Genomic DNA, 72,089 nt, shown 5'->3' with positions numbered 1-72,089 from the left:
TCACAAAAACAGAAATTGCTGTCAAACCTCAGCAGGTCTGGCAGCATCTGTGAGAAGAACGCGAAGTTAACATTTGTTGTTCAGTAATCTTCCGCGCACTTGTTTTGATGAAGACTGCCCGGATTCTCAATTTCTAAGCGACACCCAGCCTCTGCCATATATAATGTTCTACCGGACGCCATTGGCCCAAATAAGTTCAAAACTACATTGATGTGCAACTCAGGATGTCACAGATTTCTCATTCTCTAAGTAAAATCAATGGAGCAAGAGTTTTTTTTTGTTTAGTTCCATTTCGTGATGCAAACTGAATATGCAAATTATCTTTGTCATCAAAAAAAATCACACTGGATGTTTTCCTTGAATTGATACAGTCTGTGATGATTCTAACTTTTTAAATCATCAAAGGCCCCTTGGCAAAATTGAATGCAATTCATTTTCCTCCTCTTGATGGAACGAAGTCAGATAAATGTAGCACAGACACAAAACAACACAATAAAATTACATTCGCCCTCACCCATTCCTTACACATAACTTAAGCAACGTATTTTCATCTACTTTCCAAATTCTGAAACGATTTCATCTCAATCACATTCTTGATAATGTGTTCGCTGTTACGTTTTTTGTTTCCAGCAATATTGTAATAGTTGGTTCAATACACTCCATCAGAATGATTTGGATTTCAAGACAAAACTTCGCTGACAAAAGCTAACAGAATGCAGTCAGTATATCTTAGTGATTTTTCGCATCCATGATGGACATTGACGTTAAATTTTTAAAAAGTCAACAATAATCACAACGTTTCCTTTTCGAATGTTGAATACTTTTTCGGATAGCTTTTTTAAAAAGTGTCCCACGATCTTCTCTCTTGACAAATTCACCACCTCGTCAAACGTCTGCACCTATTGCAGAGTCAATAGCATTAATTTTCATTTTGGAACACTTTATTGAAAGGGGGGGAACGTGTATTCATTTGTTAACATCATCATCAACTTCTCAAGTAATAATGCGCACTTTGCTGACGTGATGATGCTGGTCCTTTAACAATGTTGTGGTGTCCTTGGTTTCTTTTTTTCAGAGAGGTCCTCAAAGATGCAGACTCAAAAACGTCTACGTTTGAAGGGTTTCAGTACTAATTTGATTATACCTAACAGATACTGCCTCAGACAAAAGGCTTTCAAGTTAACAAACCACACTTGTATAATGAAAGAGGAGTGACCGGTTCTCCAGCTCAGCTTTACTCTGGGTTTGGTTTGGTCTGGCTATTCACTGAAAGCAGTCAGGCAATTGTAAAAAATGCTGGACCCAAAGAAGCAGGTTCAGACTGTTCCTCCTCTCTCTCTGACAGCTCCCGTGTAAAACCCTGCTTTTGATTTTACCTTTTGTGCCAAGGGACGTTTATGGGGGCTGTTGCAAATATTTGGGACAGCATGATTAATTTGAGCTGATCTGTTGCGTTTTGGATAGGTTGTTATTCGGCATTCTATTCACTTTTGTTTGTGTTTCATTCAGTAATCATGTAAATAAATTCGGATATGTTCAAAACTAAAAGATTTGACCAGATGCATCCCTCCTGGAATATCCATGTTACACCTGTTTAAAACAATTAGCAATTAGCAAATGGTCTGGACTACATTCTTGAAATGTTTTGAGGGGCTCTGGCCTGGTCCATAACACTTTATCAGTTTTTCCCTGTTTTTGTAACAATTCTACTAAAGGTGTAGCTATTGTGCTGATGTTAGGCACACATGTCCATTATAAATCATAGATTCATAAAAATTTCAAGAAATTCGGTTTGTTTTAAGAATGGGGAATTACATGAGGGATTTTACTTCCAATGTTCTTAATATGCAAATGGAAAACCTCTCCTAGTATTTCAGTTATATTACAGTCCATATTTGTTTCAATTTGTCCATGGAAATACGGAAACTATATGATCTCTTACAATAGTCATATCATTGCCTCAGATGAAATCAGTTGTTTCAATTTGGATTAATTAAACTACACTGATTACATTTTTTTATATTCTAAATAAATTCAAGATAATAGAATGACATTGTGCACTTTGTATAGAGCAACAGTTATTTCTGCCCTCTGTTGTCTTTCAATATCGTGCCTGGTTTGCCTCCTTTTCTTAGAAAACCAATGAAATACATCTCTCTTTGAAATAAACTATCTGGAACATCTAATCGCCTGATTTTGTATTAGAGTATCAAATAAAAACATCCATTAATGAACTGTGTTATTTTATTCCATCCTACTGGATTACAATGCAACATTCTCCACTTATACCACTGCTACAGTTTTAGTGCTCATTTCCTTTCCTGATGTTGTCTTATTTAAGGATCTCTAAAGCTCATATTTCTGTAGTTAGTGTCCCATTTCAACGTTAGGATGTTCTGTCTTATTATACTGGATACATATAATTTTTTTTCTATCGCAGTTGTATTCCAGCCTTTTTCCTAGCTTGTTTGGAATTCTTCTGTTTATTTCCATAAACTAACATATTTTCCAACCCAAATAAATATTTTCTTTCAACTTCCTCGCTGATTTCCATATGGGTAATACCCCACAAGTAACTGACTGTGTGCAATCTCATGGGAACCTGCCAAAATTGCCATTCTCAGAACTTTGATACTTGAAGCTCATCTAGGTAACTCTTAATTGTTGAAATATTACTTTGAATTCCATAGCTATGGTTTACTTTGAGTTGTCAATTTTTTTCTCTAACTTCAATGGGATACAGTACCAATTCGAATGCATTTCTTTTCGTACAACTTCTACAAATTGCTGATTAGGTTTGTTTCTAATCACCTGACATATTAATTAATACTTTTAGGCTTTTTTAAAAGGTTTATGCTCTGAAGATTGTTGTTCTAACAAACTGGCGCAACTTTATTTTTTAGTTATACTTATACAAATATTCTGTAACATTCAGGCCCAAGTATCTTTCTGTCATTTCATCTTTCAGGCTATCTTTTGAAATGAGATGAAATATCTTTCCACTCCATGCTCTATAAATTTAGGAACTAATGCACATTTTTAGTTAAATCAAATCCCTTAATGGAAAAGAATCCTCTTTTGAGCTCCTATGTACTCTTTCCTGAATTATACTTAACTTTTCTGTAGCCAAGTCCTATACTTTTTTTAAAAAATTCTGATGTCTATTTATTGATAATATTTTAAAAGTCCATTTCTCATTATATTTTTTTTCCTTTGTTCCATTCAATTTAATTTTCATTTTTTGTTGTCTTTCTCCCTTTCCATTTTTTCCTGCATTCTCATCTTTTCAATTGCTGCTTTCATTTCTTTTTCTTTTTTTTCAATTCTAGTTGAATTTTAAATCAATGATAACATATCAAATGCAGTTTTCCATTCATTTAGTTCTAATTGTTGGGTAAAATCTTTAAACATTTCAACTTTAACAGATTCCACTTTTATGTTCTACTCCCAACTTATTTGCTATAATCTCAGTACAGTATCAGTCAAAGATTTCAAGCAGTCTTCAATTACGTTTTTCTACTCCCAGAACAGCAGTCAAAGCTATTTTGACATTCCAGTCTGTGCAATAAATTTCAAAACTGGTATTTCCAGTTCTGTGCACTTGTTATTTAATGATTCACAGATCCCTTTTTAATTCGACAGAACTCTGCCCCAGGTGACCCACACTTCATTTATATCCAAGCTGATTACAATACAGAACAAAGCAGATCTCAGAGTTAAGTCTGACTAGGCAGAACATAGATTATATTTTTGCAGTGTGACTAGCATGATAATCAGCCACTGAACGCAAGAAGTTGCTGATTGTACGTCAACTGAAAAAGAAGCAAGAAAGTGACGGCTGGTAGATAACTTGATTAGCAGTTGACAAATCATAGAAGAAACACAGCATGCCTGGCAGTTTGTATGGAAGGAGGAACGGTATTAACGTTATGAGTCCTGTATGACTCGTTTTATGAATTGAAGGGGGCAGGAAAATGATTTTTAATGACAATGACGTGCTTGTGTGGGTGGGTGTATGTGCATGTGTGTGTGCGTGTGTGTGAGAGAGAGAGAGACAGAGACAGAGAGACAGAGAGACAAAGAGAGAAAGGGAAAGAGGGTGCTCAGAGTGAAAGACATAAAAGATATGCCCTTTGCATACACTGGAGCAGAAGTAAGCCATTCAGTCCATAAGTCTGCTTCACCTACAATGATGTTATGGTCTATCTAATAGACTTCATCTCCACTTTCCTGCCGTTTCGCCATATTCTTTGATTCCATTATCTATCTATTTGAATTGAGAGAATTGAGTGCAGCAAATTCAGAGGGACACAGGTTAGAGTATGTAAGGGAAGTAGAGAAAATAACGCAATCACTGTCAAATTGACAATTCTCAATGAAGAAATCAAGCTAAGAGACTGAGAGGAGGGGGCGCTTCAATGTGGGTGAAAGAATCCATGGAACATCATGTGGAATCCTGCCCCAGAGTTCAACGTCATGGTTTGCCTGAAATTCATTGAGATAAGAGGATCGAAAGGGAGAAATGAAATGCTTTGCTCAGTAGTGATTGTTCGGCATCTGAAGGGGAGGTCAGAGAGTGCAAAAAGTAGTCATCTTAGTCTTATCAGAGTATCAGGTTGCCTTCTCATTAGACAGAGATGACAGACGCTGTTTCAACCTGAGGGTCTCCACACATCAGGCAAGTGCAGAGGTTGAGAAGGACAATCCTTCATTGTAACCCCACCCAATGCGGGAATTAAGCCCATGATTTTGACACCACTCTCCAGTGCATATCAGCCTTTCAAGGTAACTGACCATTGTTAGTATAGACAATACTCAGGGCAGATGGATACAGAGCAAGCTGTGGAATTAGAAGATGGAATAAAGTCAAAGGAAAGGAGTAGACGGAAGAATCCAGAAGGGCATGGTGTCGGTTAGCTTTTGGAGCTTGTGTTCCTTAATACCTGAAAGGAAGAATAAAATGGAACTGGGGATTAGGAGAGTGGCACGTAATGCTAATGAAGCGAGAGGTTGAGAGTGTGCTTGTCGTGGCACATGGCATTGGGTGTGGATCATGGGTTGAGATGGAAGTGACTGAACGTTGTTGTTGTCCAATTGTGTTGCTGCTACGCCCACCACCCTCACCTCTTCTTAGGAAGTTTGGAAGATTATACCAATCTCTTCTGTTATGTCCACCCTCACTTCTATTTATGCTCCACGAAGCAAGCCATTTAAACCAAGCAACCTATCCACTCTGAGGGCAAGCAGCATTTCCAATACATCCTGGTCAGACATTTTTGCACAATTTATTTCTTCCAGTCTCTTCACTTCTATATATCCTTGGTTTGCATCATCTACTTTGATAAACATCAGTCAAAATATTCATTACATTCTCTTGTTTTGCATGATGTCTCAGAGTATAAATCGCTGATTTGCGCCAAGAGCTGCCACAAAACATTTTGCCATCTGTTGGGCTAGTTAAAGGCTAGTAGAAGACACTTAACCACAATTTTATTGCATCAGCCTTTCACTTCTTGTACTGTCTTTGCCAGTATTATTTCATCTTCAATTCCATTCTCAATTCATTGTATTTGGTCTGCTCTGTGTATATATGTAGTTATGACTGTGTGAATTTGGATACGTGCATACTTACACCAGTATGGGAATAAGTGTACGACTGCCCATGTCTAAGTATATCTGCGTACATGTGCCAGTAACTCTGCTAATTCCGATTCAGACATCATCCCCTTGCTGGTTTACCTACATTGACTAATGACTGTGCAATGTTTTTATTTTATAATGGTCATCTCTGTTCTGCAATCACACTAAATTTTGTTCTCGTTCTAATTCTGATCGCTTGCCCATCTCTAATTTTCATCATTAGTGGATCTGGCGTGAGCTGCACAGTTGCAAAGCTCTGGAATTCAAAACAAAAAAAAAATCTGCCTCTCTCTTCCTTTTAACGGCTGCTGTTTGATCAAGCAGCAGCATCTGGTGTTGCTCAGTGGTTTAAAAATATGGTAATAAAAGGCCTGATGATAATTTCGACATGTGTTATATTTTCGTTTTCTTGTTACATGCATGAGTGTGCACGCGTATAGTTGTCTTTATTTACTTATGGTTTACTCGACTCAATTCGTCCTTTTCCTTTTACATTCTTCTCATATGTCACTTAATCTATTCAGACGTTTTGGCCGAAGACGAATTTATTTTCAGTATTCTTTTTCTATGAAGTAATTATTGCAGATCAAATGTGAACTCTTGCAAATTACCTCCTAAAATACATCAGAACTCTAGCTCATTTCTTCTTCACTTAGCTAATCATTGCAACCACTTGCAGAACAGAATGTCATCACAACCAATACACTAATGGGAACACTTATGGTAAGACATTGCGTGCATCTCAGGATGTGCGAGTTAAAACCGCACTCATGTTAGCTTTTTGACATTCGGAAGAAGTATAATTTAAGAAATTTATTTTTGATTTCGCATATATCAACCAAATATTTCTCCAAAAGTTCTGGGATGTCTATGTTTAGCGATTCCTCCACGTGCAATATGCGAAGCCATTACCTGAAAGACAATATGTGAAGGCATTGCCCTGATATCAGCTCAATCAATTGTCATTCTGAGTTTGTCCTTAGTTTAATACCTTCAGTCTGGGTCGTTTACATGAGAGGTCTTGTCAGTAGTGTTTCATGTTGCCTTACACTTCCATTTATAGGAACAGAAGTCAGATTTCGAATCTACCAAAGGGAGAATGGAAAGTAAACCCCAATAATTGGTAATTAGTTCAAATATGATTAACCATACCTCCAATGAAGCTACCCAAAGGGCATTGTTCGTCACTGACCACTCGGGTGTTCCCTTTCTTCCTGATGGTGGAATATAAATAATACACCATGGGTGCTGGGGAAACTAAGCATCAGAACAGTTAGGCGGTGGTGCAGGGGTAAGGAAAGAAAATAATAGCTGGGAGATTAGCATTGTCCTCTGAAAAGGGCATTGTTTGCCACTGGCCACTAAATTTCTCAGTGACCTTAATTTCGTGCAGTGCATTGAGCTACCAAAGTGCTCTACAGCCAATTTGACAAGTTCCACCTGTCTAAATTTGTCATATTGGAAACATGTTACACATGCTACATATAAAAATACTCCACGGACAAAAACTTTATAATGAATAGATAACATACTTCAGTGAGGTTGGTTGAGAGATGAATGCTAGCCAGGACAGAACCAATGTGATGAGATATTATGTTAAACATCTTTTTTATGCACATCTTTCTGAATTTCACAGGACAACATTGGTCCTGTGAATTATCTCTAAATACATCACGACCCCGACTACTCAGCAATACACAAGCAACATGACATGGAGTCACTTTATTAGGTTCTTGCCTGTCATCTTCATTGAAACAGTTGTTTTGTGCAAAAGGAAACTGATAGCCATTCGTTATTAATGTATGCTTGGATAGCCACTCTTTATTAATGTATCCAAGCATCTTGATGGTTGCCAAAGACCTGGGGCTACTGTGTCAAGTGTTGTGATTTCAGGTCACTGGAATACCGCGAATCAGATGTGGAACTCTCACTGAATGTTCTGAATTCCATTAAAGGCCTGGCTCTGGATTTACATTGGCAAATGGGGACGATGAGGAGAAAAATCCTATAGTCTTGTGACTATTCCTTCATCATAATGTGTTTCATGTGCATTGAGTTCTGTAAGGTGCAAGAGTCCACGGGAAATGCCAAATTCCAATCAATTTCACATATGTCTGGTATATCAAATTGGTGAAATATGTGTGTTTTATTCTCATGCAACACTTCATTGACTCTCTTTTGAAATATCGTTGATTGGGCCAGAAGTAACATGGAAACAGATCAATTCATTCCAAAATCTTATTATTAGCAGTCGATAAAAGAAGTGATTTAAATACACATGCCACACTCTCCAAAGTCTTCACAACCATGAAATACTTTTGAAGTTGTGACAACAGTTGTAGTGTAAAGAAATACGAAAAACAAGTAGCAACCTGATGAGTGGCGTGCCCAGCAATTAGAAAATCTATAAGTACAATTCCTGAACTATGTTGGTGTGAACACCAGAAGTTGTTCTTTGTAGCATGGTCAAGGGGGCAATAGGAGGAGGCATCCGCGAGCTGGCGTTTGGCTTCAGCGGTATAAAGGTCGGTGTGCCAAACTACTACCGCGCCTCCCTTGTCTGCCGGTTTGATGGTGAGGTTGGTGTTGGAGCGGAGGGAGTGGAGGGCTGCACGTTCTGAGGGTGAGAGATTGGAATGGATGAGAGGGGTGGACAGGTCGCGTCGGTTAATGTCGCGGCGGTAGGGTGAGAGGAGTGGACAGGTCGAGTCGGTTAGGTGAGAAGGGTGGACAGGTCGAGCCGGTTAGGTGAGAGGGGTGGACAGGTCGAGTTGGTTAGGTGAGAGGTCGAGTCTCTCATCCTCAGAACGTGCAGCCCTCCACTCCCTCCGCTCCAAACCCAACCTCACCATCAAACCGGCAGACAAGGGAGGCGCGGTAGTAGTTGGGCGCACCGACCTTTATACCGCTGAGGCCAAACGCCAGCTCGTGGACGCCTCCTCCTACTGCCCCCTTGACCATGACCCCACCTCCCACCACCAAACAATCATCTCCGAGACCATCCACAACCTCATCACCTCAGGGGATCTCCCATCCACCGCCTCCAACCTCATAGTCCCACAACCCCGCACCGCTCGTTTCTACCTCCTGCCCAAAATCTACAAACCTGACTGCCCCGGCTGACCCATTGTTTCAGCCTGTTCCTGCCCCACCGAACTCATCTCCACGTACCTTGACACAGTTCTGTCCCCTTTAGTCCAAGAACTCGCCACCTACGTTCGGGACACCACCCACGCCCTCCATCTCCTCCATGATTTTCGCTTCCCCGGTCTCCAACGCCTTATCTTCATGATGGACATCCAGTCCCTGTACACCTCCATCCCTCATCACGAAGGACTCAAAGCTCTCCGCTTCTTCCTTTCCCGCCGCACCAACCAGTACCCTTCCACTGACACCCTCCATCGACTGACTGAACTGGTCCTCACCCTGAATAACTTCTCTTTCCAATCCTCCCACTTCCTCCAAACTAATCGAGTTGCCATGGGCACCCGCATGGGCCCCAGCTATGCCTGCCTCGTTGTAGGATATGTGGAACAGTCCATCTTCCGCAACTACACTGGCACCACCCCCCACCTTTTCCTCCGCTACATCGAAGACTGTATCGGCGCTGCCTCGTGCTCCCACGAGGAGGTTGAACAGTTCATCAACTTTACCAACACCTTCCATCCCGACCACAAATTCACCTGGACTGTCTCAGTCTCCTCCCTCCCCTTCCTAGACCTTTCCATTTCTATCTCGGACGACCGACTAAACACAGACATCTACTATAAACCGACTGACTCCCACAGCTAACTGGACTACACCTCCTCCCACCCTGCCCCCTGTGAAAACTCCATCCCATATTCCCAATTCCTTCGTCTCCGCCGCATCTGCTCCCAGGAGGACCAGTTCCAATACCGTACAGCCCAGATGGCCTCCTTCTTCAAGGACCGCAGATTCCCCCCAGACGTGATCGACGATGCCCTCAACCACATCTCCTCCACTTCCCGCTCCTCCACCCTTGAGCCCCGCCCATCCAACCGCCACCAAGACAGAACCCCACTGGTTCTCACCTACCACCCCACCAACCTCCGTATACAGCGTATCATCCGCCGTCATTTCTGCCAACTCCAAACGGACCCCACCACCAGGGATATATTTCCCTCCCCTCCCCTATCAGCGTTCCGCAAAGACCACTCCCTTCGTGACTCCCTCGTCAGGTCCACACCCCCCACCAACCCAACCTCCACTCCCGGCACCTGCTCCTGCAACCGCAGGAAATGCAAAACTTGTGCCCACACCTCCTCCCTTACTTCTCTCCAAGGCCCCAAGGGATCCTTCCATATCCGCCACAAATTCACCTGCACCTCCACACACATCATCTATTACATCCACTGCACCCGATGTGGCCTCCTCTATATTGGGGAGACGGGCTGCCTCCTTGCAGAACGCTTCAGGGAACATCTCTGGGACACCCGGACCAACCAAACCAACCACCCCGTGGCTCAACACTTTAACTCTCCCTCTCACTTCACCGAAGACATGCAGGTCCTTGGACTCCTCCATCGTCAGAACATAACAACACGACGGTTGGAGGAAGAGCGCCTCATCTTCCGCCTGGGAACCCTCCAACCACAAGGGATGAACTCAGATTTCTCCAGTTTCCTCATTTCCCCTCCCCCCACCTTGTCTCAGTCGATTCCCTTGAACTCAGCACCGCCCTCTTAACCTGCAATCCTCTTCCTGACCTCCCCGCCTCCACCCCACTCCGGCCTATCACCCTCACCTTGACCTCCTTCCACCTATCACATCTCCATCGCCCCTCCCCCAAGTCCCTCCTCCCTACCTTTTATCTTAGCCTGCCTGGCACTCTCTCCTCATTCCTGATGAAGGGTTCTGGCCCGAAACGTCGAATTTCCTGTTCCTTGGATGCTGCCTAACCTGCTCTGCTTTAACCAGCAACACATTTTCAGCTCTGATCTCCAGCATCTGCAGACCTCACTTTTTACTCTGGATGTAGGTTGTCTGATGTAGAATAAAAGTCCGAGTGGGCTGCAAGGACTGGGATCTTTGACTTGAACTTTGTAAAGTTTAGAAGTGTAACAATTGGAGACAGAAAATGGAAAATAGTGAAAAGGGAGCTCCAGGATAGGTGGAACACAGAAGAGGAGGAAAGATTGGGGACTTACACATGCACAGCCAAAGAGAGTAGCGATGGGCAAAAAGAAATAATGAACAGAGTATGTACCATTGAGCAGGTACGCTCCTGGAAAAAAGCAGTAATAAAATGCAAGATTGTTTTCAAGAATAGTTAAACTATGTGTTAAGTCCAGAAAGCTGCAAAATTCCTAACAGAACAAAAGGTGCTGTTCCTGCAACTACCAATGAACTTTATTGGTGCCCAGTGAAATGTCGAGCACTGTGAGGTCATTGTGGAATCAAGTACAGAATTGAATTTCTAGATACCGGCAGCTTGAAATCATGTGTACATGATTAATACATTCACATTTGCTCCATCTACTGGAATTATCGAGTCCAGAATATAATGTTTGACTTTATTGCATTCTCGAAATGAATAATAATTCCTATATTAAAGAAATGAAGTTTAAATGTTAGTAACAAAAACACCATTTATTTTTTGCACACTGTATTCGTTCAATAAGAAAAAGATGGTGAAAACATCTCACAAAACATTTGGAGGAGTAGGAAGATTTTCTCTGCATTTGAGCTCACCATTATTCCTTGGCCAAATAAAGCTTTAAAAAACTGAACACTATCTGCTTTAATTGTGGGTCTGAACCATACAGAAATTGTTAACAGCTCATGACAATAGCGACTACACTTGTAAAATATTTTGGCAGGGCAGGCCCACCACAAGTGGCATTGTGGAACGCAGTCAGTGTGGAATTGCATTGGGAGTCCTCAACATCGACTCCAGACCCCATAAAATCTTAGTGCTTCAGGTTAAACATCGACATGGAAACCTTCTGTTAATTATCACATACTATCCTCCCTTGACGGATGAATTAGTGGTCCTCCATATTGAACAATACTTGGAGGAAGCACTGAGGATGGCAAGGGCAAAAATTTATTCCTGGTGGGGAGGGTTACAATGTTCATCACCACGAGTGGCTCTGCAGCAGCACTACTGTTCAAGCTTGTCGGGTCCTAAAGGACATAGCTGGTAGACTGGGGCTGTTGCAGGTGATTTGAGAAACAACAAGAAGGCAAAAAGCATGCTTGACCTCACCGTCACTAATTCGTCAATTGCACGTGTATCTGTCGCTGACAGTTTCATCAAGAGTGACGACTTCACAGTCATTGAGTGGAAGATGTTCTGACTCAAATTGAGAATACATTCGATCATGTTGTGTGCCACAATCAATGTACAGAATGGGACCGACTTAAGACTGTATATTTGTAGGTAATCGAGCGCCACCAGCAACAGCAGAATTGTACTGCAGCACAATCTGAACCTTCATGGTCCGCCATATCCCTCACTCAACCATTAACATCAAGCTAATTGATTAACACTGGTCCAATAGAGAGTGTAGGAACACATGCCTGGAGCAGCACCACGAATGCTTCAAAATATGGTGTCAACATGGTGAAGCTGACAGAACTGCCTGCATGGAGAAAGTGAGGTCTGCAGATGCTGGATATCAGAGCTGAAAATGTGTTGCTGGAAAAGCGCAGCAGGTCAGGCAGCATCCAAGGAACAGGAAATTCTACGTTTCAGGCATAAACCCTTCATCAGGAATAAGGTCCTGATGAAGGGCTTATGCCCGAAACGTCGAATTACCTGTTCCTTGGATGCTGCCTGACCTGCTGCGCTTTTCCAGCAACACATTTTCGGGACTACCTGTATGCCAAATAGCACAGGTAGCAAGTGACAGACTGAACTACACGGTCCCACAACCAACAGATCAGATCGATGCTCTGCAGTCCTGCCACACCCAGATATGAATGATAGTGGACAATTAAACAACTCATTGACTACTCAGCAATACACAAGCAAAATGACATGGTGTCATTTTATTAGGTTCTTTCCTGTCATCTTCGTTTATACAGTTATTAGAAATTAACAAGACCTGTCATACTTCCTACTCCACGTAAAAGTGAACAAAGAGGATTCCGTCAAGGGTAATTGGGATGGACAACAATCCTGCCTTGTCTCAATGCTCATAAACTAGTTTTAAAAAGCAAGCAGAGGCAATGATTCCCGTTTTAGTGTTTGCCAAGAGAAGGAAGATTTACGGAAAAGCAAAGGTCTGCAGTGTGTTTGCAATAGTTTGAAGCTAGGAGGACAATGAGGCGTAAAACATAAGGCAAGTAAATTGTATTAAACATGAAATAGCCTCAAACTGAAGACTTATGCTCAACCATGAGGAATATCGAGGCCTTAGAGAGGATGTTGGAAGATATTTATTGGAACGATATTCGCGTTCAGGAAATTCAGTGATGTTGAAGAAGTAGTGTTATTCTGCTTGATCAAAATGATTAGCAGCGTTCAAGAGGATGAAAAGTTTTCATGGTAAAAATTACCATAAAAGTTTTGATTGCATAAACTGCATTGTTTAAACGACATTCTGTCAGACCAGCCGGAACGTGGACAGATTAGTAAAAGACCCAGATGCTTTTGAATTTCACAGTGGCAATGTGTTTCAACCTAGTCCTACTTGTTGTGGACTAAATGTCTGTGTAGCTCCGCTGATGATGGTTAGCATCTGGCTTCCTGAATAAATTTCGTCTGCTAATTTATGTTAAATAATTCCAGTCAGCAAATTGCCATCTGCAACAAGCTGAAAGTCGACAAAACGTATGTAACTTCCACAAGATTACGTATTTCTTTGCAATAGGTTAAATGGGCATGGTGCAGGCTTGTTTCTTCCCTCGCGGTTCCATCGCCAGTTATTACCAAACACAATGCCGTGACTATTTCTTGATTATTGTGTAGACTAACAGCTCCAAGAGAAAATAGTTTGGAAATAGGTTTTTGTTTTCATTTAATTCCGGCTAAAATAAAGATGAATGTAATTATTAATCCAGCGGTTCCTGCTGGAATTTCGGACGTTCAAATGTTGTTAAAGATAATGGCGGCATGAAACTCAGTGCTCCCAGGATAAACAGTTACTTACGTGAAGAGGAATCGCTGAGATAACGGAGTTGGAGTACTGCGGCCTGAAGAGATATTTTCAGCATTAAGCTAACGACAAAAGGTAAGTGCTAACAAAGAAGGTTTTTGGAATCCAATGTCCCTCTGGAGACTGGAAAACAAAAGCGTCACTCTTCATTTGGAAATGTTTCAGCAAGGAGTTAGAAAGGAACCACGAACGCCACAAACTCTCACAGAGAAGTACAACCGCATCCAATACGCTGCAATAGTCATGTGATACGTCATGTCATGGCCTCACAGTTAACATTATTATTTATGAAACTCATTTGTAGTCCCACTCCCAAACACAGAATACTGTTGTCGTTTGCAGCAAGAAGCCCGCGCTATCGCATTTACAAAATGTCGGTGAGAGCAGCGATTCTGTTCATGACTCTTCTGGATATGGCTTGGCCAGGTACTATTAAATGGTACTTGCTACCCTGTTAGAATAATTTAGATTGTATTTCATACTCAGAGAAACTTTGCATCTCAAAGTTAGATGTCCTGCTTCTCCAATTGGATGCGCGTGATTGTTCTTAATTGTTTGTGCATTTTACTCCTCCATTGTTTTTCCATGTCAACTGTCTCCCAACTGGCATCATGGTTTTTACGTGTTTTTTTTCAGTAGTCACTAAAGTGACTTCGAGCAAAGTACATCAGTTTCCCAAAGTCTTAAAGGCTGCCAGAGGTGACAATGTTTCCATGTTCTGCACATTTCCCATATTTGAAGACGTTCCTGAAGTATTTTGGTGGAGACACAATGAGGAATTGTTTCTGGAACCGGACAGCAGAAAGCGATTTCACGTCCAGAAAGGAAGAGGCTTGCTTCATGTTCTCAACGTCACTTTTGCAGACTCTGGAATGTATCATTGTAAAATAAGTCATCAGCAAAGTATCCTTGGAGCTGAAAGTGGCTCGTTGCTGACAGTGTGCGGTAAGTTACATTGTACCAGGAGAAATTGAGGGCTGCAGATGCTGGAGATCAGAATCGAAGAGTGTGGTGCTGGAAAAGCACAGTCGGTCAGGCAGCATGCGAGGTGCAGAATGAAGGGCTTACGCCCAAAAAAATCGACTGTACTACTCTGCGGATGCTGCCTGACCGTCTGTGCTTTTCCAGCACCACTCTCTTCAACATTTTGCCAGGGCAGACAACCCTTCAGCTGTTTTGTGTGACTTATGCGATCTGAACTTTTATAATTTGAGGAAACTCCGGTGACAGCGTCTTGGCTTCACACAACTGTGGAAATCTCTTCTCCGTTGACGTCGCTGCATGACGGCCATTGATTCGCTTTCGCCCGTTTTGTGCCATTTCTCAAGATAAATTCCACTGCTCATTGTGATCATGACAGTGCACAGTGCTGTTAATACAGTGAGTGACATTTTCGTGCAGAAATAATATATTGCGCCAAGATAGTGAAACAGGATAACTGTTTAAACTGTGGAGTAAAATTAATTAATGGAATAAGATAAAATAGAGAACAGTGAATGTTGAAAATCAGAAACTAAAATAGAAATTTCGAGAAAAGTTCAACATGTCTGGCAGCATCTGTGTGAGCCAACGTTTAGAGATCAGCGATCCTTTTTCATTACGGTTCTTAAGGTCACTTGACTGGAATGGTTAACTCTCTTTTCGCTGAGCAGATAGCTTCAAAATAGGGGATACAGATTTAGGACTGAGTTGAGGAGGAAACTCTTCACGCAAATGGTTGTGAACCTGTGGAATTCCCTGACCAGTGGACCAGTTTAGGTTACCGTATTGATTTTTTTTTCATGCGATGATAGATTTTTGAACAGCAAAGAAATTAAGGGCTATAGTGAGCGGCTGGGCAAATGGAGCTGAGTCCAAGAAAAGATCAGCCATGATCTTATTGAATGGGGGAGGAGGTTCGACGGGTGAGATGGCCTACTTCTACTTCTATATTTTACATTCTTAAGCTGCCAGTCCTGCTGAGTTTCTCCAGCAATATCTTTTTTTATGTCATGGTTAAGATGCTCGGTTTACCTCAAAATAATAGTGCTAAATTGCGACAATGGAAACAACGTTAACACAAAAACGAAGTGCTAGGGTCACTGGAAATGTGAAATTCTAACAGAAATTACTTCTAATGTATCTGAGCATCTACAGATGTAATACGAGCAGAAGAATTAAAAGCAAGAGTAGACCATTTGTCCGTCGAGTTTACTCAGCCACTCAATAAAATTGTGGATGGTAAGTTAGTGGTCTCAACTGCACTTTCCTGTCCACCCCCGATACCCTTGGATTTTCTTATTAATCAAAAGCGTTTCAGATCATAATCTTCCATCAGAACAATTCTAACACCTCCTATATCAATTTCTTATGCAAGATTATAAAGTCTTACTAATTGGCACCGACAATATGCATTCATTATAAATTCAAGTGATTGATAACATCTACATGCGACAAATACTAGATAACTTTTCAACTTGCAAACTGCCCACCGAATTATTCTGTGCTCAATTGTTCAAACGTTGAGATGGATATCAAGGGGAATTTATCAAGGGGATCAAAGGAGCAGAATAAAAACAGAAAAAGGAGTTGCAATACAGTTCAACCACAACCTAAGTGAAATACAGAGGAAGTTGTGGAGATCTGAACTCGATGGGCAGAATGTTCTGCTTTCACGCCATATTCATGCAAGAAAGTCAACAGTGGAATCACCAAACGTTTTGGCCTTGCATACTTGAACCGAAAATGTTTTCAACGTCAATATTTTTCTTTTTACAAGTGAATCACATTATTAGGTGTAGGGCAAGTGTTGTTCTTGCACACAATGCTGGATGCTATCCCCAGACCTAAAGATTGCAGGACAGTGAAGTTACTCATTGCCTGTGCTTGATCCTCTGTAGTCCTCCAACTTGACTTTCTCTGATGTAGGCACAACAGGCAAAGTGAAGGAAGGACAGCACTAAGCGTAGGTATAAACTTCTGCGCTCCTGCCCTTGTCATTTATATTTCGAACCAAATGGACTTATGACTGGAGACCAAGGTAATACTATTTCCTCTGTCTACGGGAACGCTGCGATATCTAAAGCGGATCTGTGGGGATAATGGAAGAAGTTTCGGTCTTTGCTGGCAATAGCAGCTCTCATAAATTTGGAAGAGAAAGACATAACTAATTTAATAATTCCCTGGTATCAAAATTCAGGAACCATAAACATGTAGAAAACAAAGGTTAAGGATATTGATTGTAATCAACAGCAGAACAATGCAAACCCAGTGACAATACTTCCAGCTACGTATATATTCATTTTAATAAATGATTAATGTAGAATTGATCTTTTGGAGGGGGGGATGGGCCAGTTGGTGGAGTTCAGCCCAAGACAAGAATAAAAATCAGGAACACAAAAATCGCAGGCATGATTTTATTGACTGATAGATCAGGCTCATAGGGTCGAATGACCTACCAATTGGATCGACCTACTTCAGATCCTAATTCGTAAGTTCCCTAAAGGCAGAATCTCCTCCAGGAAAAAAAAAGTCCAAAAAACGAAATTCATTTACGGTAGAGCGAAAACCCTGGGATTATGTTAACACTGCACTTTATTAAATATTTTCCACCCAGAATCATCCACTTTGAGCATCGTTTGCTAATCATCCCAGCATTTCGCCGTGCATTTTAAAAATAAATGCAAAGACCAAGTTTAACATACGATAACGAGGAAAACTGTTGTCACAGCAGGAATGGAATAGCATAACGTGGGGTGGGCAAGGAGGCAGAGTGAGACGGAGTACAAAAGGGAGTGTTTTTTTTTACAAATGTTTTACTTTCTGTTATAGTTCCCCCAATCCTCCTGAAAATCGATCGTGTGAAAGAGAGTTCAGGGAATTATTTCCAATTCGAGTGCAAAACGACTGCCTTTTACCCGAAGGATCTAGGAATCTCCTGGTTAAAAGATGGTTTCAAGTTTCATACTGGAATAGAAACTGTGAGAAGCAAGACCGTGGATGGGCTCTATGAGGTTACTAGTTCGTTGAAAGATGCACAACCTGTATGGAGCAGTGTAGTTTATACCTGCCTGGTATCTCATGCTTGCCTTAAGGTGCCCACCAGCGTCAGCTACACCTTTAATCGAGGTAATATCGAAATTTTTCCCAATAGGGAGTTGGGGGTGTGATGGAAGTAAGATCCTAAACGTGACTTATAAAGTCGTTGGACAGTTGTTCGGATTTGAGCATATTATTATAATGCAAACCGTGTTCATTCTCAATGCCGTAGAAATGGAAACAATGCGAAATATTCTAAGATAGCTTGCAGATACAGGTTGAGGAATAGCTCCTTGAAATTATCTGAAACGGGAGGTTCATGTGAACACTATTCAAAAGTTGAAAACTCGGCAATTAAGTTTTGCTAAATGAAATGAGCGTACAGATAAAATTGATCCTTTCCACCCAAGTGATTTATGCAACCTGAACATGTATATTGTTTATCTTGCTCAGCTGCTCTCTGCCAACAACGTTTTCAGTTGCCAATCTCCAGCATTTGGAAAATTCCAACCTCTCCACCTCCTACTGTGTCTTTCCTTCTTTAAGACGCTTCTTGAGTCTTACTACTTTCTGTCCTAAGGTCACGATAATGATGCTGAGGAGTACCTTAGAATTATTTTAACCCAGTTAAGAGTGCAATGAAATTGCAAGTTGCTCTTTTTGTATGCATTAAATTTTGCAGGAGGTGTTGCCTGGGAAGGCTGGAAAATGATGTTATAGAGCCATAAGTCCATAAGACTATAAGACCATAAGACATAGGAGTGCAAGTAAGGCCATTCGGACCATCGGGTTCACTCCGCCATTCAATCATGGCTGATGGGCATTTTAACTCCACTTAACCGCATTCTCCACGTAGCCCTTAATTCCTTGTGACATCAAGAATTTATCAATTTAGCGTCCCAGCCTTCGCTGTACTCTGCGACAATGAATTCCACAGGCCCACCAGTCTCTGGCTGAAGAAATGTCTTCGCATTTCTGTTCTGAATTTACCCCCTCTAATTCTAAGTCTGTGTCCACGAGTCCTAGTCTCCTCGCCTAACAGAAACAATTTCCTAGCGTCCACCTTTTCCAAGCTTTGTATTATCTTGTAAGTTACTATTCGATCTCCCCCTTTTCTTCAAAACTCCAATGAATACAATCCTAGGATCCTTGGCCATTGCTCGTATATTAGACCTACCATTCCAGGGAACACCCATGTGAATCTCCGCTGGACATGCTCCAGTGCCAGTATGTCCTTCCTGAGGTGTGGGGACCCAAAACTGGACACAGTACTCCAAATGGGGCCTAACCAGAGCTTTATGAAGTCTCAGTAGCTCAACAGAGCTTTTATATTCCAACCCTCTTGAGATAAATGACAACATTGCATTTGCTTTCTTAATCACGGACTCAACCTGCATGTTTACCAAGAGTGAATCCTCGACTAGCACTCCCAAATCCCTTTGTATTTTGGCTTTATGAATTTTCTCACCGTTTAAAAAGTTGTCCATGCTTGTATTCTTTTTTCCAAAGTGCACGACCTCGCATTTGCTCACATTGAATTCCATCAGCCATTTTCTGGACCACTCTCCCAAACTGTCTAGATCCTTCTGGAGCCTCCCCACTTCCTCAGTACTACCTGCCCGTCCACCTAAATTCGTATAGTCCGCAAACCTCGCTAGAATACCCTCAGTACCTTCATCCAGATCATTAATATATAATGTGAACAGCTGCAGACCCAACACTAACTCTGCGGGACACCGCTTGTCGCCAGCTGCCATTCCAAAAAAGAACCTTTTATCCCAACTCTCTGCTTCTGTCAGACAGCCAATCCTCAATCCATACCTCGAATACCATGGACCCTCACCTTGCTCAGCAGCCTCCCGTGTAGCACCTTATCAAAGGCCTTCTGGGAGTCGAGATAGACCACATCCACTGGGTTTCCCTGGCCTAACCTACTTGTCACCTCTTCAAAGAATTCCAACAGGTTTGTCAGGCACGACCACCCCTTACTAAATCCGTGTTGACTTGTTCTAATCCGACCCTGCTCGTCCAATAATTTAGAAACCTCATCCTCAATGATGGATTCTTGAATTTTACCAACAACCGAGGATAGGCTAATTGGCCTATAATTTTCCATCTTTTGTCTTGATCCTTTCTTGAACAAGGGGGTTACAACAGCGATCTTCCAATCATCCAGGACTTTCCCTGACTCCAGTGACTTTTGAAAGACCAATGCCTACACTATTTCCTCAGCCATCTCCCTCAGAACTCTAGGATGTAGCCTTTCAGAGCCAGGAGATTTATCAATTTTAAGACCTTTTAGCTTTTCTAGTACTTTTTTCTTTTGTAATGCCGACCATACTCAACTCAGCCCCCTGACTCCCTTTAGTTGTTGGGATATTATTCGTGTCTTCCACTGTGAAGACTGACGCAAAGTACTTATTAAGTTCTCCAACGATTTCCTTATCTCCCATCACTCGGTTTCCAGCATCAGTTTGAAGTGGCCCAATGTCTACTTTTGCCTGTAGTTTGTTTCTTATGGACTGAAATAAACTTTTACTATGATTTCTAATATTACTGGCTGGCCTACTTTCATATTTGATGCTCTCCTTCCTTATTTCTCTCTTTGTTATCCTCTGTTTGCTTTTGTAGCCTTCCCAACCTTCTGATTTCCCAGTGCTCTTGGCCACTTTATTAGATCTCTCTTTTTCTTTAATACATTTCCTGACTTCCTTTGTCAGCCATGGCTGTCTAATCCCTCCCTGGATAATCATTCTTTTCTTGGGGATGAACCTCTGCACAGCGTCCTCAATCATACCAAAAACTCCTGCCATTTTAACTCTACTCTCTTCCCTGCTAGGCTCTGCTTCCAATCTATTTTCGTCAGTTCCTCTCTCATGCCATCATAATTACCTTTATTTAACTGTAACACCATTACATCCAATTTTGCCTTCTCTCTTTCAAACTGCAGACTGAACTCTACCATATTCTGATCGCTGCTTCCTACGTGTTCCCTTACTTTAAGTTTTTTTATGAAGTCTGGTTCATTACATAGCACTAGGTCCAGAATAGCCTGCTCCCTTGTGGGCTCCATGACAAGCTGTTCCAAAAAACCATCCTGTAAGCATTCCATGAATTCCCTTTCTTTGGATCCAGGCATACAAAGCGTAACAGATTTAGACAGCTACAAGGTATGGAAATGTTTTCAATTCCTAACTAGGTTACAAAGAAACATGATCACCTGGAGCAGGGATATACATTGGGACCAGCGAGCATGCTGTGCCATTTGACGAGATTATGATTGATCTTCATCAGCGCTATTTTCTACATTATTTACGTACAATTTAAACTCTGCATTTTTGCTGATCTCAGTATTTCATACTATCAGTGACTGAGTTTTTCTATCATTCTGGGATGGAGAATTCCAAAGATTCACCACCCTCTAGTTGAAGAGGTTCCTCTTCACCTCAGTCCTAAATCATTTGCCCCTTGGTCCAAAACTGTGTTCTCCAGTTCGAGAGCATCTTCCTTCGGACAGATTCTTTGCTCATTTACACTGTCGAGACCAGTTAAGCTTTGTATCATGGATGTAAGTGGGAATGGACCTGAGAAGGAGAAAAAACATTGAGTCAAGATGGGAAGACATAAGCCCTGTATGAAGGGTACTGTTGGGGACTTCGGGAGAGAAAGAAACAGAGGGCTTGGAGGTCCCGGTAATGGCGGTTGGAGGTGTAGAGGGACTGAATATCCATGGTGAAGATGAGGCATTGGGGGCCAGGGAAATGGAAGTCTTGGAGGAGGTGGAGGGCGTGGGTGGTGTCTCGAATGTATGTGGGGAGTTACTGGACTAAGGGGGATATGATAGTGTAGAGGTACTTAGAAATGAGTTCAGTGGGACAGGAGCATGCTGAGACAATGGGTCGGCCAGGGTGGTAAGGCTTGTAAACCTTGGGAATGAGGTTGAACCGGGCAGTGCAGGGTTCCTGGACTATGAGGTTGGAAGCTGTGGGTGCGAGATCTCCTGAGGTGATGAGGTTCTGTATGGTCTGGGAGATGATGGTTTGGTGATGGGGGAGGTTGGTCATGGTCGAGGGGGCGGTAGGAAGTGGTGTCCTCGAGTTGGCATCTGACTTCAGCGGTGTAGATGCAATGCTGTCTCTTCTACTCTGGGGACAGAAAACACAGACTGGGCAATTCCTTCGCAAATTATCGTCATTCTGTCCTCAAACATGACATCTAGCTTTCAGTTGCCTGCCAATACAAGCCAGTACCATGTTCCCTGGCCAACACTTCTGTCTCGGGCTTGCTGCAGTTTTCCAGCAAGCCTCAGGTTCAAGCTAGAAGAACCTAATCTCATTTGCTGCTTGGGGACCTTGTTGCCTTCAGGACTCATGATGTCGAATTCAACAATTTTGGGGCCTGAATACCTTCTTCTGTGGCCTTTGCCTACTCTCACACTCGAGGTCCTACTAAGGACATGAACTGCTTTCAGGACAGTCAACTCGTTGAATCTGTTTATATTCCACATTGCCAGCATTCTTTGCTTCCTTTCGTCTGTGCACATGTTGTTCCATCTCTTTTGGTTCCACCTCTGCCATCCACTCACTCGTTTCCCCACCCAAACTGCCCACACTACTAACTTTGTCTTCAGCATATATACCACTTTTTTTTCCTAGCTGCTATCAGTTTGAAAATAAAATCACTGGACTCGAAAAGTCAACTCGGTTTCGCTCGCCATGAGATGCTGCCAGAGCAGTTGACTTTCTCCAGAAATTTCTGTTTCTGATCCATTTGTTCTAATCTGCTCTATGTGGCTGGATTGTACTGATAACGGACCTCTGGAATGCGTTGGACACCTGGTCATGTCAAAGGAGTTACATAATTGCACGATGCACGTATTAATTGCCAAATGTTACAGGAGGTAATCTGCATTAAATCTGATGAAGGTAAGAATTTGACAGTTTTGCAGCAGGTGCTGATATAAATTAGCGAGCTTCATAAAATGTGTTTTCTTCGTCAGAAACGATCCAAAGTGAAGATTCCCAAATCTCTGTGGAACTGTTCCCTTCATAAGTTGTATTACTGATTTTTCATGTGATCCACAGCATAATCCTTGAACGCATATCACACGGTTGAAATAAAAGGGATCAGCCCTATTCACATGTATGGACGGGATCATTCTGGGACACTCATTTGCAGCTCGTCTTGTGCCTAACCTCGATTCTCAGTGTCTAAATCTTGTGCTTTGCAGTTTCTTATTCAAATGTTATTGATCCTTTAGGGAAAGATCATCTGTTGATGTCTAGATGGGCAGCTGGCACGCTGGCAATTTTAATATTGATAATAATTTTGACAAGACTCGAGTTAAAGGCATCAGCTGGTAAGACGTTCGTTATTTCACAGAATATTTTTAATTTCCAACGCCCAATCATCCTCGTTTGAATTCGCAAAGTGCAGGTGTGTCGTGATTAACTGCAGAGAAAATGTGAGCACTTTCCTAACTTTTGAAGGATGAAGCGAATATCACAAATAGTTATGTGATTAGCCATACGACATGACAATATAAACTGGATTTATTTCATCCCCTCATTCGAACTGTCCACTCGATTTATACGTGACCGTCCTATTCTAAAGTTAGAAGTGTATTTGCATTCATTTTGAAGTGATATCGGAGTATCTAAACTCTTTTACTTTAATTCCAGGCGCTAAATTTGAAGTAATTTCGCAATGCAAACTAGATTGTCAAATTAAAATCCGAGAAGAGGAAAGGTCTGCTCTGTTGTGAGTAGTACCAAGATCGGATTTGTGAAAATAATATACTCCTAACTGAGCTGTAACACTTGGTCATACAGGCCAATGATGCAGCTTGAGCACTTAGTAAATTACTCACACAAACAAGTATATGAATTAAAAGGACAATAGACCATTCAATCGTTCCCGTCTCTCCCGTCAATTCCAGGGAGCTGGAGTTGGATGAACTGAGAATTATTCCAGAGGCTGAGAGGGTGATAGATAGAAGCTACAGGGACATAGTTACGCCAGAGAACAGAAGTGGGAAGGGGAGGAAGCAGGCAGTGCAGGGATCCCCTGTGGTCGTTTCCCTCAACAATAAGTATACCACTTTGGATAATGGTGGGGGGAGGGGGTGCTAGCAGGGGTAAGCTGCAGTGACCTGATCTCTAGCACGAGGTCCGGCTCTGAGGCTCAGAAGGGAAAGGGGGAGAGGAGAAGAGTGTCAGTTATAGGATACTCTACAGTTAGAGGGACAGACAGGTGGTTCTGTGGACATGGGCGAGACTCTCGGATGGTTTGTTGCCTTCTGGGTGCCAGGTCCGAGACATCTTGGACGGTGTCTTCAGAATCCTTAAGGGAGAGGGTGTGCAGCCAGAAGTCGTGGTGCACATTGGCACCAACGACATAGGTAGGAAGAGGGGTGGGGAGGTCATTCAGGAGCTCAGGGAGTTAGGCTGGAAGCTAAAAGCTAGGACGGACAGAGTTGTCATCTCCGGGTTGTTGCCGGTGACAGTGAGGCAAGGATTAGGGAGAGAATACAGTTGAATACGTGGCTACAAGGATGGTGTAGGAGGCAGGGCTTCAGGTATTTGCAAAATTGAACTGCATTCTGGGGAAGGTTGGACCTGTACAAACAGGACGGGTTGCACCTGAACCAGAAGGGCACCAATATCCTGGGAGGTAGGTTTGCTAGCACTCTTCGGGTGGGGGGGGGGGGGGGTTAAACTAATTTGGCAGGGAGATGAGATCTGGACATGTACTCCAGCAATCAGGTTAGCTGTTTTTCAGGATTTCCAAGAACGTAGGGAGGCTGTGGAGAAGGTAGCACTGACAGGGAATATTTGCAGAGACAGAGATGGGTTCAAGTGTGTATACTTCAGCGCAAGGAGTATCAGAAATAAGGTGGGTGAACTTAAAGCGTGAATCGGTACTTGGGACTATAATGTTGTGGCCATCACGGAAACGTGGATAGAAGAGGGACAGAAATGGTTGTTGGAGGTTCCTGGTTACAGGTGTTTCAGTAAGACTAGGGAGGGTGGTAAAAAAGGAGGGGTTGTGGCGTTGCTACTTAGAAATGGCATAATAGCTGCAGAAAGGCAGTTCGAGAGGGATCTGCCTTTGGAGGTAGTATGGGCTGAAGTCAGAAATATGAAAGGAGCAGTCGCCTTGTTGGGTGTTTACTATAGGCCCCCCAATAGCAGCAGAGATGTGGAGAAACAGATTGGGAAATCGATTTTGGAAAGATGCAGAAGCCACAGGGTAGTCGTCATGGGCGATTTCAACCTCCCAAATATTGATTGGAAGCTCTTTAGATCAAGTAGATCGGAGGGATGTTTTTCTGCAGTGTGTCCAGGAAGCTTTTCTAACTCACTATGTAGGTTGTCCGACCAGAGTGGAGGCCATATTAGATTTGGTACTTGGTAACGAACCGGGACATGTGATGAGCTTGTTAGTGGGTGAGCATTTTGGTTAGGGTGACCACAATTCTGTGACTTTCACCTTGATTATGGAGAGAGATAAGTGCGTGCAACAGGGTAGGTTTTACAATTGGGGGAATTGTAAATACGATGCTGCAAGACAGGATCTGAGGAGCATAAGTTGGGAGCATAGGCTGTCAGGGAAGGATGTGGTTGAAATGTGGAACTTTTTCAAGGAACAGAAATGACGTGTCCTTAATATGTACGTACCTGTCAGGCAGGAAAGAGATGCCCGTGTGAGGGAACCTTGGTTGACGAAGAAGATTGACTGTCTCGTAAAGAGGAAGAAGGAGGCTTATATAAGGTTGAGGAAACAAGGTTTAGACAGAGCGTTTGAGGGATACAGGATAGCCGGGAGGGAGCTGAAGGATTAGGAGAGCTAAGAGAGGGCATGAAAAATCTTTGGCGGGTAGGATCAAGGACAACCCCAAGGCCTTTTATGCCTGTGTAAGAAGCATGAGAATGACGAGAACGAGGGTAGGTCCAATCAAGGACAGTAGTGGGAGACTGTGTATTGAGTCGGAAGAGATAGGAGAGGTCTTGAATGAGTACTTTTCTTCAGTATTTACAAATGAGAGGGACCGTATTGTTGAAGAGGAGAGTATGAAACGGACTGGTAAGCTAGAGGAGATAATTGTTAGGAAGGAAGATGTGTTGGGAATTTTGAAAAACTTGAAGATAGACAAGTCCCCCAGGCTTGGTGGGATATATCCTAGGATTATGTGGGAAGCAAGAGAGGAAATTGCAGAGCCGTTGGCAATGATCTTTTCGTCTTCACTGTCAATGAGGGTGGTACCAGGGGACTGGAGAGTGGCGAATGTTGTGCCCCTATTCAAAAAAGGGAGTAAGGATAACCCCATGAATTACAGGCCAGTTAGTCTTACTTCGGTGGTAGGCAAAGTAATGAAAATGGTACTGAGGGATAGGATTTATGAGTATCTGGAAAGGTACTGCTTGATTAGGGACGGCCAGCACAGATTTGTGAGGGGTAGGTTTTGCCTTACAAGTCTTATTGAATTCTTTGAAGAGGTGACCAAGCATGTGAATGAGGGTAGAGCAGTGGATGTTGTGTTCATGGATTTTAGTAAGGCATTTGATAAGGTTCCCATGGTAGGCTTATGCAGAAAGTTAGGATGCATGGGATAGTGGGAAATTTGGCCAGTTGGATGGAGAACTGGCAAACCAGTCGAAGTCAGAGAGTAGTGGTAGATGGTAAATAATCAGCCTGGAGCCCAGTTACAAGTGGAGTTCCGCAGGGATCAGTTCTGGGTCCTCTGCTGTTTGTAATTTTTATTAATGGCTTCGAAGAGGGAGTCGAAGGGTGAGTCAGTAAATTTGCAGATGATATGAAGATTGGTGGAGTTGTGGGTAGTGAGGAGGACTGTTGTCGGCTGCAAAGGGACTTAGATATGATGCAGAGCTGGGCTGACGAGTGGCAGATGGAGTTCAACCCTGTCAAGTGTGAGGTTGTCCATTTTGGAAGGACAAATAAGTAATATGGAATGCAGGGTTAACCGTAGGGTTCTTAGTAAGGTGGAGGAGCAGAGGGATCTTGGGGTCTATGTTCATAGCTCTTTGAAAGTTACCACTCAGGTGGATAGAGCTTGTAAGAAGGCCTATGGTTTATTCGTGTTCATTATCAGAGGGATTGAATTCAAGAGTCGTGAGGTGATGTTGCAGCTATACAGGATCTTGGTAAGGCCACATTTGGAGTACTGTGAGGAGTTCTGGTCGCCTCACTTAAGGAAATATGTGGATGCTTTGAAAAGGGTGCTGAGGAGATTTACCAGGATGTTATCTGGAATGCAAAATACGTCATACGAGGAGAGGTTGAGAGTGCTAGGCCATTTCTCATTGGAACGGAGAAGGATGAGGGGTGACTTGATAGAGGTTTATAAGAAGATCGGGAGAATAGATACAGTAGACAGTCAGGGACTTTTTCCCCAGGTACAACAAAGTGTTACAAGGGGACATAAATTTAAGGTGAAGGGTGGAAGGAATTGGGGGGATGTCAGGGGTAGGTTCGTTACCCAGAGAGTGGAGGGGGCATGCAATGCATTGCCTGTGGAAGTGGCAGAGTCAAATTATTGGTGACCTTTAAGCGGCAATTGGATCGGTACATGGATAGGTGCTTAAGCTAGAACAAATGTTCAGCACAACATCGTGGGCCAAAGGGCCTGTTCTGTGCTATATTGTTCTATGTTCTATGTTCCATCATTCAATAAAGTTGTGGTAAAGCAGTTAATGCTTGTAATTCCACATTCCCAACTATCCACAAGTAAAATTTCGTTCCCCTTGTCAAACAAGAATCTAAGTAAATTTGTCTTTAAATACTTAATCATGCGACCACCACCATATTCAGGAGCAGAGATTTCCAAACTGGTACAATCTTCTCAGAAAACAGAAAAGCCTCCATATCTCTGTCCACAAAGGATAACCTTCAATTGGTAAATTGTATACCATGGTTCAGGATTCACTCATATGATAACATTCTCCCTATATCCACCTTGTCAAAATGTTTCACGATTTGATACATGCAATAAAGTTACACCTCTTTCTTCCAAACCCCAATGGAAAGAAGCCTTGTCCATCCAACTGATCCACATAAGACAACCCACTCAATCCAGGTGTCAATCGAGTGAACTTCATCTGAATAAGTGGCAAAATATGTATATATTTGTGATTACATTTGTGGGTTTTTTTTCGTAATTTGAATTTAACTTAGGGATCTCGTCTTTCCTTTAGGTGTTAGGAGACATGCTGTGGTAGAGGATGAAGCTCAACAGCCGGTAGGGTGACAATCTTTCTTCAGAGAAAACCAGTTAGGAAGGAATAGCAAGATGTATTGCAATAATCTGGGAAAGTTGATTCATTTACAGACTGAAGGGGGCTATTACGGCTCTTTCAGTCATTAAAAACAAATATTCAATCAGCCCAGTTCCTCACATTTTGTCCTTGAACTTGTGTTTCTTTATTTATGAGGAAATCTCCACTTCATTTTTAAATCTTCCATTGACTCTGCTTCTACCAGATATTCAGGAACTGCATTTCAAACTCGAGTAGAAGTCTCCGTAAATCGTCATCTTCCCAGGCTTGTTCTATTAGCAATCATAAATGTATCGTCTGGTTACTGACAGACCCACACCTGAAAACATATTTTACTTTCTTTATTAAAACCTCTCATAATTGTGAGCAACTTTAAGAAATCTTCCCTTGTCTGTGACTGCCCTGTGGAAAACAATCAAAAGTTGTCTAATCTACCCAGAATGACTGAAGGTCTTCATCCCAGACACCATTCCAAAATGACCATTGCACTCTTTTCTGGTTGTTATATTTTTCATGTGTATGGATTCAGAATGGGGTAAACTCAACATTAACTTCCTAGCCTTGCCCATAGTTTCATAAATAATCACAGCATTTTGCTGTGCTTTGGTAATTAACTTGGACCTGCCTTCGGCCAGATAAACTAAAAAGGAGAAACTTCTGATTCTGAACCATCATAATTGAAATTCATTCAAAAATAAGATATTTACACGTGCCAAGTAGCTAAATTGAAACATTTGTACAGAACAAACTGGGAAATTATTATCCCCATTACCAGTTGACCCTTCGAGCTCCAAATGCTGTGCTATCTGCCTGGTTCTAAGATTGAGGACATCACCTCATGATTGAGAAGGAATCTGGAGTGAGAGGGGAGAATCTAGTTGCCAGGGGAACCAATGACATATGTGTAACAAGGAAAGATGTTATGCTTTCAGAGTTTTAGCAGTAAATGCCTAAATCAAAAAGTTATAATCTTTTCGATTGTAACCTAAGCCAGGCGACTGTTGGCAAAGGGTAGTTCAGACGAGAGACTTCAACACATGGCTCAAATGATGCTGTTGCAACAAGGGAGGGTGTTGATTATTTGGCAAACACAAAGCAATTTAATTTTGGTGGGCACTACTTACACTAGTGGGACCAGTGCCCCGGATAAAGCTGTAACGATAGCTGTAATCAGGTATACTAGTGACAGGAATACGGTGAAGCAAGATTTTAGCAATCCAGAGAGATAGAATAAGATATTGAGGCATGAGAACAATACAGTGGAGTAGGTAGAAAAAAAAACAGCTGTATGGGACTATGGGTTTAGAATTAGTGCTTCATCTGTGAATAAAGTCATTGGAAGAATGAGAAGTAAAACAGTGAAATTAAAGATTCTATTCTTCTAAATGCATGACGCATCTTCAAGAAAATATACATGTTAGTTGCACAAATATAGGGACTGCAAATGGAATTGACTTGAGCACTACAACTGAGATATTACTACAAGGCGAGGAAGATTGAGAAATAAACATTCCAGGGTACACACATTTTAAAAGGAGTTCGGAGTCATAAAAGAGAAGGGTGTCTCTGATCATAAAGGATAATGTAACAAAATAAGTAAGAAAATCACGAAACAGACTCACTCTCTGCGGTAAATGGAAATATCAGGAGTCAGAGACTGATAGCAGGAGCAGTTTGTCGGACTCATAACAGAAAGTGTACTGTGGACCAAGCATTGAGCTAACACTTTTGAGCTTGTCATAAAGGAAATGCATTTATACTGGGTGAATGTAATCTTTACATATGCAGCGTCAATTGAATTGCTCAGGATGATCTGGAACAGTAGTTTCGAGAATTTATTTTTGTGATAGTTTCAGGCAGAAATATATATTACAACTGCCTCTGAATGAAGTTATTATAGATTTAATGTTGTCTAACGAGGAATCATTAAGTAGCACTACCATTGGAATGTCTGCTGGGAAATAGTGTAAATAAATTCCATTAAATTCCATGGTAGGATTCATAATTGTAGCCACGGACAAGAATCACAAACTTCATCCAAATCAATACGTTGCAATGAGGTGGAAACAGATGATTATATAATTTAAATAATACTAAGCCGATATTATGCATAGTAGGTAGGATTCAAAATCACAATTTAATGAATTGAATAATAAAAACTCAACAAGAAATATTATCCACGGCTCACTCAGAAAGACAAACATGGTTTAAAATTTTTCAAGAGGCTTGTATTTTGCAAAGAATGGAAATCAACAGAGAAGCGGGGGTGACTCAATAAGTAAGAGGGAAGCATCGAAAAGTTGGTAAAATGGAAACAAATAAAACTAAAATAGCAAAAAATATAAAAACAGGTCGTAAGAGCATTATTAAGTATACAAAAAGAAAGGAACTTGCTAAAGTCAATATTGGTAATGCAGATGCAGAAATTTTCACAAGCAATGAAGAAATCTATCCAAGCTATTTTCAAACATAATTCCTTATTTCCAAAGCCACTCACATCAGATTGAGAAATGAAAAATGCAATCACACATTCAAGGAAAAATAAAATGGAATCGGAATTGCAGGGCATTAAGATCAGCCTCGTTTCTTATAAAAAAATCCAGAATATATTATTACGGTATAAACAAATCAGTTAGAAATTTGGTGTATGATTAGAATAAGTCAGCACAGTTTGACAAAAGAGATACTATGTTTGACAAATATTTTAAAGTGTCTGGAGGTTTCGTGTTGCAAAGGAGAAGACAGGGAAATCACAAATTATCGTGTTTAGGTGTTTCCAAATGGAATTCCAAAAGGTCACGTGACAGCCAAGAACTTGAGTTCAGAATATTGCATTCACATTGATAGAGAATTGTTTAACAAATACGAAGCAAAGAGTGTGCTCAAACAAAACCTTTTAACATTGGAAGACTGATATTACTGCATGCAAGAATGTGACGTATTTCAAACCTATTCAAATAATTCAAGACAGAGAGTGCATATTTCAATTTTCTGATTATGCAAAGCGAGATGAAAACATACAGTCAGATTGAAGGCTCCTCAGTTGAAAGTAGACAGAGTTTGTAACGGGCTTGATGAATTGATCACATGAATGCAAGAAAACTGCTATGATTTGATAGTCAATGCAGAGACATATTTACAAGGATATCGAATTTGAAAGAGTGTGTGACATTACCATAGGATGAGAATCAAAGCGAAAAAATATTGATCAGTACAATCATGATACATTACTTTTGATGAGAATATAAATATGCAATAATTGTGAGAATGAGATAAGAAATAACAAGGAGAAGAAGTTGCAAGTGGACATAGTTTATAGTCCATCGATCAGCAGCTAATTTGAAAGAAGTCAAGAAATACCATGAATAGGATAAAAAGTACTGCAATAGTTGTTGGTGATTTTGCTGTGAATTGAAATGGATACCTTAATTTGGCAGGTGAAAATCTGATGCTCAGACACGTGTGGGTATAGTTCCACAAGCAACAAAGAAAGTCAGTATGCAGGTAGAGTAACTCATTAGGAAGATTAATGACATAGTGTTTTTTTTATTCTGAGAGGCTTGGAGCAAAAGAAATAAAGAAATCTTGCTCCAGTTGTGCCAGGCTTTGGTGACATAACTCCTGGAGATTGTGTGCACTTTGCTTTAAAAGTTTAAAGAAGGACGAAACAAAAACAGAAATTTCTGGTGAAACACTTCTGGAAAAGGGTCGCTGGACTCAAATGCTAACTGCGCTTTCTCTCCACAGATGCAGTCAGATCTGCTGAGTTTCTGCAGCAATTTCTGTTTTTGTTTCAGGTTTCCAGACTCTCCATTTATTTGCTTTTGGTTTAATGTAGGGTGTATTCATATTGGAGACTGCATGGTGAGCCTACCGTAAATTGTCCCTGAGATGAAGTGGGTGTCCATTGATGACAGGCTGAGTAAATTAATTTTTCTTGTCTGAAATTGCAAAGTACGAGGGGTTACTTGATTTCAGAAGCAGTTCATGGGATGTATTCATGACAGTTTCTAAAAACAATACTTTGTGGAACAGATTAAATTAGTACACGTCATATTGAATGAGAAAAGTTGTTTGATAATGTTGCAATAAACGAACCACCTCAGAAAGTGATCATACCATAAAGAATTTTCACATTTGGTTTGAAAATGAGAATCTTCTATCTAAAACCTGTGTCTGAAACTTAACTAAAAGACACTTGCAAAATTGCTAAGACAGGTTTGGATAAGTTGAACTGGGAAGTTATTTCAAATGAAAAGATTATGAAAAGCAGTGCAACACATTTAAAATCTCAACAAAGACATATTCCACCAAGAATGATCGATTCTGCAAGCAGAATAGACTAACTGCAGATAAGTAAAGAAATTAAACGTCTATATGACATTTTTCTGCTTGCTATTTTCATTTAAGCATTAGCCTGCTTATTTTAATCGGTTACAATGACAAACAAATACCTTTAACGTCAACATTTAACCAGAACAACAACACAATATGAAGAGGAAGAAGATCGAAACACTGACCGGAACCAAACCAGTGAAATAAATCAGTCAATAACATATTTTTGTTGTTGTATTTAAAGACGTAGATACTGGATTACAGAATCAAATTTCAAAATTTGCTGATGAAGTCAAAGTAGCAGCACCACGATGATAGAAAAATGGATTATAACAGGATATGGACAAGTTAGTGGCATGTGTAATTTAGCAAAGTGGAGATAATGAATTTTCGAGTATGGGTAAGGAGAAGCAGCATAGTCTGACTGGTAACTTTCTGAAGAGAGTACGAGACGGAGGAGAGCTGAAGGTGCTCCTGAATTAATATTTAATGTGGCAAAAACTAAAAGTAAAGTTGCCACACCATATACTTTCTCGAAATTCATAAATAGAGGCACTGTGTACTAAAGTAAGGAAGTAATGTTGAAGCCTTATAAATTTGATTAGATAACAACTTGGTAAAAACAATGACTGCAGATGATGGAAACCAGAGTCGAGAATAGAGTGGTGCTGGAAAATCACAGCAGTTCAGGCAGCATCCGAGGAGCAGTAAAATCGATTCTTCGGGCACTATGTCATGCTTTTGCCTGAAACGTCGATTTTACTGCTCCTCGGATGCTGCCTGAACTGCTGTGCTTTTCCAGCACCACTCTAATCTAGACTGAGATAACAAATTGAATACTGAATGCAGTTGTGGTCATCAACATTTAGGAAAAGTGGGCTCTTGAGTGACTTCACATGAAATATAAGAGGATTGTTCTTCAGCTTGGAAATGGTAAATCGATGATACTTGGAATGCTGGGAGTGTTGACCTCGACAAAAGCCTATTGAGGATATGTCATAATGCAGGCATACAACATTATGATAGGTTTAGAGAGGATAGACAAAGAGAAATGTTTCCCATTAATAAACCCAAAGTCTAGGGAACACAGATTATAGGTTTGGCTCAGAAATGAAAAGGAAATGTAAGGAAGCACTGTTTAACGTGAGTGATATTGGCCTGGAACATATAACTCATTAGGACAGTGAAAGCAGACACCATTAATGATTTCAAAACGAAATTGAGTAGGTACTTGAAAATAAATCTGCAGGGCTACAGTGTTCAAATTAGGAAGTGGGGCTGAATGAGTTAATCAAGAAAAACCTTTAGATTTGATCGAATATATGTTGTCTTTAGTATCTGTAAATTTTGCCAGTTTAAAGTTATTTCCCATGGCATGTGGGTATCACTGACAAGGCCAACACTTCTTGCTCAACCCAATTGATCTTCAGAAGTCGATGGTGAGTTGCCTTCTTGAACAATTGCAGTCCATGTGGCGTTGGTGCATGTGGGGTGGCATAGTGTCTCATGGGTTAGCAGTGCTGCCTGACAGTGTCAGGGATCCGGGTTCAAACCAAGCCTTGGGCAACTGAGACAGTGGAGCTTGCTCATTTCCCCATGTCTGTATGGTGCTCCCGTTTCCTCCCACAGTCCAAACATTTGTAGGTTAGGTGGATTGGCCGTGCTAAATTGCCCATAGAGTCCAGGGATTCGAAAATTAGGTGGATTACCCATGGGCAATACAGAGTTATGGGGATAGTGTAGTGAGTTGAGTCTGGGTGGGATGCTCTTTGGAGAATTGGCGTGGTCTTGTTCCCACACAATAGGGATTCTAAGATAATGCCATTGAGAAAGGGGGTTGATTACTTTGACCAGCAACAAGGAAGGGAGAGTGGTATAATTTCAAATTAGTACAGAAATGGTGACATCCCAAGTCATCCATTGCTCTAGTCTTTCTGGTTGAGAGAGATCATTACTTTAGGAAATATTGCCAAATTGGGAACTAATGAGCAGAAATTTCATAACAACTTCTATTTACAACCTTGATTATCTTAGGCAGGAAGTGACAATGGACTAACAGGTGATCTTAAACATTACTTCCATAGACTTCTCAAAGCAATGGAGATTACAAGCAGGATGACGCAACTTGAAGTGGACCAGTTCCAAAATAAAAAATCAAAAATTATATACCAAGAAGAATCCGCGATATATACAGATTTAAAGCTGATAAGGGAAGAGAGAAGCTGAACCCAGAAAAGGACGCTGAAGTTGTGAATTATTTATGGTTGGAAATCAAGGATATCCAATCACATACAATAAAATTCATACCTATCGCTGTTTCATTGTGTCCTACTGATCTGTAACTCTCAGGCCATCTTCATGTCCTCTCAAACCAGCTGCACACCATCCTGCATTACAGATCGTTCACTTGTTCCTGGATCAAAATCCTTGAACTTCCTCTGAACGAGGACATGGGAGTTGCTGAAACATTCAAGAGTCAGCCCACAACAATCTGCAATGTTGACTTGTGATGGATAACAAATATTGAGTTCTATAGGTACCTATACCCCATTCATAAAGCAAAAATATTTTTTTATATCTCTTGTTAAGAAGGAATTCAACTATTTTCCAGCATTCTGCAAAATCTAGTAAACCATATCCGACACTAATGGAATGGATAAAATAATAATGAGAAGTCTTTGTAGTTATTATCTGGGCGATCCATGATTTTCACAAGTCAGTTCAACTCAATGGCTCAAGTCCAGATCAATTTTTTTTTCATTTCTATCTGTAACCATTCAAAAGAAGTTTTCATATTCTTCATAAATATGAGATGCAAATGTATGACTGACTGCTTGTGAAATAGCGCTTTATCTGTACTTCTATCAATTGGAGGTTTCTTGGCAAAAAAAATTTAAAGTCCATCTCGACGCCCTCGCAATGCCCTTAAAGTTGCATCATAATGGTGTTGTCAAGACGACATGAAAAGTAGTCTCAAGTATTTAGTCTACAACAGACCAACATGTAGCAGGGGAGAGACCACAATGGTAAGAAGCTCTTGCAAATACAGATTCATGATCATTCGCTTCTTTCAATGACAATGCATTTGCCAATTATTATGTCTGAAAGTAATAATATGCCACATTCTAACATGCTATAATTGCACAAAATTTTATCAATATCATGATGAATAATAGTTGAAAGAGGAGGTTGGCCCTCTGTGAATGAATATTGACCCCGTCCAACTTATGCCTTGAGGATACCAAGACCCCTAACACTTACCCTGTTGTGTATGTCATCAATGACGCCATGTGCTTTAGTTTTAAAGACAGGGTTAGCACGATGCCTTATAATAAGGATTAAGTTAACATAATTAAATTAAGCATGTTTAGGTTCACACCTAGCATTAGGTTTGGGGCACTTGTTTGGATTACTGAAATGATAACAGCTGACAGTAACACTGTAAAATTCAGATCTCAATATCAAACTTGGTTGGATAGATCCTCAGTTTTATATTTCAGGTTTCATAATTGTGTTCACTACTGAACATATGAGATGTCCAATGATCCTTTTACAAAAAAGCACATGCTTAATATAGAAAAACGCAAACCCAAAATATGTGTCGCAACTTAAAATGATCTTTATATAAATGGCAAAATGGAAGTTTCAACCCTCTTCCCAGCAATAACCGCAATGACAGCAAACTATCATTCTAATCTTAATATCTATGTTTCTGGCCGAACGGATGAAATCCAGTACATTTCTCTTTGTGGTTCTCCTCATTAATTCACTGCATGAAATGAACAGAAGCTGGTTTTCGGACTGAACGTTAAGAAAAGTCCGGCCTACTTAAAGCATTTTTAGGCTTATTTGCAGGTCTGACAGCTTGGACTGAAAAAGACAAAACCAAATTACTGCTTTTCTGCTAGGAAAATTACTCTTCCTTAGAACTCAAACTGCTAAGAGATCATCGATTTCTGTATTATAAAATTCAATTATAAAAAGCCAAGTACTTACAATTCATGCCAATAATAATCAGTGTAGTTGGATATAAACATTTCCAAATGTAATAGAGCCAAAACTAGGTTCAGTCTCTTTCCTACCATCTACCATCGGCCCATATATAAGGATTCGTAAATTAGGTGGATTACCCATGGGCAATACAGAGTTATGGGGATAGTGTAGTGAGTTGAGTCTGGATGGGATGCTCTTTGGAGAATTGGCGTGGTCTTGTTCCCACACAATAGGGATTCTAAGATAATGCCATTGAGAAAGGGGGTTGATTACTTTGACCAGCAACAAGGAAGGGAGAGTGGTATAATTTCAAATTAGTACAGAAATGGTGACATCCCAAGTCATCCATTGCTCTAGTCTTTCTGGTTGAGAGAGATCATTACTTTAGGAAATATTGCCAAATTGGGAACTAATGAGCAGAAATTTCATAACAACTTCTATTTACAACCTTGATTATCTTAGGCAGGAAGTGACAATGGACTAACAGGTGATCTTAAACATTACTTCCATAGACTTCTCAAAGCAATGGAGATTACAAGCTGGATGACGCAGCTTGAAGTGGACCAGTTCCAAAATAAAAAATCAAAAATTATATACCAAGAAGAATCCGCGATATATACAGATTTAAAGCTGATAAGGGAAGAGAGAAGCTGAACCCAGAAAAGGACGCTGAAGTTGTGAATTATTTATGGTTGGAAATCAAGGATATCCAATCACATACAATAAAATTCATACCTATCGCTGTTTCATTGTGTCCTACTGATCTGTAACTCTCAGGCCATCTTCATGTCCTCTCAAACCAGCTGCACACCATCCTGCATTACAGATCTTTCTCTTGTTCCTGGATCAAAATCCTTGAACTTCCTCTGAATGAGGACAGGAGAGTTGCTGAAACATTCAAGAGTCAGCCCACAACAATCTGCAATGTTGACTTGTGATGGACAACAAATATGGAGTTCTATAGGTACCTATATCCCATTCATAAAGCAAAAATAATTTTATTTCACAAGTCAGTTCAACTCAATGGCTCAAGTCCAGATCAATTTTTTTTTCATTTCTATCTGAAACCATTCAAAAGAAGTTTTGATATTCTTCATAAATATGAGATGCAAATGTATGACTGACTGCTTGTGAAATAGCGCTTTATCTGTATTTCTATCAATTGGAGGTTTCTTGGCAAAAAAAAAATTAAAGTCCACCTCGACGCCCTCGCAATGCCCTTAAAGTTGCATCATAATGGTGTTGTCAAGACGACATGAAAAGTAGTCTCAAGTATTTAGTCTACAACAGACCAACATGTAGCAGGGGAGAGACCACAATGGTAAGAAGCTCTTGCAAATACAGATTCATGATCATTCGCTTCTTTCAATGACAATGCATTTGCCAATTGTTATGTCTGAAAGTAATAATATGCCACTTTCTAACATGCTATAATTGCACAAAATTTTATCAATATCATGATGAATAATAGTTGAAAGAGGAGGTTGGCCCTCTGTGAATGAATATTGACCCCGTCCAACTTATGCCTTGAGGATACCAAGACCCCTAACACTTACCCTGTTGTGTATGTCATCAATGACGCCATGTGCTTTAGTTTTAAAGACAGGGTTAGCACGATGCCTTATAATAAGGATTAAGTTAACATAATTAAATTAAGCATGTTTAGGTTCACACCTAGCATTGGGCTTGGGGCACTTGTTTGGATTACTGAAATGATAACAGCTGACAGTAACACTGTAAAATTCAGATCTCAATATCAAACTTGGTTGGATAGATCCTCAGTTTTATATTTCAGGTTTCATAATTGTGTTCACCACTGAACATATGAGATGTCCAATGATCCTTTTACAAAAAAGCACATGTTTAATATAGAAAAACGCAAACCCAAAATATGTGTCGCAACATAGAATGATCTTTATATAAATGGCAAAATGGAAGTTTCAACCCTCTTCCCAGCAATAACCTCAATGACAGCAAACTGTCATTCTAATCATAATATCTAAGTTTCTGGCCGAACTGATGAAATCCAGTACATTTCTCTTTGTGGTTCTCCTCATTAATTCACTGCATGAAATGTACAGAAGCTGGTTTTCGGACTGAACGTTAAGAAAAGTCCTGCCTACTTAAAGCATTTTTAGGCTTATTTGCAGGTCTGACAGCTTGGACTGAAAAAGACAAAACCAAATTACTGCTTTTCTGCTAGGAAAATTACTCTTCCTTAGAACTCAAACTGCTAAGAGATCATCGATTTCTGTATTATAAAATTCAATTATAAAAAGCCAAGTACTTACAATTCATGCCAATAATAATCAGTGTAGTTGGATATAAACATTTCCAAATGTAATAGAGCCAAAACTTGGTTCAGTCTCTTTCCTACCATCTACCATCGGCCCATATATAAAATGAAAGGAAAATACAATTGAATCGACAGTGATTTCACTGGTATGAATAACCATTTTGATTGGCTTATCATAACTAGGTGAAGCTAAAACTCGTGCGGTCATCAATGTAGGCATTACATTATCAAACATAATCAAACATTGTTTTATCCACTTAAGGTTATTCCTTTTCATCCAAAATCTTGTAAAAGTTGTTACAAAGTCCTGAAATTAAGAAGATTCGCCAAAAATAAATGCATTGATTCATTCTCCAATCTTCCTGGTATTTTTCTATCTATTTCTTTCATCATCCTCAATAAACATCTGTTCTAATTATCATTCATGCTTTATGTTATTATCCTTATCACATGTTAACTGCCCTGTAAAAGCATGGACTCTTAGTTTCTCTACTAGTCTTCCATGTATGATCTATCAAACACCTTACTGAACTGCATGTAAACCGCAGCATCTGCATTATCCTCATTTACACACCTGACTCATCCTCGAAAAACTGAATCAAATTTGCCAGCTGTGGCCTCCTTCAAGCAAAACCATGCTGGCTATCCGTAAATAATTCTCGCCTCTGTAATTTGAGTTTAATTCTGTCATTTAGAAGATTTCCCAATACTTTACTGAACACACGTTAGTCTGGCCTGACGTTTCCTGATTTATTCCATTGCTCTTCTTGAATAAAGCCATCCTGCAGTCCACTGACACGCTTGCGCTGGCAGAGAGGATTTTATGAAGGGTATAGATAGGGTGGATGGAGACAAGCTTTTTACCAGGGTGAAGGATTCAATAACAACAGGTCACGCTTTCAAGGTGAGAGGTGGAAAGTTTAAGTGGGATACACATGGCAAGTACTTCACACAGAGGGTGATGGGCGTTTGAAACGCGTTGCCATCAGAGATGGTAGAGAACAGGCTCGGTAGATTCATTTCAGATGCGTCTGGATAAATGCATGAGTAAGTGGGGTGCAGAGGGATACAAATACTTAGGAATTGACCGACAGGTTTAGACAGTACATTTATACTGACTCAGGTTTGGAGGGCCAAAGGACCTGTTCCTGGGCTGTAAATTTTCTTTGTTCTCTTTGTTGTTTGAATATTAATATCGGAACCACTGAAGTGTCTCGCCTTGTCTCCCACAATATCTTTAGATGCATCTGAGCCTGTGGGGTTATCTGCTTTCAAGGCTTCTTCCTCTCACAGTTAATTTGTTCAAGAATATCTTTTTAATTAAAATTATCCTTTTCCCAATACAGGAAATGTATTTCCAGTCCATCCCCATCCTTATCGATAATTTATTTCAATCTGACTGAATTATGGTCGCAATCACTAAAACGCTGCCCCACTGCCTAGCTTTGTTCCCAAAAGCCACCACCAGCTGCCCCATCCCAATTCTCTACATGTTGGCTAGGAAAGCTCTCATGAACACATTTTAAGAAATCAACATACTCTAAGCCTTTTATATTTTATCTAACCCAGTTGGGTAAATTGAAATCCCCTCCTGCTACTTTCAAAATATTTAGATAATTCTCTGAGATTTGCCTGCATATCTGACATTCTACTTCTACCTGACTGATTACAATCTATAGTATACCCAGGCAAACAGATGTCTCCTTTTTGTCTTTAAGTACCACCTGTATGAACACGTATTTGATTTTTAAGTACTAGCGACATGCACACATTTGAGGACTATTCTAAGACGTCAACCCACTTTATTACAGTAAGTGTCTGGTCAATGTTGCAATACCACCTCTTCCTTTGCAGCCCCTTCCTCTATCTTGTTTAAAGATTCTTTCAAGAATATTGAATAGCCATCCCCATCTTTCTCTCAGCTATGTATTCATTATAGCAATGATGCCATATTCTCGTGCTTCAATCTACAATGAAGCTATCTGCTTTACTCACAAAACTCATGGCATTAAAATAAATGGCATTCAGCCCTCACACACTTCCATGTTGTCACAAAGCCCGTCCCTTTTCTTCAAAAAGCTGTTCCTTGGCTCAAGGAGACTCTGTCCTAGATTTGTTTCAGCGGGGACATTAAACTTGGCCAGGCTCTGATCAGTCTGGTTTGGTACAGAGATTTAAAGGGTTTCAGGAGGTCTTTTGTTTCTACGTAAACTGATGAGACCACAGGCCAAAGTAGTCATGCTTTAAAAGTGAACTGGATAAAGAGATGGGACTTGACAGCTCTTTAGTTAGCTGAGCTGACCTGAGCTGAGCAGTTTTAGTTAGTCTTGAATTGGGAAGATCACAAGGAGCTGTGTGGAAACTCTCTCTGTTTTCTGCCCTTCAACTTCAATTTGTAAGCACGCATACTGGGTTTGAAAAGGGAGTTTGCTTATTGGGACTGCTGTGTGTATTCGGAACAGCATAATTAATTCTAGCTGGATAGGTTAGTTTTTTAGGGGATTTTTATTCTGTTCTTTGTGTTTCATTGTGCAATTTTGATTTTTTTTGGCTGTTTTAAAATCTAGTGGTCAACATAGCTAACTTACACTGGGTAATTTTCACTTTACATTTACCGAAACAAATTGCAAAGTTATGTCTAGGGCTGCCTGCCTGAGAATTTTTTGAGTGCTTTGAATTAGTCTATAACAATGTGCATTACTTCATTATATTTAATTATTGTTCTATATTTGCCTGGAAATCGTCTCACTCTACCTCCCAATCCCATTTATTGACCAAATTAGTGCAAACATCCATGAAACATACCAGCAAACTGTTCCGTAATTATGTCAGTCCTGTTGTCATGCAAGTGACAATCATGGCCCTGCCCCAGGATGGCAACACATCATTAAAGAATCACGTCCATAGTAGCAGAATTGCCTGTCTGTAGATCTGACGAATCAATCTCCTCCTGCCATTGCACTCTCGCGCTGTCTCTGTCTCTGTCTCTCTCTCTCTCTGTATCTCTCTGTCTGTCTGTCTGTCTGTCTGTCTCTCTCTCTCTCTCTCTCCTTATGCAGCTGGGCTCTCACTGTACTCTTACCATTTTCAACAGAGAAAATGCACTCTTGACTGAGATACGTGCTGGGGATTTCCTGATCTGCCACCCTTCTTCTGCCTGAAGATCATCCATTCCCTCCCTAACTGCATGTTTTTTAAGCAGTAATGTGACCATTTCTACCCGTATAACTCTCAATCTTGTGGGTGGATATTGTGTCTCCTGCTGATGCTCGAGCTCCAAAATCTCGTGGTCAAGCTAATAAAACCAGTGGCACTTCCTGCAGATGCAGTCATTCAGATTGGCAGGACCACCCAAGATTTCCCACACACTGCATGCCGTGAACTTTGTCGGACTGAGTTCCCCTGCTGAATTGTGAGGTGTGTTTTATTCACCACAACGGACAAAACCAGACAGAGGCACATAAAAGCTTCAAGAATATACAAATGAAACACACTTTCCCACATGAAAGGCACATCTCAGATTGCTACGAACTTTGACTTTTACGCTCGTTTTACATCAGCACTGTATCGCTTCAATTTACTGATCACCTGTGAAGCATGTGATTCCACACATCTAATCATGGTCCAATCCATGTATCATTTTTGCTGATAAAATTAACACCAAGCATCTGATACTTGATGCACTTGCAAATCAGTCTAAAGTGCTGGAATCAGTTTTGGAATTCTTGTTTAGTTATGATTTCCCTCATGTTCTCAGACTTTTTCAGTAACTTCCATTATCAAAACCACTTTACCCTTGAAAATTCTATATATGACTGATTAGTTGTCTTTATTTTCACAATGAAATCAAGGTAAAGTTGTCCACATTTACGATTGCTTTACATTTGAAGTTTCATAGTCTGCAGATTTTTTTTTGCAAATGGTAAGCACATCACTATTGTACATATCAAAACATCCGATAAAATTCAAATTCAAACATTAATCAGCCACGTTATTTTTCACGATATCTTCACAAATAAGGTTAAATATCTTTTCACTCAATCTTCTATAATAACAAGCATATCAATCATAAAATAATTTCAGTTCTGAAGAAGGATCACTGGACACGACTTGTTAATTATTTTTTTCTCCACAAATACTGCCAGATATGCTACATTTTTTCCTAAAAAACCTGTTTTTGTTTCCTTCATATTTTGCCCTATTTGTCTGAGGCTTGACTTGATTGAATGAATAAGGCGAAAGTGAGGACTGCAGATCAGATGCTGGAGTTTAGATTAGAGTGGTGCTGGGAAAAGCACAGCAGGTCAGGCAGCATCCGAGAAGCAGGAAAATCGGGCAAATGCCCTTCATCAGGAATGTCCCGTCCACCCATTTCGCCAAACCTCCTATGCAGGAAGATGGCAAAGTGCCTCGACAGTAAGGATAACACGGAAACTGGAACTGGGATTCTATTAAACAGCGTGCGGGAAGCAAATTAAAATTTGAAAGTGTTTTCCAGCGCTTATCATTACGCAGTGGAACGAAATACATCTGCCAATTTTGACAAGTTTCTCTTCAAATTCAATGTCAACTTCATTTGCTGGCTTTTAACAGATGTTTTTGAAAATGCTTATTTATTCAAAGTTAGACACTCGATTATGAGCACAATACATCATTGTTTTGCAGTAAATCAATGAAATTACTTTAGCAGACAAAACACGATTCACAACTTGAAAGTAATGACATTGATTATGAAGTGGTGAATGAGGCAAAAGATCGCGTACATGTGCGCCAGTTACATCCGCAGACGAACACGATCTCACAAGAAAATAGCGACCTCTTCCGGACAGTCCGTTTTACTATTCAATGAAGACATTTAAAGGTTTTTCTAGTCTTCACGAAGTAAACATGGTATTTCACAAGGCATGACAACCAAAGGCAATTTTCAAATTTACTAATTGGCAGAGAAATGCCAACCTCTTTGGCTTTGGGCTAATGTTTCGTTACAGACAAAAAATCGTATCACACTTTTCAGACTCACTCGTATTCCCAAAATCAATACAGCTCAGTGTAGTCCCAGTTGTGACGCAGGAAACGTTCCCAAATTAACAATGTGATAATGACCAGGTAAACTTTTGCTCATGTGATGCTAAGTAAATGGTAAAGATTAAAGATACTCGGGATAACCTCTTAACTGTACTTCAAAGTAGTGACGTCAGGTCCTTCAAATTCTCCCAGGAATTTACCCAAGAAGGTGATTGGGAAGTTGGTTTATCATCGCATCTGTAAAACAATGCTTTAGACAGTAACACTTGCTGAATTTGCCCAGTCCAGCACTGGAATATTAACCTAGATATGTGCTGCTCTCATCTTGTAGATTTCGCCAAACCTCTCCACAATCAAGAGTAGTATGCTGCCATCTGATCAACTGCTGGCATTCAAATCAAGGTGAGCTCCAGAGAACAGAAACCTCCCGTGGAGCAGAACGGCAAAAACTCAGATGATCTTGGTAAGAATGTAAATTTTACCCGATTTGCTTTAAAGTGCTTTGGAACAACTTGACTTCAATTGTTATAAGTACAAGTCTTTTAATTTGTAGTTGTGTCTAAACTTGTGCGCACACAGGTTTTGTTACTGCATCCTCATTTTTATGTGTTTGACTTTTAGTGTATGCTGTAGCGTATCACTCATCCTTAGTCTAATTCATTAATTGTTTCATATTCATTGAGCCACGTTGTCTTCTGTTTTGCAACATCTTTCTTTTGACATTTTTTTCATTTAAATCCCTCCAATCCAGGACATTATCTGTATTAAAATTCTGATCTCTTGTTCAACTCCACTTCTAATTTTCCGTATTTCAACAAAGGCAGCCATGTTTGAACTGCACCTTCCCTAATCTCTGGAAGCTCATCCAGAACTAAGTCTGTTTTTGTCTCTCCTTTTACAGCATGTCTCTTTGCCAATGCTATTTTCGCCCGTCTGTAATATTCGCTGCCAACTACCTTAATATTTTACTATGTTCTATGCGCTATATAAACGTGTCTTGTTGTGCCCATGTGTCTTTGTGGTTTTGCTAATGTGCGTGGGTGCCTCGGCTTTCACTCGCTCCATCTATAAATGCTACTTTTATTTCTAATGCATTCTACATGATGGAGAGCTCAGACCATCGAGGCATCGATTTTCAATTTATGTTTCGGATCCGCGATTGCCGTTGCTCAAATTTGAATGATTGCAAAATATTTATTTGTAAATAAAGGAGCTTTCTGGTTGAAGATAATGGGAACACTTGTGGTTAGAGGTCGAGCCCGTTTCACGGCGTGCAAGTTTACTTATACTTCCATTTTCTCGGGGTCTGGGTTCGATTCCTGTCTTGCGCGACTATCTGTGTGGAGTGTGCACCTACGTGAGTTTACTCCGGGTGCTCCGTTTAGTCCTGCAATCCAAAGATGTGATGGTCAGGTGAATTGGTCATGGGTAAATATAGTATCATAGAGATGTATAGCACGGAAACAGACCCTTCGGTCCAATTCGTTCATGCCGATCAGATATCCCAAACCAATCTAGTCGCACTAGGCCCATATCCCTCCAAACCCATCCAGATTTCTTTTAAATGTTGCAACTATATTAACTTGCACCACTTTCTCTGGCAGCTCATTTCATTCACGTAACACTCTTTCAGTGAAAAAAGTTGCCCCTTAGGTCTCTTTAATATCTTTCCCCTCTCACCCTAAAGTTCTGGACTTCCCCACCCAAGGGAAAAGACTTTGTCTGTTTATCCTATCCATGCCCCTCATGATTTTATAAACTTCTATTTGGTCACCCCTCAGCCTCTGACCCTTCAGGGAAAACAGCCCTAGCCTATTGAACCTCTCCCTATAGCTCAAATCCTCCGACCCTGGCAACATCCTTGTAAATCTTTTCTGAATCATTTCAAGTTTCACAACATATTTCTGATAGGAAGGAGACCAGAATTGTACGGAATATTCCAAAAGTGCCATAGCCAATGTCCTGTACAGCCACAACATGACCTCCTGACTCCTGTACTCAATACTCTGACCAATAAAGAAAAGCATACCAAACACCTTCTTCACTATCCTATCTACCTGCCACTCCACTTTCAAGGAGCTATGAATCTACACTCCAAGGCCTCTTTGTTTAGCAACACTACTTAGGACCTTACCATTAAGTGTTTAAGTCGTGCTAAGATTTGCTTTCCCAATATGCAGCACCTCACATTAATCTAAATTAAACGCCACCTGCCACTTCTCAGCCCACTGGCCCATCTAATCAAGATCCCGTTGTAATCTGAGGCAACCTTCTTCGCTGTCCACCATACCTCCAATTTTGGTGTCATCAGCAAACGTACTAACTATATCACTTATGCTCACTTATCCAAATCATTTATATATATAATGAAAAGTAGTGGACCCAGCCCCAGTCCTTTTGGCATTCCTCTGCTCACAGGTCTCCAGTCTGAAAAGAAACCCTCCACCACTACCCTCTGTCTTCCACCTTTGAGCCAGTTCTGTATCCAATTGATGAGTTCTCCCTGTATTCCATGAGATCTAACCTTGCTAACCAGTCTGACATAGGGAATTTTGCCGAATGCCTTGCTGAAGTCCATATAGATAACATCTACTGCTATGCCCTCATCAATCTTCTTTGTTATTTCCTCAAAAAACTCTATCTAGTTTGTGAGACATGATTTCCCACGCATAAAACCATGTTGACTATCCCTAATCTGTCCTTGCCTTTCCAAAAACATGTGCATCCTGTCCCTCAGGATTCCCTCCAACAACTTTCCCACCACTGATGTCAGGCTCACTAGTCTATAGTTCCCTGGCTTGTTCTTACCATCTTTCTTAAACAGTGGCATTACATTAGTCAACCTCCAGTCTTCTGGCACCTCACCTGTGACTATCGATGATACAAGTAATTCAGCAAGTGGGCCAGCAATCACTTCCCTAGCTTACCACAGAGTTCTGGGTTGCACCTGATCAGGTCTTGGGGAATTATACACTTTTATGCATTTCAAGACATTGACTACGTCCTCCCCTGTAATATGGACATTCTGCAAGGTGTCACCATCTATTTCACTACATTCTATATCTTCCATGTTCTTTTCCACAGTAAATACTGATGCAAAATATTCGTTTATTATCTGTCCCATCTCCTGCAGCTCCACAGAAAGGCCGCCTTTCTGATCTTTGAGGGGCCCTATTATCTCCCTCGTTACCCTTTTGTGTTTAGTGTATTTGTAAAAACACTTTGGATTCCGCTTAACTCTATTTGCCAAAGCTACCTCATGTCCCCTTTTTGCGCTCTCTTAAGTATACTCCTACTGCCTTTTTACTCTTCCCAGGATTCACTCAATCTATCCTTAATGTGCTTCGTTTTTTCCTTAACCAATCCCTCAATTTATTTCATCATCCAGCATACCTTGTACCTACCAGCGTTTCCTTTCTCCCTACTAGGAATATACTTTCGCTGAACACTCATTCACTCATTTCTGAAGGCTTCCCATTTTCCAGCCATCCCTTTACCTGTGAATATCTGCACCTTTTGAAAGCTTTCTAACATGCGGATGGTAGAAATGAGAAACAAAAACAGAAATGGCTGGAAACACTGAGCAAGTCCTTTTTCGAGCGTCAGCTCTGCTTTCTTTCCCCACATGCTGCCAGATCTGCCGAGATATTCCAGCATTTTTTGATACTGCTGTGTAATTTGCATTTTTCTTCATGAAGTCGGTTGAAAGATGAACTCAAAGATGACCAGGTCAACAGCAATTTTTTACTGGAACATTCCACGAGTAACCTATCCCTTCTGTGTCTTCGCGTAGGTACTTCAGACAAAAGGAAGCAAGCAACTGTACTTATCAATATCCCCGTGCATCATGACGGGCTTCCACGGCCCTACAATTTGTACATAGTGATGTCAGATCAATGTGATCACAAGTCGCAGAAGTGGAACTGAAACAAAGCACACTCAATTAACAATGAGGCATAATGTTGGTCAAACACTGGGAGATCTCGACGTGGCAGAAATCTACCTAAGAAGGCCGAGGTCTATATTCTGTTTTGTCTTCGTTAGAAGATCAACTCCATGGATGTGCAGGCGAGGTAACTTGCCACTGACCCAATACCAAATGGGTATTCTGCGCTTCAACATGTGCAATTCAATTTCTGAGGAGCTGCGACTAGTAATGAAGATTGTGGAATCGTGAGTAAAGAGTTACACTTTCAACATTATGCTGCCTGGAAAATCACTAAGTAGGTGAGATGGATGGCCTAGAACACCGCCCTCCTTTTATCCTGCAGTAATGCTCTGGACTCTGAAATGATTGACATTCAAAAATAAAATAATCTTCCCTGCGCCAGATATAACTCCAATCATTGGTGAGTGTTTTATATCTCAACTCCCACTCCCTAGTGTCTGATTCCCATTGACAATATTTTCGAGGTTTTGTTGAGAACATCGCTGCCTTCGTATCAAGGAAAGTCACTCTTATCTCAGCTCTGGCCCTTTGGCCATGCTTGAATCAAGACTGTCATGTGCTCAAGTAAATTTGATGAAACTCAAATCAAACCTTTTGGAGCAGATTATTGTTGTACAAGCTTCGCCTGATAGCAATGTCGATGAGATCGTTCAGCTCTCCGCTGAAGATAAAACATAGGCTGATGGAACGCTGATTGCCCAGATTTAATTTCGCTTGCACGGTTTGCAAACCGAGCATTTAAGCAGGCTACCTTACAAATTGTGGGGTATACGCCACTGTTGTCTGTGCGCTGAAACAGCTTGGCTCGTATCCTACCACGGTTTGGAACAGATATCTTCCCTGTTAATATAAGGAGGTGCCAGGCCCCAGCACCATAATCTTTGCAGCAGCTGGGGCTGGGTACCCTCAAACAGCATCACAGCTCGGCATTTTGATGAAGAAGCTCTGTTCCAGGGCTAAATCTCGTGCGCCTGCTTCGATAGGTATTTAGGGCGCATTGCTGGCTATTTGCTGGGGGTCATTAAGGAATGCGGCGGGGCTATTTGAGATACATAATAATTCTTCATGACCCAATTGTCACTGCAAAGTCACTTGCTCAGAAAAGAATAATCGCAAATTCATTCCATGATCAGACACCTCGAAAAAGCATGAACATGCATTTATGTTGTTATCTAAGTACAGCCCTGGTCGTAGTTTAATTCTATGACATGCAGCACTGCGTTGTTTATGAGGTCAGATATCAGGGCTTCTATATTTATGGTCCGAAAGAACTGCAATCCGAACTAACATTCCTGAAGACGAAACTATGAAGAAAAAAATGAAATAATGGAATTACTGGAATTTTGCCACTGCAACAAGGTAGGAAATTTCAATAGAAGTAAATTCTGTCGTCTATGTACATTTTTTGAGGTTGGGTGGGCAAAGGAAAAGGTTAAAAGGCATCGTAGATTCTCGAGATTATTAATGGAGAGACGATGGATCAACCAAGGAAGTTGCACTAAACATTTGTTAAGACTACTTATGTTTCAGCTGGAGTATTATGTTCAAATCTGCCACAATAGTTCAGGGAGGGTATCACGAACACGGAATATCGCCGAAGACATTTACCAGAATTAAAACGAGACTGAAAGATTCAGCTATGTTGAGAGACTGAAGAAGGTAAGGGTTTTCTCGTCACAGTCGAAAAGAATTAAGCCAAATTGATGCTGGAGTTCAGAATTCGCAGCAGGTGTAAAATGCAAATTAAAGAAAACTGTTCCCAGCTACAGAAGTGTCAGAAGCCAAATAACAAAGACTGAAGGCAATTGACAGAAGATCTAGAGGCTACTGAAAAGAACGGCGGTACAACCCAGTGCTGCACTTTTATTGCCAATATTCAAAATGTGCATGGTTCAAATGGACGGTGGTAAATAACCAAATCCTGAATTAAATTCGTTTACAAGTTTGGAACAAAACCAATAAAACTCACAGAAAATTTGGAAACTACCAGAAGCTGAATTCTATGAATAACAAAACTCCCATTCCAATTTGTTGAGTTCTGTTGAAGATTCGCTGGAATCGAACCGTTAAATCTACTTTAATCCTTCAGATGTCGCCACAGTTTGAATTCCTCTAGCAAGTATTGTCTTTTTCACACGTCCAATATTACCTTTTCTTTTAATTTTATTAGCAAAATAACGAGCTCTTCATTTCTCTTCTCCTCGCGCTTCCATATGGAAATGCCAACAAACAGCGCGGTGAATAATACTTGCTACTTTTCAGGTTGCTAAATTAATAGCTGGAACTGTGAACGATGTGAATAGGGGTCTGGTATTTCACATCTTACGTGAGTAAAAATGACATTATCAACATAGCCCTGGACCGAAGGAAAGGAAATTAGCAAGATTATTAATCCTAAGTGCTGTTCAAGTGATTTTTAATGATCTAGAAGTCGTGGTGGACTTGCTGCTCCCAGACCTAAATATTTTCAATGTCCTGCACGTAGGTGAATACTTTATGCGCAATAAGAGAGAAATGGCTATGCCTCTGACCTAAATCGTTATTTTCAGACTGAGATAAGGCTCGAAACTTGTTGAGAATTTATTAGAAAGCAGTATGACAGTTATGTCAGAAACACATTGTTTTCAGATGGAAACTGCTCAACCAACAGTGAGCATGGAATCTCCTATTTCCCAGACTTTGGGGACGCAATACTCTTCATCTGATATCTCAGGTCATGGTTATACGTTTCATAAAGTTTTCCAACCAAGCGATTAGGACACCGTCCTCACTTACAATAACAAACCAACAAACATTATTTAGTTTGCGATGTAGTCATGCCAACACCATGGGGGTTCAATTGCTACATCAACTGAGGTTACCATAGAAGAGTAGCCTTCCCAATCTCCCTCCTCACCTGAGGTGCGTGGACTGTCAAGTTAAACCACCACCAGTCATCCATCTGCACTGACAAGGCAACCATGTGGCCTGATAAGTCGATTGCAACTTTACCTTTTGAATTTCATCTGCTCAGTTAGCAGGCGCTATAATACACCACTATTGATGATAGAAATTAAAATCCTTTAAGCAGAGTGTAGATTATGCTGCTGCCAGCCTCAGTGCACACACTTTATAGCGTGTAAAACGGAGAACAACTGATTTAACTGCAGATGGGAGTGTCGGGTGCCAGTTCAAAATCATCACAATGTTCCTTATCTACGTGTGACCTGATAGTACGAATCTTCATGGTGTGCAGTGTCAATCCTGAGGACTGCCTTCCAAATGTATATTATTGTGCCAACATCTCTGCATAGGCAAGCCTGATACAGAAATAGGATATGGTGCTGTCTAGAACACCATAAAATATGATTCCAAGTGACTGAGTATTTCAGGGCGTTGCTTGGCTAATAAGTGGGCAAGATCTCCAAATTTTGCTTTCCTTTCTAGGGAGGACATAGTAGTGGGTGCACAGTGCTGAGGTTGTCATTGTCTTGTTGTTTTAGTAGCTAGGTTGATGCAGGTTGGTCCATCTATTTATTTCCTTTTGTCGGAGTTTGTAGTGGAGATAAAAGAGAGCGAATCGCAAAGCCATTTCAAAAACGAATACAAGGTATTTAAGAATCAACAATATTATTGGAATCCAAGCAAGGGTGGGAGACTTTCCTTTCCAAAAGGGAATGATGACGCAGATGCGTGTTTAGAACAACTGGACATGGATCCATTTGACCTGTTTTTAATTCCAGATTGAAGTTAAATTGAATGCGCTCTCACTCAAGAGTTCAAGCTTTTTGTGAAAGTATTGAATTGAATTGAATTGAATTGAATCTATTGTCACGTGTACTGAAGCACAGTGAAAAGTTTTGTCTCGCGAGCAATACAGGCAGATCACATAGTTAAGCAACACAGATAGTAAATAATAGGTAAACAGCGGAAAAAACGAAAACACAGGTGCAGGCGAGTGTTAAGAGTTTGTGAGTCCATTCAGTATTCTAACAACTGTAGCGTAGAAACTGTTACAAAACCAGCTGGTGCGTGTTCAGACGTCTGTACCTTCTCGATGGTATAAGTTGTCGAAAAACTTTGCCAGGGTGGCATGGGTCTTTGAGAATGCTGGCAACCTTTCTTTGACAACAGGTCTGATAGATGTGATTGTCCGGGATGAGTTCACCACTCTCTGTAACAGTCTCCGATCTTGAATGGTACAGTTGCCATACCAGGTGGTGATTTATCCAGACAGGATGCTCTCAATAACGCACCTATAAAAATGTTGCAAGGGTATTCGCCGTCATGCCAAATTTCCACAGCTGCCTGAGGAAGAAGAGACGTTTTTGTCCTTTGTAACCAGTGCGTCCAAATGAAGAGTCGAAGAAAGCTTGTTGTGGATAACCACTGCCAGGAGCTTGACACTCTCAACTCATTCCACCTCTGTGTTTGTAATGTATAGGGGGCATGAGTAACATCCCGCTGAAGATCAATAATGAGTTCCTTGGTTTTGCAGGCATTAAGAGCTAGATTGTTCTCAGTACACCATTTCTCCAGGACTTCCACCTCCCGTATGTTTTGTAGCCATCTGCGATTCGACCGACTATGGTAGTGTCATCAGTGAATTTGTAAATGGTATTAGCCGGGTACTTGGCGATGCAGTCATGGGTACACAGTGAATACAGTAGGGGGGTGAGTACCACCACTGAGAGGCTCCAGTGTTGAGTGTTAGGGAGGATGAAATATTGTCCCCAATCTTCACTGATTGTGGTCTCTGGGTAAGGATCCAGTTGCAGAGAGTGGGACTTCTTCCAAGATCATTAAGCTGCATTATCAGTCTTCAGGGGATAATAGTGTTGAAGGCTGAACTGTAGTCAATGATTAGGATTATTACGCAGCTGTTCTTGGTGTCAAGCTGTTCCAGGGAGAGTGAAGGGCCAGTGATATGGCATCTGAAGTGGATCTGTTCGTCAATTGGAGTGGATCACGGGTAGTGGGGAGGCCGGAGTTGGTTAATGACATGACCAGCCTTTCAAAGCACTTCACGACCACCGAAGTTAGTGCCACTGGACGATAGTCACTGAGATATGCTGCCTGAGCCTTCTTAGGCACAGAGATGGTGTTGGCCCTCTTGACACAAGCAGAGGTTGAAGATGTTCGGGTAAAAAATTAGGTCTGCAGATGCTGGAGATCACAGCTGAAAATGTGTTGCTGGTTAAAGCACAGCAGGTTAGGCAGCATCCAAGAAATAGGAAATTCGACGTTTCCGGCATAAGCCCTTCATCAGGAATGAGGAGAGTGTGCCAAGCAGGCGAAGATAAAATGTAGGGAGGAGGGACTTGGGGGAGGGGCGATGAAGATGTCCGAGAAGACCTCTGCCAGTTGATCTATGCATGCTCTGAGTGCACGGCGTGATACTCCGTCTGGTCCCATCGCTTTCCTTGGATTAACATGAAGGCAAACTGATCTGACCTCTGATGCAGTGACTGTTGGGATAGGTTCGTCAGGACCTGTCGGAATAGGTGTTACCTCTCCGCCAAAATTCTGTTGAAAGCGAGCATAGAAGGCGTTGAGACGACCTGGCACGAATATGTCATCGTCTGCTATCTTGCACTGTCTCTTTTTAGAACCTGTGATGTCATTCAGTCCTTGCCATAGTCGCCAGATGCCTGTCTTGGTCTCTAGTTTGGATCGGTATTGGTCCTTGGCTGTCTAAATGGCTCCGCAAAGGTCATATTTGGAATTTTCTATATTTGATATTAATCCAGTTCTCTGGGTTAAAAATGCAGTGACAATATCAATCGATACTGTTTCGTCTTACGTAGATAAATGTCAAGCAATGTATTTTGGCTTGAAAAATAACAATACAATGAAAATGTAAAGAAAGTGCAGAACTCTAAAAGGGGCGTAAACATACGTAAAATCATTAAAGATGCACTGTCCGTTGAGTCAATGGTCGAAAGGCCTAAAGGATCATGGGCATTACAAATAAAGTTTAACAGACAGAAACACTAGAGTGATGTATCCAAACAGTGGCATTTTACATTTGGTTAGGATCTGGAGTACACTGTCTGAGAGTGCATTGGAGTCAGCTGCATTTGCGATATTCCAATGGGAATTTTATAATTATTTCAGGCTAGAGATAAAAACATATGAGTAGCTGGCTGTGTAGCTGGAGAGCCCACAACATCTAATGAGCGGATTATACTCTTTCTATGCTGTTTCCATTCGATTAACAATATAAGACGAGGCCATTCAGCCGATCTAGTCTAATCCACCATTCAATGAGCTAATTGCTGATCTGATCGTTCGTACAATGATACCAATAAACCTAATGATGATATTAAAAACGTTTCAGTCTACAGTTCTTCCATTAGGAAACATTATTGAGCATAGAAAAAAACTGTCGAATCTGAAATCTCTGGAAAGCATTAATGTGTAGTATATTTAATGTAATTGCGAGAAGCGCAATTAACACTTGGCACACTCATTTACGCCTGTGTGCAAAGATTCATCTCTGCTCCAGTGGTACCTGTCTTTAACTTCTTCAACATATCTTTACTGCAACGCCACACACGGATAACAGTGTCATGATTAGATGTAAACATCGGTCAGTTAATGGCTTTTAATGACGGGAAACAATTATTCAACAACCAAATTGCCAACTGAACATCACAGCAAAAGATCAAGTTGAAGGCAAGAGGAATTTTACCTGTCTATTGCAATATTAAATACTTCACAGCTTTGGTTAGTGTTTATAAAGGACAAATTATCAGTACAATTTCCAGAACTCTGTCCCGAATTAGTTAAAATGTTGGGTAGCCATGAATTTCCAGCCAACACCTGCTACTTCGTGGTTCCTGTCGTGCGATGATTGTGTCCCTACGTCTGAGCCAACAGATCCTAGTCCAAATCACACAGGCTCCAGGCATATATTATAACATCTCTAAATACGTTGATTAGAAAATCACAAGACTGCTAGCTTTCCTAATCCACATAAACATCAATAATGAGGCTTCTCTCAAAGATAATTAGGGATGGACAACAATCCTGCCTTGCCCCTAATGCCCACAATGCTGTTTTTGCAAAGCAAGCAGAAGGAATGATTCACATTTTAGTGATTGCCAAGAGAAGAGTCATTTAATTGAAAGTAAAGGTCTGTGATGTGTTCACAATATTTTCAAGGTGAGAGGACAATTGGGACATAAAACATTAGGCAAGTGAGTTATACTAAACATGAACTAGCCTCAGCCTGGAGTATTATGCCCAACCCTGAAAGATGCCAAGACATTTATTGGAATGTTGTTAGGGCTGAGAAACGTCAGTGATGTACAACAAGTGGAATTATTCTCCTTCATCGAGTAGATTAGCGATGTTCAAGATGATGAAAAGTTTTGAAGGTATAAGCTACTATAAACGTTTTGATTTCTTAAAATACTTAAGATAAACTACTTTCTGTCAGAAGATTCGATCACTGAACAGGTTGTTAAAACACTAAGAGGGTTTTGAATTTTACAGTAGTAATGAATTCCAGCCCAGCCCTTCCAGCTGACGACCAAATGTCCATGCAACTCCACTGACGATAGATTCCTGAATGCGTTTCAACTACTCATCCAGGTCAAATAATTCCATTCAGCAAACCGCCACCTGCAACAAACTGAAAGTCGATAAAACCTGATCTTCCTTTCACAAAACTTTCCTTTCTCCTTTCAATCAATTCAATAGCATTGCCCAAGTTTCTTTTTCCTCGCTGTTCCATATCCAGGTATCACCAAAAACAACATTGTGATCATTTCTTGTGTATTGTGTGGACTAGTAGCGCCAACAGAACACGATTTGGAATATCTCCGTTAAAATAAGTCTCAAATTGTCCTCATCAAGTCTGAGACAGAGAAATTTAAATGGATTTAATTGTCAGTCCCCTATTTGCTGCTGGATATTCTGATGTTTGAAAGTTATTAACGATGACAGTGGCATGCAATTCTGAGCTGCCGATAAATACGTTGCTTATGTGAAGAGGAATTGTTTTGATAAAGGAACTGGAGTACTGAAGAGATATTTTCCGCATTAAGTTTACGATAAAAGGTAATTGTTGACAAAGGGCGTCTTTGGAGAGTAGTGTCCCTGTAGTGACTGAAAACAAAATAAAACAAAACCATTTGAAGGTTATTAACGATGGAGAGCAGCCAGAAGTCATGGTACACATTGGCACCAATGACAGAGGTAGGGAAAGGGAAGACAGCCTAAAATAGAATGCACACATTTAGATTGGAAGCTAGAAGTCAGGACAAGCACCGTAGTAATCTCAGGAATGCTACTGGTTCCAGGTGCTAGTGGAGCTAAGAATAGAGAGCGAATTCAGATGAACACATCGCTGCCATTCTGGTGCAGGAGGGAGGGCTTCAGATTTGTGGATCATTTGGGATACCTTTTGGGAAAGGTGGGACCTGTACAAGAAGGACGGGTTGCATCTGAACTAGAGAAGCACCAATATCTGGGAGGGAGTCTTGTTAGAGCTCTTCAGGAGGTTTTGAACGAGATTGGCAGGGGTTTGGTAACCGGAGCTACAGATCAATGATGGAGTAAGTAGTAAAGAGTCAGATACAGCATGCAGGCAGTATGTGATAGTGCCAAGGTGCAGGTCAGTCTGATGGTTTGCAGTGAGACTATTTTAATATAACAAATATCAGGAATAAAGGTGATGAATGCAGAGCATGGATCAGTACTTGTAAATATAATGTGCCATTATGAAAACTTGGATGAAACTGGAGAATAAATAGCTGTTGGATGTACCAAGGCTTAGATATTTCAAAAGAAATTGGGGGAGACAAAAGAAGTGGGGAATATAATCACAGCTGCAGAAAGTGACATCATCGAGGAGGGTTAGTCTGCAGAATCATTATGGGTGGCAGTCAGAAACAGGAAAGGAGCAGTCAATGTATTGGGAGATTTCTACAGGCCCCCCAATAGCCACAGTGAAATGGCGGAACAGATTGGGAAGTAGATTTTGGAAAAGTGCAGAAATAGAAGGGTTGTTTTCATGAGTGGCTTTAACTTCCCTAATATGGTTTGGAACCTACTTTGTTCAAATACTTTGGATGGAGCAGTTTTTGTCAGGTGCATACAGGCAGGTTTCCTGATGTAATATGTAGATGGGTCAACAAGAGTGGAAGCCATTTTTGATTTGGTGCTTGGAACTGAACCATGCCAGGTGTCAGCTCTCTGGGTGCAAGAACATTTCAGTGATAGTAATCACAACTCCCTGATCTTTACTGTACTCATGGAGAGGGCAAGCAGTAGACGGTATGGGAAAGTATTTAATTGGTGGAAGGGGGATCACAATGCAATTAGGCAGGAACCAAGCGGCCTAAACTGGGAAAAGATGTTCTCAGGGAAATGCACAACAGGAATCTGAAGGTTGGTCATGAAACAACTGCTGATAGTGGTGGACAGGTTTGCCCCACTGAGACAAGGAAGGGATGGTAACATTAAAGAACCCTGGGTGACAAGGGATGTGGAACAGCTGGTCAAGAAGAAGAAGGAAGCTTGCTTACGGTTGAGCAGGCAACGATCCGACAGGACTTTAGAGGTTTACAACTTAGCCAGAAAGGAATTAAAGAATGGACTTAGGAGAGCCAGAAAGGGGCTTGAAAAAGCATTAGTGGATAAGAGTAAGGAAAATCCTAAGGCGTTCCACACTTATGTGAGGGACAAGAAGATGGCCAGAATGAGTGTAGAGCCGATCAAGATAGTGAAGGGAACTTTTATATGGAGTCAGAGGAAGTAGGGGAGGTCCTTAATGAATACTTTGTTTCAGTGTTCACGACTGAAACGAACCTTGACGTTTCTGAGGATGGTGTGAAACAGACTGTTATGCTGGAATAGATTTGTGTTAGGAAGGAGGCCAAATGAATATTTTAAAAAACATATTGATAGATAAATCACCGGGGGCAGATGGGATATACCTTAGGTTACTACAAGAAGCAAGCAAAGAGATTGCTGCACATTTGGCGAGGATCTTTGCGTCCTCAGTCTCCACTGGAGTACTGCCAAATCATTGGACGGTGGCAAATATTATTCCCTTCTTCAATAAAGAGAATACGACATTCCTGAGGAATACTGACCAGTCAGTCATATCAGCGGTGGGCAACGTATTGGAGAGGATTCTGAGAGATGGCATTTATGAATACTTGGAAAACCACAGTTTGATTAGAGATAGTCAGCATGTTTTGTGAAAGGACATATCGTGCCTCACAAACATTATTGAATTCTTTCAGGAAGTGACAAAACACGTTGATGAAGGAAGAGTAAAGGATGTGGTTTACATGGATTTTAGCAAGGTATTTGGTCAGGTTTTCCATTGTAGATTCATTCAGAAAGTAAGGAGGCATGGCATACGTGGAGATTTGGCTGTCTGGATGCAGAATTGGCTGGCCAATAGAAGACAGAGACTGGTAGTAGATGGAAAGTATTCAACATGGAGCTCAGTGATCAGTGGTGTTCTTCAGTGATTGGTTCTAGGATATCTGGTCTTCGTGATGTTTATAAATGATGTGGACAAGAAAGTGGAAGAGTTGTTTTGTAAATTGGCCGATGACACAAAGGTTGCTGGAGTTGTGGATAGTATGGAGGGCTGTTGGAGGCTGCAATTGGATATTGACAAGATACAGACTGGGCTGATAAGTGGTTGATGAACTTCTCTCTGGTAAAGTGTGAAATAATTCACTTGGGGAAGTCGAATTTGAATGCAGAAGACAGGGTTAAATGATTCTTGACAGTGTGAAGGAAGAGAGGGACCTTGAAGTCCATGTTATTCGATCCCTCCAAGTTGCCATCAAAATTGATATGGTTGTTAAGAAGAATGTATAATGTGTTGGCTTTGATGAACGGCTGCTTGAGTTTAAGAGTAGCTCTATAGAGCCCTGGTTAGACCACACTTGGAATTTTGTGTTCAGTTCTGGTGGCTCATTATAGGAAAGTGGTGGAAGCTTCAGAGTGGGTACATAGGAGAATTATCAAGATGCTGCTTGGATTGGATGGCGTGTCTTATGAAGAAAGTTTGAGGGAGTTCAAACTTTTCTCATTGGAGTGAAAAAGAATGAGAGGGGACTTGATAGAGGTGTACAAGATATTGAGAGGCATAGTTAGAGTGGATAGTCAGAGACTTGTTTCCCGATGGCATAATTTAAAGGGAATTGAAGGAAGGTTTGGGGAGATGTCAGAGAGTGCATGGAAAGCACTGCCCGCAGTCGTAGTTGAGTCAGATACATTAGGGACATTTAAGTGACTCTTGGCTAGGCACACAGGAGATAGTACAATGAAGGGTATGTAGGCTAGTCTGATCTTAGAGGAGAGTAAAAGACCAGCACAACATCGAGAACCTGCACTGTGAATGTTCTACATTCATATTCAAATGGAGACGTTTCAGCAGGGAACCATAGATTGCTTACAGTGTGGAAACAGGCCCTTCGGCCCAACAACTCGACACCGACCCACCGAAGCGCAATCCACCCTCACCCATTCCCCTATATTTACCCCTTCACCTTACACTACGGGCAATTTACCATTTCCAATTCACCTAATTTGCACATTTTTGCATTGTGGGACGTCCCCAGAGGGGACGTCTGACTAACACAATCACACAGGGAAATACAACCACATACAATACGCCGCATTAGTCACATGACATCTCATGTGTTTGTCCCGCGTTTAATAGTTTTGTTCCAACCTGGCAACCATTCCAAATACTGCCCTCGTTAACAGTAAATAACCGTCTCTTTTATCTTATTTGAAATAGGGGTAAGAACCGTGGTCACAGTGTTTCAACTGTGGTCCAATTAGTGCCGGTGTAGTATGGGCTAAACAGCCGGACTTTTATATTCCACTCTCTTTGAAATGAAGGCCAAGAAGACATATGCCTTTTCTGTTATCTGCTTAAATTTTGTGCTAACCTTTTATGATTCATGCATGAAGACTCCCAAGTCCCTCCACTCCGCAGCTTTCTGCAGTCTTTCTGTGCATAAATAATATTCAGCTCGTCTATTATTCCTGCCAAAATCCATCACATCGCATTCTCCGACATTATTCTCCATCTGCCAAATTTTGGTGCATTCACACAACCTGGCTATGTCCCACTCCAAACTTTTTGTGTCATCCACGCCACTCAGTATCCCACCAACCTAAACGTTATCCACAAATCTGGCCATTGTGCATTTATTTTCTGCATACAAGTCTTTAATTATGTATATATATTTGGAAAGGTTGTGGCCCTAGTACTAATCACTGTGGTATTCCACGAGTTCCAGGTTTCTGTTCTGAAAATGCCTCCCTCCATCCCAACTCTCAGTCTTCTATTACTTAGACAATCCTCTATCCATGTTCAGGTACTATCCCAACACCATGGGTTTTTATCTGATGAAGTAATCTAGTGTGTGATACCTTGGAAAATGCTTTCTGAAATTCCACATATATTACATGCACGGCTTCTCCTTTATATTTCCATCTATTTGGCTTCAGTCCCATTAGTTGCCCTGACATTTTTTTTCTCCAGTGATATTAATTATACTTCTTTCATCTCCTCCTTTTCCCCTTGAATATTTTGTAATTTGGAATGCTATTAATGTCTTCTACCGTGAAGACTGATGCAAAATATTCATTCAACTCCTCCACGATTTTCTGGTTCCCCATTATTCTTTTGCTTCACCTAATTTTTCGTTTCTCTCTTCATCTTGATAGTCTATAGGATAGGTATCCTTTAGAGTTTACAAGAGTCGGGGTGACTCAGTTGAAACATGTAAGATCCTAACAGATTTGACCAGTTAGATGTTGAAAGATTCTTTCTCTTTGTGCTATAATCTAAAACTAGAGGTCATAGTTTGAAAATAAGGAATCGCCGATTTAAAACAGAGGTGAGTATTTTTGTTTCTGTCATAGGATTATGAGTCTTTGGAATTTGCTTCTTAAAAAGGCAGTAGATGCACAAGCATTAAATATTTTTAAGGCAGGGGTAGTCAATTCTCAACTACCAAGCGGATGAAAGATGATCGGGGTTATGCAGGAGTGTAGAGCTGATTATACGGCCAGATCAGCCAATGACCTCATCGAATGTTGGCGCAGGCTTGAAAGGCCGAGTGGCTTACTCTTATTCCTTGCTTGCATGTTGATAATGTCATTTCGGGAAGGAAATCTACGGTTGTTTTTACTAAATAGATAGGCAGCAGGCTGGAAGAATACAGCAAGCCACGCAGCATCAGGAGCTGCAGAAGTTGACGTTTCTTACTTCCCTATCCGACCTAACTCTCAGTCATAGGTTTGATATTTAACGAGTCTTTGAAATGGCCTGGAAAGACAATCAGTTCAAGCTAATTAGCAATGGGCAGCAAAACATGAAATTGTCACAAGCATCCTTATGCCATGGTAAAAATAGTCAAAATAAAGGCAGCGTTTGGGAATTGACATCTCTCCTGACGATTTCATCGGAAACAGAAATCAAGGCAAATATCAAACAAGCATAGACTTTTAACATCAGTTTTAGGCTGGAATACAATCTAAATTATCAAAGTTTCCTTTTCTGAAGTAGCAGCAATAATAATGGTCCTGAACAATAACAAAAGAAATTCACCTGGTGAAAGTGGTAAGTATCGATTTTACTGCCAATCTGAGATCAACCTGTTTTATGCCTGCGCTGTCGAATCCAGCAACAGCAAAAATAAGAAACCCAGGCAAGCAAAACAGGGTATTGTCTATGATCACGTAAAGCTTTATCACGTACTGTAATAACTTCAATGTCATTTGGTCCTACACTAAACTGTGGAGAACTGAACGGTCCAGGTCACTCTCTCGGCGGAGCAGGTAAGGGCTGTTTGGTGGTATCTCTTTGTAGTCACGGTTAAGTTTTTCGGTTTAAATTTAACATTTTGTTTAAAGCGCTGAGCGGACCCGGAAGCTGGTGTAGCGCAACCTTACCTGGGTAGGTTTTCCCAATAAAGGCGCGCAGGAGAGGCCACCTAATAGTCCTAGAGACATAGAATAAAGGACGAAGAGGATGATTCAGAAGAAGAGTGAAAGTAATAGGGTGGTTGTTATGGAGGACTTTAACTATCCAGATATTGACCGGGAAAGCTATAGCTCAAGGACGTTAGGTGGGTCGGTGTTTGTCCAATTTGTGCAGGAGGGTTTCCTGACACAATATGTAGACAGGCCAACAAGAGGTGAGGCCATACGGATTTGGTTCTGGGTAATGAACCAGGCCAGGTGTTAGAATTGGAGGTAGGTGAGTACTCTGAGGATAGTGACCACAATTTGATGACATTTACTCTAGTGATGAAGAAGGATAAGTGTGCACTGCAGGGTAAGAGTTATAGGTGGGGGCAGGGAAATTATGATGCAGTGAGGCATGACTTAGAATGCGTGGCTTGGAAATATAGGTTTCAAGGGTAGGGCACAATCGATATGTGGAGCTTATTCATGGAGCAGCTATTCACTGTCCTTGATAAGTATGTACCTGTCAGGCAGGGAGGAAAGGGTCGTGCGAGGGAGCCGTGATTTAATAAGGAATTGGAATCCCTTGTTAAAGGGAAGAGGGTGGCCAATCTAAAGATGAGGCGTGAAGGTTCAATTGGGGCGATTGAGAGTTATAAGGTAGCCAGGAAGGATCTAAGGAGAGAGCTAAGAGCAGCAAGGAGGGGACATGAAAAGTCCTTGGTTGGTAGGATTAGGGAAAACACAAAGGCTTTCTATAGTTATGTCAGGAATAAAAGATTGACTAGGGTAGTAATAGGTCCAGTCAAGGATAGTAGTGGGAAGTTGTGCGTGAAGGCTGAAGAGATTGGAGAGACACTGACTGAATACTTTTCGTCAGTATTCACTCAGGAACAGGACATTGTTGCCGATGTGAATATTGAGTCACAATTAATTAGAATGGATGGCTTTGAGGTATGTAGGGAGGAGGTGTTGAAAATTCTGGAAAGGGTGAATATAGATAAGTCCCCTGGGCCTGATGGCATTTATCCTAGGATTCTCTGGGAAGCAAGGGAGGAGATTGCAGAGCCATTGGACTTGATTTTTATGTCCTCGTTGTCAACAGGAATAGTGCCAGAAGACGGGAGGGTAGCAAATGTGGTTCCCTTATTCAAGTAGGGGAGTAGGGATAACCCTAGTAACTATAGGTCGGTGAGTTTCACTTCTGTTGTGGGCAAAGTCTTAGAGAGAATTGTAAGGGATAGGATGTATGAACATCTGGATAGAAATGATGTGATCAAGGATAGTCAGCATGGCTTTGTGAAGGGCAGGTCGTGCCTCACAAACTTTATTGAATTCTTTGAGAAGGTGACTAAGGAAGTGGACGAGGGCAAAGCGGTAGATGTGGTGTATGTGGATTTTAGTGAGGTGTTTGATAAGGTTCCCCATGGTAGGCTACTGCAGAAAATATGGAGGTGTGGCATTGAGGGTGCGTTAGAGGTTTGGATTAGGAAATTGGCTGGCTGGAAGAAGACAGAGGGTAGTAGTTGATGGTGAAGGTTCATCTTGGAGTGCAGTTACTAGCGGTGTTCCACAAGGATCTGTTTTGGGACCATTGCTGTTTGTCATTTTTATAAATGACCGGGAGGATGGGCTAGAAGGTTGGGAGAGCAAGTTTGCAGATGATATGAAAGTCAGTGGAGTTGTTGACAGTGAGGAAGAATGTGACAGGTTACAACAGGATATAGATAAGCTGCAGAGCTGGGCAGAAAAGTGGCAAATGGAGTTCAATGTAGGTAAGTGTGAAGTGATTCATTTGGTAAGAGTAACAAGAAGATGAAGTACTGGGCTAATGGTCGGATACTTGGTAGTGTGGATGAGCAGAGGGATCTTGGTGTCTATGTATATAGATCTCTGAAAGTTGCCACCCTGGTAAATAGTGCTGTGAAGAAGGAATATGGCATACTGGCTTTCATTGGTAGAGGAATTGAGTTCCGTAGTCCTGAGGTCATGTTGCAGTTGTATAAGACTCTGGTGAGGCCGCATCTGGAGTATTGTGTGCAGTTTTGGTCGCCATACTATAGGAAGGATGTGGAGGCACTGGAACGGGTGCAGAGGAGGTTTACCAGGATGTTGCCTGGTATGGTTGGAAGATCGTATGAGGAAACACTGATGCAATTGGGGCTGTTTTCATTGGAGAAAAGAAGGTTTAGGGGTGACTTGATAGAGGTGTACAAGATGATTAGGGGTTTAGTTAGGGTTGACAATGAGAACCTTTTTCCACGTATGGAGTCAGCTATTACGAGGGGACATAGCTTCTAATTATGGGGAGGTAGGTATAGGAGATGTTAGGGGTAGATTCTTTACTCAGCGAGTCGTGAGTTCATGGAATGCCCTGCCAGTAGCAGTGGTGCACTCTCACTCTTTATGGGCATTTAAACGTGCATTGGACAGGCATATGGAGGATAATGGGCTAATGTCGGTTCGGTGGGCTTGGGTCGGCGCAATATCGAGGGCCAGAGGGCCTGTACTGCGCTGTATTTTTCTATGTTCTATGTTCTATGTTTAACATCCTCGCTGTACTGGATCCGAACATTTCAGCCAAAGTTCGCCATATTCACCCTGCGTCCCATGGTCTGGAAAGTCAGAAGCGGTGTAGTAAAGGCAGTTACAAAGTATGACTTGAGGCCTCTCCATTGGATGAATAGATTTTATTGGCCGTCACAGCTCCGCAACTGGAACTTGAAAGGAATGTATTGCAATGTCAGCATTGCAAATACTTTTAGCACACCAGCGTTTAATGTCTTTGCAACTTTAGTTGAAGTACTAACCGGTTCCCTTAAATCCTAACTCATTTTGCAAGACGTTGAAACCAGAATAACAAGAATTTTTATGGTTGGGCTATATCATGAAGAGATATGGCAGATAGAAAGTAATACAAAACCCAGTTACAACCTGAAGTTGGAAATTGATGAGACGAAATTCCACTGAAGCCTTTTTACTAAAACCTCGACTGTCTCTGTGGATGAGTCGCCGATGGACTACCGGGCGATATTTAATTTTACTTTCACAGACCAATGAAGGAAGAGAAGATAAAAAGCTGGTTAATGTTGCTCTGCAAATAACTGATTCCAAGAAAGCATCAAAACCCAAACAACAGAACAATGTGCAGAAATAAACGTGATGAAGAAATCGGCGCAGCTGAGACTCTAGATATATTGGGAAGATGGAAGATAGTAATGGATGCTGGTGCATTGTATTTCGTTATGCATTATAAAACATGAACCAATTGCTATTAACATGCATTACAATGTCACGAAGCTAGTTAATTTTTTTCCCCAGAAGTTGTTCTTTGGCTCAAGGAGACTCTGACTTTGATATTTTTCAGAGGGGCAATAAACTGGGCCGGGCTCTGATCAGTTTGGTTCGGTGCAGAGATTAAAAGGATTTTGAGAGGCCTTTTGCTTACATGTAAACAGATGAGACTTCAGGCCAAAGTGGTCACGTTGTAGAAGTGACCTGTGTAAAGAAAGGGGGGTTAGTCAGCACTCTAGCAGAGCTGAGCAGTTTTAGTTCAATCTTGAACTAGTTGGACGTTCTACAGGGAGCTGTGTGGAAACTTTCGCTCCCTTTTCTGCCCTACGATCTCAACCTGTAAGCATGTGTTCCATTTATACTGGTTTTTAAGGGATAATTGTGTATATTTGGAAGGGCATAATTTAGTCTAGTTGGATATGTTGAGTTCTGTATGAGTCCTTTACTCTGTTCTTTGTGTTTCATTGTGTAATTTTGTGAATTACTTTTTCTCTGTTTTAAAATCTAGTAGTCAACCTAGCTAATTTACTCCAGGCAATTTTGAAAGTAGACTTAGCAGAACAAATTGCAAATTTATGGTCTGGGGCTGCCTGCTTAAGAATGTCTTGAATGGTCTGACCTAGTTTTTAATAGATGGTGGGCTCTTTGCAGGACTTTAAACAGTGAGTGGGAGGTGCTATTTTCTACATTTTGGGTGTTGGTTTGGTTTGGTAGACAAAGCTAAACTCTCTTTCAGTCAAAGTAATGGCTCTTTCAGTCCCCAAAAGTTTTCTGGAAGTGAATGCGGTGACTGTAGATGTTTTGCAAAAGTAAATGAGACCAGCAGCAGGAATTAGCAGAGATGCTGAAAATGAAACTGCCTGCTTCTGTGAGGAAAGGAGAGATAATTACAGCAGTATCTCAGAATTTAAACTTCCTAGAGAAACCATCAGAATCTATAGAGATGGCAGGAATTCAAATGCAAATGAAGCAGCTTGAGTTAGAGGCAAGAGCTCAGGAAAGGGCTGCTAAAATGAAACAGGTTGACTGGTGATTAGAAGCAGAAGAGAGGGAAAAAGAGAGAGCAGAGAAAGTAAAATAGAGCTTTTCAACTTGAAAAATTGACACTTCAAAAGGAAACTCAACTTAAAAGGCTGGAGATAAAGGCTGAGGGTAGACTTAGTGAGGAAGAGAGTAAGGATGAGCAAGTACCTGGTAGTCAGAAGCCTGGTGAGAAACTGTTTAAGTATGTTCAAGCATTTCCTAAAGTTGATAAGAAGGCTGTGGAAGTCTTTTTTTATCTCATTTGAAAAGGTGGCTTAACAAATGTAATGGCCAGTGGCAATGTGGGTTTTGTTGATCCAAACGAAACTTGTAGGTAGGGCTAGTGAGTTATTTGCATCTCTATCACAGGAGGTATCTGGGGAGTACAAGGAGGTGAAAAAATTAAAAGTGCATATGAGTCTGTTCCAGAAGCGAATAGACAACGTTTCAGGAATCTGAATCCAAACGAAACTTGAAGGTAGGGCTAGTGAGGTATTTGCATCTCTATCACAGGAGGTATCTGGGGAGTACAAGGAGGTGAAAAAATTATAAGTGCATATGAGTCTGTTCCAGAAGCGTATAGACAACGTTTCAGGAATCTAAGGAGTGACCCTGGTCAAATCCATATTGAGTTTGAAAGGATCAAACAGAGTAATTTCAATAGATAGGTAAAAGCTTTAAAAATCGAGCAAACCTATGATGCCCTTAGAGAGTTAATTAGTTTAGAATTTAAAAATTTACTGCCTGAAGTAGTGTGAACTCATGTGGAAGAGCAGAGGTTTAAAACAGCAAGGTTGGCAGCTGAAGTAGCTGATGATTCCGAGCTCGTCCACAAAACTCAGTTTGACAACCAGAATCAATTTCAGTCCATGAGGGATAGAAATTGGGGCAACGAGAAATCTTCACATGGTAAGGGAAAGGTAAATCTCAGTAAAGATCATTGGGATAACTTATTACAGGGTTAAAAAGAAACTCTTGAGGAGGACAAAGAAGCTAAAAGGCTCCAGTGTGTTCATTGTAATAAAGTGGGCCACACGAAATCACAGTGTTGGTGGGCTAAGAGGAAACCAGATGTAGGAAAACCAGACAAGCTGAAAGTATTGTTGCACTGGTAACAAAAAGCACAGGGAAGTTATACAACTTCAGAGTGTCCAAGATGATCAGAGCTTGATTACAGAGGAAATGCCAGATCTGCTTAAAAATACACCAGCAAGCATAAAGTTTATTCACATAAGCCAGGAATAGTATTAATGGGCATTGGATTCTTTCAGTCTGTAATGCTAAAGGGTGCAGAAATATGCATTCCTGAGGAACTATTGCCAGAAAAGGTACACATAACAGACATTCATGATGAGACAAAAAGTTCTCAATTATGTAAAGTGAAGCTAGAGAGTCCACAGAAGAGTGGAGAATTTGTGGTAGGTGTACTGGACAAACTCTCAGCTCCAGGAATACAATTTCTCCTTGCAAATGATACGGTTAATTCAACGCTAGGTATGCGGCCTACTCTAGGTGAAAAGCCAGTAGAGATGCAGGCAACTGAAGATATGGAGAAGGTTTATCCAAGTTTTTTTTTCCCGAATTGTTTGATCACAAGATTGCAGTTGAAGCAAAAGGCATAGACAAGGATACTGACATAGCATTATCCAAATCTTTTTTTTTGATCAGATAAGTTGAACGGAGGAGGAGCAAATAAGTAAATATGCAAGCATCTGCTAAGCTTACTGAATTGCAGCCGAAAGATGAGGAGTTAAAACAGTTATATTGAAAGATATTTTCTTTGAGAAAGAAAGTGAGTGCATCCCAGTGTGTTATTACTTAACAAATGATGTTCTTATTGAGGGAACAGAGACCAATACACATCCAAGCAGATGAGAGGTAGGCAGGGATTCATAAAATTGTTTTGCCAGTAGGGTATACAAAGGAAGTGCTGCCAGTGGCGCATGAATTTCTACTTGGATGTCATTTAGTGGTGAGGAAAACACAGGCTAAAATACAAAGACATTTTTACTAGCCCGGATGTAGTTGAATTTTGCCAGACGTGTCATACATGTCAGCTAATTGGAAAAGTACAGGCAGTAATAAAACCTGCACCTTTTATAAATATTCCAGCATTTGAGGAACCTTTCACAAGAGTCATTATTAATTGCGAAGGCCGCTGTCTCGAACAAAAAGTGAGAATAAGCACTTACTAACAATAGTGGATGTATCGACTAAATTTCCAGAGGCAATCCCATTACGCAACATCACAGCTTAAAGGTTTCCAGAAGAATTTTGTTTTAACTAGATACAGACTACCAATAGAGATCCAGTCAGATCAAGGATCAAACTTCACATCCAAACGATTCAAGGAGGTTATGAACAACTTGGGAATAAAGCTATTCAAATCTATTGCATATCATCCGAATAACAGGAGCACTAGAGAAATAGCATCAAACACTAAATACCATGTTGAGGGTTTATGGCTAGGATTATCCAGATGATTTGGATAAGGGAGTTCCATTTGTACTTTTTGTGATCAGAGGTGCACTGAATTCCTTAACCAAATTCAATCCACTTGAATTAATTTTGGGGCATGAAGTAAGAGGACTATTAATATTGACTGAGGAGAAATTAATAAGTCAGAATTCAGAGACTACCCATTTGGACTATACATCAAATTTTAGAGAACCATTAAGTCAAGCTGGAGAGTTGGCTAGACAGCATTTAAAAGTATCACAGCATACACAAAAAAACAGGAATCGAAAAGTAAATCACAAATTCACTATTTTGCAATTGGTAAATAGTGTTGGTATTGGTGTTACTTCCAGTTTTAGGTGAGTCTTCAAAAGTAAGCTTTAGTGGACCATATCAAATTGAGAAGAAATTGAGTATGGTGATTGACTTGATAAGAACTCCAGACAGGAAGAAATCTCACAGAGTGTCATGTGAGTATCCCACAAAGGTGTTTTGAAGGGAAGGATAGCAAGAGGAGAAGGTGTTAATGATCACATCACAGAACGACGAACCAAGTTCAGAGGATTCTGAATTGGACATTCCTCAAACCATATTGAACAATGAGGAAGTTTTCAAAAATTGGGATAAATTATTAAGTTACCTTCCACAAGAAAATCGAAATGACCTGAAAAAGTTATTACTATCACGTAGAGAGATATATACAGAAATAAACCGGGAAGTACTAACCTAATTGTGCATGATGTAAATATAGGGGATGCTGTACTGATTAAGCAACATCCTTATGGGCATAATCCTCTAAAGTTGGCACAGGTTCAGAAGGAGATAGATTGCATGTTCCAAGATGGCATAATCGAAGTGATTTGCAGTGACTGGACCTCGCCAACAGCCATGTTAGTTCCTTATGGAAGGAGCATGTGCAGCATGTAGCAGACTTATTCAAATGACTTCGGAAGGCATTGGTGGTGAACCTAGGTAAAAGTGAATTTGCGAACGCTCAAGTCACTTTCCTGGGCCATGTTATTGAACATGGACAAACGGTACTACGAGATGCAAAAATGAAAGTAATTCGGGGATTTCCCACTCCGTCAACAAAAAAGCAGTACCACAATTCCTGGAGATGAGTGGATTTTACCGCAAGGTTGCACTGAACTTTAGCAGTGTAGCTGTTCCACTCACTGAATTGTTTAAAAAAAGGCAAGAGGTTGAATTGGACAGTGGACTGTCAAAAGGCATTTGACAGCCTAATAACTGTGTTAACCACTGCCCCAGTATTAGCTGCACCAGATTACACGAAACCTTTCAATGCCAGAGATGTGGGTGCTGGTGTGTTGCTCCTGCAGGAGGATGATGAAGGGATAGAAAGACCCATCGGGTATTTTTCCAGAAAGTTGAATGTGCATCAGCAGAAATATTCAATAGTGGAGAAAGAGACTTTAAGCTTGGTGTTGGCATTTTCAGTGTTTATATTACCAGCAATGCATCTGTGATAATCGTACACACTGATCACAACCCATTGGCATTTGTGGAAAGATTTAAGAAAAAAATTGCCAGACTGTTCAGATGGAGCTTGGTGTTGCAGCCATTCAATTTGATAATTGGGCATGTGCGATGTTACAAAAATATTATTGCTGATGTGTTACCAGATTCGAATGAGATATGGAGGCATTCAGTGGTCGGTGCACCGCAGCCTGAATTTGCATGTGGTTGTGCATATTTGCATGTTTATCGTTAATATTGTATATATGTGTGTTTAGTCTATGAACTGAGTTTTGAAGGGTTAAAAATGAAGCCATTCTCTGGGATTGATCGTTCATTTTTTTTAACGGGGGAGGTGTCACAAAGCTAGTCCTTTTTTTTCCTAAAAGCTGTGTCCTTAATTTTCTTTTCAAAGTATCAATAAACCGAGCCGGGCTCCAATCAGTCTGGTTTGGTACAGAGATGAAAAGAATTTTGAGAGGCCTTTTACTTCTATGTAAACAAATGAGAAGTGACGTGTGTAAAGAAAGGGGAGTGTCAGCTCTTTAGCTAACTGAGCTGAGCAGTTTTAGTTCAACTTTGAACTAGTTGGAAATTCAATAGGAAGCTGTGTGAAAACTCTCTCTCTCTTTTCTGTCCTACAACTTCAATCTGTAAGCATGTGTTAGAATTATACTGGCTTTAAAGAGAGTTTACTTATTGAGACTCTTGTAAATATTCAGAAAAGCATAATTAAGTCTAGTTAGATAGGTTGAGTTCTGTAGGGGTTCTTTATTCTGATCGTTGTGTTCCATTGTGTAATTTTGTGAATAAAGTTGTGTCTGTTTTAAAATTTAGTTGTCAACCTAGCTAACTTACTGTGAGTAATTTTCACTGTACACTTACCGAAAAAAGTTGCAAATTTATGGTCTGGGCTGCCTATTTAAGGATGTTTTGAGTGTTCCGGCTGAGTCCATAATAACAGTTAGGCTAAGAACTAAATATCTGGAATATCTGTGTTTATTGGGAAATGCTACATGGAAGAATTGCTGGCCAATCCATTAAAAAAAACCCACGTAATGTCAGGAGCTGACCACACCGAGGGCAAAGTTTCCAAAACCATTTTCAACTTGTCACAAGTTGAAAACTAAGTTCAAACCAAGTGTTCTGGTTTGTAAACATACACTTGTTTGTGCATTTCGAAATTGGCATTGACTTTGGAGTTAGTTTGCAGAGTTTCACAAATATCTTTACATACCATTGCGAGACCTGATACTATTTGAAATGAAAGTCATCATTCAGTAAACATGGTCTTCTATATATAAACATACATAGTTTTCTATGTCATGGGATCGGTAGGCAGGAGGAAGGCCACTGCATCCAAAACTCCACAACTTGTCCCGAAACCAATTTTGCTTTAGTTATTTGAGTTTAATGCCTGCCGTTTTCAATAAAAGAACAGCCAAACCTAACAAGCACAGAGATGTAATTAGCTTCTACATTGAAGGCGAAAACATTACTTGAATGTTCCAGAGATGGAGCTGCTACACCAATGTAAACAAGATATAGTATCATTGTATTCAAAAACAAAGTAGAAAATAGCATTTGGGCTGCAAGGCCTTTTATTTAATCAAACTATACTGCAGTAGGTTGAGTGAGTTGGATAGAACAGGATAGAATGAACCTACTGAAAGACAGGAACAATTTAGTTCTTGATGCTCAAAGATTGGCCCAGTGAGAGTCCAATCCCAGAGATCCAATTCTATCAACAGGACTGTCAACCAGAGTTGAGCAGCTTTCATTGTGATGTTGTAACACGTGCCAATCAGAGCATAATATAAAGACACGTGCATGGTTCCAGCATTGTAAATCAATTTATTTCGAGCCTAATAGACGTTTTGGGAACTGAAGACGTTTAAAAGACTTCAGGAAAATCGTACGTGCCCACGTTCAATCCCTCATAAAGCAGAGAGGAATTTGAAAAGAGCTAGCTAAAAATCTTTCATTGTGTGCAAGAATTTGTTTGACCAGAGGACCGTTGGATTTCCGTTATAAACAAGATGTAAGTCTGACCAATGTCTATATTGACTTTTATCTGGCAGTATATCGGCACTAATAAAGTGTTGGACTGTAAAGAGTCGTTCAGGTACAATATTATAGGACATTTTCATAGTGATGGGACAACTGATTTTGAAATTCCCTCACCCATCAATTTGCTGCTTTAAAGCTGGTAAGCTTGTTTGGCT

This window comes from Hemiscyllium ocellatum, chromosome 17 (genome assembly GCF_020745735.1).
Source record: "Hemiscyllium ocellatum isolate sHemOce1 chromosome 17, sHemOce1.pat.X.cur, whole genome shotgun sequence".
Classification (NCBI taxonomy): domain Eukaryota; kingdom Metazoa; phylum Chordata; class Chondrichthyes; order Orectolobiformes; family Hemiscylliidae; genus Hemiscyllium; species Hemiscyllium ocellatum.
This window is presented reverse-complemented; position numbering follows the sequence as displayed.